Source organism: Sphaerodactylus townsendi, linkage group LG11 (genome assembly GCF_021028975.2).
Source record: "Sphaerodactylus townsendi isolate TG3544 linkage group LG11, MPM_Stown_v2.3, whole genome shotgun sequence".
Lineage (NCBI taxonomy): Eukaryota > Metazoa > Chordata > Lepidosauria > Squamata > Sphaerodactylidae > Sphaerodactylus > Sphaerodactylus townsendi.
In genome coordinates, this window is record NC_059435.1 from 68,222,399 (window position 1) to 68,288,000 (window position 65,602).

Consider the following 65,602-nt stretch of genomic DNA (forward strand, 5'->3'; position numbering starts at 1 on the left):
ATTGACAATGTCTGATTGACAATATTTTTAAAAACAACTTTCTGCTGAAAATTCTGCATTTGCCATCCTTCCTTGTGGTCTGTTGTCTTCTTTCACAAAGGAAGCCTTCCTTTGCGGAAAATCACTCACTCACTCCATCCCATCCCTTCAATCTTTGAAAACAGTTTGAATTTTTTAAAAATGTGAATAGAGCCTGTTTGCATGTGATTGTATGAGATGAATCAATCATGCAGTTGCCATGAGACATGTCTTCACAATAAGCATCCACTACTATTACCAAGAAGTTTATGGTGAGTGGGGTTTCTAATTCCTTTGAAAATGTCATCAGGCTCAGAGCAGCAGCAGCAAATGGCCTTAAATTCCTTCTTGGGGGGTTGTCTCCAATGGTGATTAGCTGGGAGCACTTGCAAGGATCTAGTTCAGTGATGGCGAACCTTTTTGAAACCGAGTGCCCAAATTGCAACCCAAACCCCACTTATTTATCGCAAAGTGCCAACCTGGCAATTTAACCTGAATACTGATGTTTTAGTTTAGGAAAAAACAGTTGGCTCCCTCTTCCTCTGCCCCACCCACTTGAGCAGGGGCCAGCCTGCTCTAGCCTCCAGCAAGTCCCGCGCACACCGCTCTGTGTCTCTCCAGCATCTCTGCCTCCTCTGCACCCCCCCCCCTTGGGCAGCAACCACCCGGAGCAAAAGCACCAGGTCCGCCAGTCAAGTCCTCCCTGCTCACCGTGGTGCGCACACGTTGTGCTCAGTGGCCCAGGCCAGCCTAGATGTGTGTGTGTGTGTGTGTGCACGTGCCCACAGAGAGGGCTCCAAGTGCCACCTCTGGCACCTGTGCCATAGGTTTGCCATCACTGATCTAGTTAGAAGGGAGAATTGCAATTGCCTGGGAAATCAGGAGAATCAAAGAAAATTAAGACACCTAGTGATAATTAGGACAGGAAGTACCTGAATATGAAAAACAACACTGTTTTGGGGGGAATGGGGTGTTTTCACAATGCCTACAATTTTTGGATTTGTGTTTACCATTCCAAAAATCCCAATGTCAAGTATATTTTCAGTTTTAGAATGCACATCCTTAAGTATGACATCTCAGTAAAGCCACGGACACATACCAAGACCCCTCAGCAGCCAATATATAACCACCAACGCACAATAACTTGTTCATCTGATAGGGTACATTTGTGGAACATTGTGGAACTACAATCAAACTACATTTGTGGAACATTGTTTTTGTATCCAATTTTTAATAAGAACATAAGAATCATATCAATTCAGTGATCCATCTAGTCCAGCATCCTGGTTCACATCCAATCAGTTGTTCAAAGGTGTGGGGGCAATAAACATGCACATTTTAGTCATCACGTTCTTAGAGATAAGTGTTGACAGTTCCCCATCATTTTTCTCCTCAGATGCGACTTCCTCTCATCCCTTTTGTGGAAGGTAGCATAGATATGACACTCTTTTCATTATGGGATCAATTGCATCATCACGTTGTACAGACTGAAATGCATCTGACAGGAAATAAACAAAGACGGCAGAAGACAAGGAAACAAAAGTCCTAAATCTTGGTTTTGAACTCAAGCTGTTTCTGAACTCAGAAAATCTGCTTTGGGAGCATGAAGGTGGTTGATTCATTAAAGGTCTAACTGCATGGTATATTTTTCCCTTGGGTCCACTCTGGGTGCTCATGATCATGTGCACATTGTGAGTTCCATGCGGAGAATCTTAGACCTGTGAGGGTCCATTTCGGATTGGATCCATGTCACATGAATAGAGGGGCTTAAGCCTTCCCCCTGTGCCATTTTCCAGAAGAAGAAGAAGAAGAAGAAGAAGAAGAAGAAGAAGAAGAAGAAGAAGAAGAGGAGGAGGAGGAGGAGGAGGAGGAGGAGGAGGAGGTGAGGAGTTTGGATTTATATCCCCCCTTTCTCTCCTGCAGGAGACTCAAAGGGGCTTACAATCTCCTTGCCCTTCCCTCCTCACAACAAACACCCTATGAGGTGGGTGGGGCTGAGAGAGCTCCCAGAAGCTGTGACTAGCCCAAGGTCACCCAGCTGGCATGCATGGGAGTGCCCAGGCTAATCTGAATTCCCCAGATCAGCCTCCACAGCTCAGGCGGCAGAAGCTGGGGGGCAAATCCAAACCCGAGGTTCCTCCCAAGATTAGAATGGACACTAGCTCTTAACCCTCCTAATGCATACAGCTGCTCTCCCTGACCACTGTAGAAATGGCCCCAGAGAGTCAATGTATGCATGCTTATGTTGCCTTATAGTTGAAGAAATTGATTTTTTCCCCTTTCTGATTGAAATTACGGATAAAGGATATGGTATGTTTTAATTTGTTAATATTTGTAATCTAATAAATACTATTTTTTTAAAAAAAGAAACATTGAACTGGAAAGTATCTCAAGGATCATCTTGTCCAACCCTCTGCACAACACAAGAAATTCATAACTGCATTTCCTCCACTCCCCTGTGGTCCTTGCTGTATGCCTTGATGAAGGCAAAAATCCTCCAGGATCCCTGGCCAAACTTGCCTGGAAGAAAATACCTTCCAAATCCCAAAGTGGAGATGGGAATTATCCTGTGCATGCAAGAAAGGGCTGCAAAAGTCGAGCACTGATTCATCCTACGCAGTGGCGTAGGAGGTTAAGAGCTCGTGTATCTAATCTGGAGGAACCGGGTTTGATTCCCAGCTCTGCCGCCTTACAGGCTGTGCTGGGAGGCTTTATCTGGGGAATTTCCAGATTAGCCTGTGTACACTTTTGCTCCACACACGCCAGCTGGGTGACCTTGGGCTAGTCACAGCTTCTCGGAGCTCTCTCAGCCCCACCTACCTCACAGGGTGTTTGTTGTGAGGGGGGAAGGGCAAGGAGATTGTCAGCCCCTTTGAGTCTCCTACAGGAGAGAAAGGGGGGATATAAATCCAAACTCTTCTTCTTCTCTTCTTCATGATCCGCTTCAGTTCACAGAATCAGCATTGCTGTATCCTTAATGAGCTGCTATGGTGACCCCATAGGGTTTTTAAGACAAGATACATTCAGAGGTGGTTTGCCACTGTCTGTCTCTGTGTAGAAACCCTGGACCTCTTCAGATATCTCCCACCCAAGTACCTACCAGCACCAACCTTGCTTAGCTTCTGAGATCTGGTAAGACTGGGTTAGCCCAGGCTGTCCAGATCAAAGTGGTTGAACTGTAGTGGACTTTAATTTAATCTAAAGTTTTGCAGTGTTCTAAAACTTGGCATCTAAGGTGATGGCTACTATTCGATTCTGCCTGCCAATGGAGTCCAAAGCTTCCATAACTTTACTTTTTTCAAAGGGTTATATGATATCCCTTCAACTTTATTATGCTTTTAGTAATTTTTGATCCTCTTGGCTCACCTCCTTCACTGACATGCTGATGGGCAAAACAGAGTTTCCAAGCAACTGTTCTGCACCAAATTGAATTATTATTTTTTTCATTTTTCTTTGCCTCAATTTGGAGGGCTATAACCCTGTGCTGTCCCCATGGTGTTTCCTCTATGACATCATGGCAATACGTTTCAGCAGTTGCCTTGATTTTCAGGTACTCTATTTGGGAGCGGTTTCAAAACAACCTCAAGTTAGGACAGAGAAATCTTCTGAGCGGCTTTCAAACAGCAGCATTTCCAAGGCTCTGTGGCTATCTCTCCCCCGACCTCCCGACCTCTTCTCACACAAATTAATGTAAGTAGTTTTCATTCGAACGTTGGCCTATTTGGTTGTGGTGTGTGGCCGTGGTCTGGTGGTGGTTCTGTTCTTTTAGGAAGACATCAGAATGGTAAGGAGAGCCATGGTGAATCAGACTGAAGGCTCATCTAGTCCAAGATCCAGTTTCAAAACTAGCCAGAGAGATACCTGTGAAAAACTGGAGAGGGGCAGGAAAGAAAAGACCTTCACGTGTGCTCAGCGTCTGATATCAAGGTCAACCTAGGTGAGATTTGAAAAGTTTTAAGAATGACTCTCCAAAGCATATTTTATCAGTAAATAGCTGCAGGGGATGATTTGGAGTAGGGCCATGATACGGGGGAAAGATCCTTATCCTTTCTGCTGTTTCCCTTATCTCAATCCCTTTGCAGTGATTATTTGCTCCCCACCTCAGGAGAAATATATAGAGGACTTCCATGGTGTGGAGAGGTGGTGAAAAGACCACACTGAAGCTACAGGCCCACAAGGCTGAGGACCTCCAGTTGGATTGGTCTGTATTGCCTAAGTTGGTAGACAAATGAGGTTATGTCCATCTGACCTTTCACCTTTTCATTCAGGGCAATTAATGGCTTACAGAGTCACACATGAACACACATGACACTGCTTAAACTGAATCAGGCCTTTGGTCCATCCCAATCAGCACTGTCTACTCAGACCAGCAGCAGCTCCCCGAGGTCTCAATCAGAGGACTTTCATATATTGTCGAAGGCTTTCACTGCCGGAATCTCTAGGGTGTTGTGGGTTTTCCGGGTTGTATGGCTGTGTTCCAGTAGCATTTTCTCCTGATGTTTTGCCTGCATCTGTGGCTGGCATCTTCTCTGGAACACAACCATACAACCTGGAAAACCCACAACACCCTAGACTTTCATATACTTTGCTGCCAGAGTATATGAAGGGAAAGAGGAAATACGCGGGTGGAGGGGTGGGGGGTGGGATGAGATGTCTCCCTGTGGGTACTTGTGGGTTCCCTGCTTGTGATGGTTCTAGTTTTGTTTGTTTGTTTCCAACATTTATTAGCTACATAAAACCAAAATTATAAAATTTAACATCACAATTCAGAACTGCTTTCATCGAATGCAGGCTTTAGATTAATAGTGCAGGAGCCAAGTGCACCCTAGCCCTGTCTTATGTATCCACCACACAAACTTCTTGGGTTGATGGGACAACCAGGAGGGCCTCCCTTTGTGATCTTAATTCCTGAACAGGAACATATGGGGGAGGACCGTTTCCCCCAAACCATATAGGGTTTTAAAGGTGAAAATGTATCATAGACTTGAATCCTGCCTAAAAGAACCAAGAACCAAAGGCCGGAGCAAAGTTTACTCCTTTCCCCTTACTCTGTCCTGAGTTACTGCTGGAAAGTCTGTCATCCTACTGAGGGTTGGGGGGGGGCACATTTTTGCTTGCAGTGGGGCAGGAGAGTGAGGAAGTTCTATCCCACAAATGGAGGTCCTTCTCTGTGAAAACTTAAGGTTGAGTGTAAGAAGAAGAAGAAGAAGAGTTTGGATTTATATCCCCCCTTTCTCTCCTGTAGGATTTATATCCCCCCTCCCCTCCTCTCCCCTCCCTTGCATGCCACCCCTCTCTCCCTCCCCTGCATGCCACCCCTTACTCCCTCCCCTTCCTTGCATGCCACCCCTCCCCTCCCTTGCATGCCACCCCTCCCCCTCCCCTCCCTCCACTAGGGTGGGTGGGCCATGTCCAGATGCTGGGCCCCCTCCCCTCCCTTGCATGCCACCCCTCACTCACTCCCCTCCCTTGCATGCCACCCCTACGTCCCCTCCCCCTCCATCCGCTAGGGTGGGTGGGCCAGATCCAAAAGGGCTTACAATCTCCTTGCCCTTCCCCCCTCACAACAAACACCCTGTGAGGTAGGTGGGGCTGAGAGAGCTGTGACTAGCCCAAGGTCACCCAGCTGGCATGTGTGGGAGTGTACAGGCTAATCTGAACTCCCCAGATAAGCCTCCACAGCTCAGGCGGCAGAGCGGAGAATCAAACCCGGTTCCTCCAGATTAGATACACGAGCTCTTAACCTCCTACGCCACTGCTGCTCCTTTTATATCACAAGTGTTTATATCACATGCAGGTTTATATCACATGCAGGTGTACTGGCTTTTTTGAGAGCCATCAAAACCCGTAGCTGTTATAGGGACTTTCAGACGTTCACTCCAAAGCACTCTCTTGTAATTGTCTTCTCTGTCATGTTATAACTCAGCAGCATGTTAGAATGGTGTCATTCCAGATGTTCACCTCCAGTGCCCATCAGCAAAGATATTGGCTACTTGAGGCTACAGTGGTTATACAGTACCTTATTGCCCAAAGGTTATTCAGATGTTATTATAATACTTAAAGCCAAAAGATGAGGGCATAACTGAACTGTTGCCTAGAGGCAAGTACTGATTAAAATGGATTAAATCTTCTCAACAAAAATCTGAGCAATGGATTAGTTGTCACATTACAGTTGATCCCAGCAATAGTGCTGTAATTGTTAAAGTCATAACTGTCTAATATGCCAAACTTAATATAATTTGTTGTGTTCTCTTCTCTTGGCTTGCTGTTGCCTTGTATCAAGACACTTTTTTGTTGACACTGTTAACTCTCCAGCTGCATTAGGATATCACATTCTCTCCCCTTGGAGCACAAGCAAGGCAGAAGAATTGCCAGACCAAACCAGGAGCTGAGCCAAATCTGACGGCAGCTACTTCCAAGCAAGTCAAAGGAAGCCCCATTGTTGACAGACAGAAAATGATCTCCTCTTAATAGTAAAGCCTTTGTATTTTTAGCAGCATTGTTCCATTTGGAATCGGTCACCTGCACAACAGCCCTTATCAGAGAAACACCCTTTGAGAACCCATGGATTTTACTGGATATAGAAGGCTATAACCCTTCTTAAGATTGCACTGGAAATCGACTTGCTCTCTTTGATTGAATAATTATTGAACTAAGTAAGCCTTGCTTGCTTGTGAGGTTGTGCAGATTCTCTTACCGTATTGGAAAAGCAAGTCAAAGAAAAAAGAGCAGGCCTGGTGGGGAAAGAGAAGGTAAGGTACGTGTTTAATCTCTGGTATTGCTACTTAAAGGCCCCTTCCGCACACGCAAAATAATGCGCTTTCAAACCACTTTCACAACTGTTTGCAAGTGGATTTTGCCATTCCGCACAGCTTCAAAGAGCACTGAAAGCAGTTTGAAAGTGCATTATTCTGCATGTGCGGAATGAGCCAAAGAGAGCCAGAGTGGTGAAGTGGTTAAGATGTTGAGTAGAAGGCCAGTAATTGTGTGAACCAGCTCTTGGGGCAAATGGAAATAGAGTAGTTCTCCAGCTAACCGCGTTTCTTGCATCATCTACTTAAAGCCAGGTTGTATCATTTTGGCAGTACTTAGGAGCTGTGGTTGGAGATCAAGATCACACGGGAACACCCCCCATTAAAAACACTTCATTCATAGTCACATATAGCCAAGGGCAATTTTCACAGGCAGGTTGCTAGCCTCTCAATTGGCCATGGCAAAGTATCTTAAAACTCAGGGGTGTAAATATGTCAGGATGTGAAAGAACCTGTGGAAAGGAGGTTCAAAAATGGTCTGAAAATGTAAAGGAACAAGAAAACGCCAAGACAAGACAAGCGAACAAGAAAAACTCCTCAAATACCTCGCCTGCTACCATGGACCGGTGAATACAGTGGTTACCATGGCTGGGTGGTGGACTTCAGAGGGCCGGCTTTGTTTTTCCTCCCTACCCAAACACAGAGTCTTGATCCAGTCTGTGGGTTTGTGTACTTTAGGCCAGCCAACTTTGCCCCACAAGAGCGAAGAATATTTTTTTTCAGTCTGAATGTATCTCATGCCTTTGGGTTTCTCTTAGCATCCCCCTTCCGAGCGATTCACTTCCTAAAGACACAGAGATGGCGTGTTGTTTCAAGAACCCGCAAAATGTGAACCAGAAAACATTTTGTCTCATCAGGTGCAACTGAAAGCACAACTTGCATGCTAAGCCCATGTTGTTTCCCTCCTGGAAAAAAAGAAAGAAAAAATAAGTTCAAATAAGTTAAAATGTAGATTCTAATAATTGATTCACAGAAGGCTTTGCTGCTTACCGTGTTTCCCCGAAAATAAGACAGTGTCTTATATTAATTTTTGCTCCCAAAGATGCGCTATTTCTTATTTTCAGGGGATGTCTTATTTTTCTGTGTTCTGTTCGTCAGGCATGATTCTAAACAAAAACTTTGCTATGTCTTACTTTCGGGGGATGCCTTATATTTCGCACTTCACCAAAACCTCCACTACGTCTTATTTTCTGGGGATGTCTTATATTCGGGAAAACAGGGTAGCATGCAGAGGGAGTGCTGATTTGGTTGAATGCACATCTTGTCCCTAACTGAAACAACTACAGTGTAGGATCTCCTGGTTATGGATATCTATGAAATGGGCTGCAGCCACAGGTGAATGCAGGTTTCCGGACTCCCAGCAGCTGGCCTGAAATCCTGCTCGTAAAGCCAATGTGTCTTTTCGGGAAATTGTAGCCCCGACCTGGATGGCCCAGGGTAGCCCGACCTCATCACATCTTGGATGGGAGACCGTCAAGGAAGTCCAGGGTTGCTACACAGAGACAGGCAATGGAAAAACCCCTCTCATTGCCCTATGGCAGTGATGGCGAACCTTTTCGAGACCGAGTGCCCAAATTGCAACCCAAACCCAACTTATTTATCGCAAAGTGCCAACCCGGCAATTTAGCCTGAATGCTGAGGTTTTAGTTTAGGAAAAAACGGTTGGCTCCTTCTTCCTCCGCCCCACCCGTTCGAGCAGGGGCCAGCCTGCTCTAGCCTCCAGCAAGTCTCGCGCGCACCGCTCTGTGCCTCTCTAGCATCTCTGCCTCCTCTGCACCCTCCCCACCCCTTGGGCAGCAGCTACCCGGAGCACAGGCACCAGGCCCGCCAGCCGAGTCCTCCCTGCCCACCGTGGTGCGCGTGTTGTGCTCAGTGGCCCAGGCCAGCCTAGATGTGTGTATGTGTGAGGGATTTTCCGCCCCCCACATGAGGAACTTTATGTGCGCTTGCCCACAGAGAGGGCTCCGAGTGCCACCTCTGGCACCCGTGCCATAGGTTCGCCATCACTGCCCTATGGGGCTGTCATTAGTCAGCCGTAACTAGATGACACTTTCCACCACTGGGCTTCTTGGGACCAAGGAGGTACGCTGGTCTCTACCTCTCTCCAGCTCCCCTTGACAACTGTTGTTCCTGCTCCCTTTCTTGTCTTTCTGAAAGTTCCCTTTCATGGTATCCAGCAACAACTTATCAGCTTGAAGACTCCTTTCCTCTTGCTACCCCAATATATGTTTATTCCACAAGACTTCCTTTGGTCCCTCAGCCCCACCACTCCTGCTGTTGGAGCCCCATCCTTCTTTTGATCCCACCTGACTCGCACAGACCACTGTTCATGAACTGTCCCCAGACACCATCTTTCGCCTAGGATTGTACCTTGCCTGTGGGCCAAATAGCTTTGCTGAACCCTCCTGAGCCCCACATTTTCCATCTCTCATCCTGCCTGTGGGAAGCAGCTGGAGAGCGAGAACTGGTCAGTGCATGGCAGGAAATTGTCGAGGGCAGAAAACCTCTTGTTGTGAAACTTTTCCATCCATCTTCAGGTTCTTTCATCCAGAGGTGGGATGCAGCCCATTTGCACCTATTCGGTAGAACCGGTTACTAAAATTTTCTCAGTTCGGAGAACCGGTTATTAATGATTAACTCCACTAGGGACAAGGGGGTGATCTCTGTCCCTGGGTACAACAAATCTCGTCAAGTGGGGGATGCAAAATCGGCCCCCTGCCCCCATGGCACCCCCCCATGTGTGTATGAACTGTATGAAATAATACAATATATAGTAATTCTATCTTTTTGTTCATTGGTATAAACGTTGGGAAAGTATTATAGGTAAAGATTTTTCATTTTCTTTTTTTCCCCTTGAAATTTATATTGGAAAGAGAGGAATTTAAACTACTCTTTTAGATTAAGGATTTTGGATCTCTCCCTCTGTTAGTTTCTTTCAAGTGGAATAGATAAAGGAGTGATAGGAATCTGAAGGGGAAGTAGAAAGTAGGGAGGGAGGGAAATATGGGAAGGAGGGAGGCAATATAGGATGTTTTAGTTGGGGGGATTGAGAGAGATAGACAATTAGATATGTTTGTAATATGTTAACAATTGTAAACAACTTTTGGTTTCTCTCTTTACTTATGTTATAAAATCAATCAATATAATTATATAAAAAAGAAATAATACACTACCATATGGTATATTGCTTTTTTAATACTTTAAACAGTCATTATTTGAATCTAGAGGCGGGGCAAAGAGGAACTGCACCTGGGGTGTGTGCGCCCTGCATCCTTGCCACAGCCCCACCCAGGAATGCCCCACCCCCGGAATGCCCGGCCACGCCCCCGTCATGCCCCTCCCAGCCCCATTGGCGCTACGCCACTGTTTGAATCCCACCACCATCGGAACCTGTTACTAAAATTTTTGAATCCCACCACTGCTTTAATCCCTTGGTCAGTCGGCTTCCCAAACCCTGCAAACCTTCATCATCAGCCTCATGTAGCTGGCCTTCCAAAACCAAAACAGCCACCTCCCATTGTGTCTCAGGTGCATTTTTCCAGACATCCAAGCAGAACATGAGCTGACCATACTCACGTATACTTAAATTTGCCCTTTTCTGGAGACTTTGATGAGGGTACAATTTCTTCTTCCCATAATCTGCAAGGGAAAACATGCTTAGCCCATGTATTGTTTTTGACTCTGTCAAACTATCTCCCATAGTATGGTCACCTTCCCTTGGCCATTTTTTCTGGAAAAATAAATCTTTATAGTTGAGACAGAGTGCATTCTGGGATATACCTGCTGGGAGAATTGTATTTAAAATACCAGAAGTCTCTCTGATGTACACTCTCTTGAAAGTTTCATTGTGATCCTCTGAGCATGGCCCAGGAGTAGTTATTCTCTTTGAACCTGTCTCAGTCTATCAGGCAAGAAGCCATAATTGACTCTGATGTTCTTTCAGAGGAAAATGGTGTGAAGAAGGCCTGTAGAATGCAAATTCTGTCTTTCATTCTTGGCCACATAAGGGAGTCTTCTGGATACTTACCTACTGAGACATCCTCCCATGCCTTTCCTATTGAAAGGAATGAGAACTATTTAGACTTTAGCATAGAGAGAGTTTAGTGCAGAGTAGTGGTTAGGGAGCAGGAGACTTGGGTACCAATCTTCGTACCTCCCTTGCCTACCTTGTAAGATTGTTGTCCAGATAAAATAGGGGAGAGGAAAACCTTGTGCATTTCCCTGATTTCCATGGGATAAGAATGTCATAATAAACATGGACAATGTGTTCTGTTGCACCAATCCCATTCCTTTTTCCGTAGGGCACGGTTAGCAGCGCCTTGTGTCGCTTCACCTGAACAGAGAGAAGAGTCCGCCCCACCTTTTCTTGATAAATATTGCAGAGTTTTGAAACCAGCTGCAAACTCCAGTACTTGACACTCCTAAAGTAATAAGTGCTTGTTTTGTTTTTCCATGGGGTTTTCCTTCCTTTCCCTTTCAAAGGAGAAACCGTCTTTGCTGTGATTGCCACTGCATTTGTAAGAGCAAATTACATCAAGGCACTGAACCTTGCGAAGTTTAAAAATAAGTCCTTAGCAAACTCGACTACCAGGGAAGATGCCTCAGAGTCTCTCCCTGCCCTTAAATAATGCAAAGTAATAGGCTACACGGGTTATTTTTAGAGGGAAAAAAGATAAAAATAGCTGCAATCTTACATCTTTTATATTACTGAATCATGATGTGGAATAATGAAGGCAGTGTAATAATTTCAGCTGGGCTTACCCTCACAGTGGAGATGGGAGTTGCATGAGGACAGGCAGCCTGGCAGTGGGAATTTGCTGGGAAGAATGGGCAGGGAGGTAGGAACCCTCCATAAAATGTGGGATTCACTGCCAGAGGATATAGTGGTGGCCACAGGTATAGATGGCCTTAAAAGGCATCAGATTCATGGAGGACAGGTCTATCAGTGGACAAGTCTATTAGCTATAGGGAATAGGGAAACCTTGGATTTATGGCCCTCTGGAGTAATTGATTGGCCACTGTGTGAGATGGGATACTGGATTAGATGGACCGCTGGTCGGATCCAGCAGGGCTCTTCTTATGCTACTACATTCACTTCAAAATAGTGAGGTTTGGGACTAAAATGTTTAGGATGACCCCGAAATGTAGAGGTGGAGGTTGGGTGTGGTAAAGAACCCATATGAAACTACCTGAACAAACCATTTAGGTTAGCGCTGTCCATTTTAACTGGCAGTGTCTCGGCAGGGTTTCTGGTATTCTGTAGACCTTTCCCTACACCTGTGATCAACCTGAGCTCTTTTAATTGGAGAGGGCAGGGACTGCGAGCCCCCAGGCTAGCCTGATCTCATCAGATCTCAGAAGGTAAGCCCTGGCCAATATTTGGATGGAAGACTTCCAAGGAATACCATGGTGCTGAAACAGAGGCAGGCAATGGCAAACCACCGTTGAATGTCTCTTGCCTTTGAATCTTTCTTGTCTTGAAAACCTCTTCATAAATCATCTGTGACTTGACAGGGGAAAAGTGGGGGGGGGGACTGGAAAGGTTTTTAAGCAGTTGTTTAAGCTGCTATATCTGGCCCTTGTGTTCCAGCAGAGGCCCCCAAATCGATCGATCGATCGATCGATCGATCGATCGATCGATCGATCTATCTATCTATCTATCTATCTATCTATCTATCTATCTATCTATCTATCTATCTATCTATCTATCTATCTATCTATCTATCTATCTTTCTTTCTTTCTTTCTTTCTTTCTTTCTTTCTTTCTTTCTTTCTTTCTTTCTTTCTTTCTTTCTTTCTTTGGAATGTGACCCTTTCTCCATTTCCTTTCACTTCAAGAAACACCTTTTGGTTACTATTACAGGGATTGAAAGTGTATTTCAGCTTCAGTTCCAAAGTATTTACAATCTCAAAGAAATAGCCAGAAACAAAAAAATATAAATACATTAAGTCAAACAATGGTGGTTCAAAGTGTTATTAATGGGTAAAGAATGAGAGCACCCAAAGGGAATATTATATTGTACAAGGGGCTTTATGTTTCTCCAGTGTGTGTAGTGTGTAGTATGGTGCAAAGTGTTAGAAGAGGATCTGGGAAGACCAGGTTTGAATCCCCATGCTGCCATGGGAGGCCTGGGGCCAGCCACTCTCATCCTAACCTACCACACTGGGTTGTTGTGAGGATAAAATACTGTAAGCTGTGTTGGGTCCTCACTAGGGAGAAAGACAGGGTATATGCATGGAATAAATAAACAAGTTTGCCCATCTCAAGACCTGCTCCTAATATTCCTTTATGCACAGCCTAGAAAAATACCAAGAAGAAGAAGAAGAAGAAGAAGAAGAAGAAGAAGAAGAAGAAGAAGAAGAAGAAGAAGAAGAAGAAGAAGAAGAAGAAGAGGAAGAGGAAGAGGAGGAGGAGGAGGAGGAGGAGTAGTTTGGATTTATACCCCCTTTCTCTCCTGTAAGGAGACTCAAAGGGGCTCACAATCTCCTTTCCCTCCCCCCGCACAACAAACACCCTGTGAGGTGGGTGGGGCTGAGAGAGCTCCAAAGAACTGTGGCATGTGTTGGAGTGCACAAGCTAATCTGGTTCACCAGATAAGCCTCCACAGCTCAAGTGGCAAAGCAGGGAATCAAACCCACTTCTCCAAATTAGAGTGCACCTGCTCTTAATCACTATACCACGCTGGCTCAGGATGCACTACCTGAGTTGGCTGTCTCACCTTTTCTTGGGCTGATGCAGCCTCTGGACACAGGAAGCTCTTAGCTGTGGGGAGATAAGCACCGAGGACATGTCTGAAGACAAGAGAAGATCTCCAGCATTCGGAGTGGCTGGAGATGAAAAGGCCCTCCGGGGGCAATGTCTGGGGCTCAGTGTTACTGCAGAGAGCACAGTGCAAGCCCAAGGCATTGAAGAGGTGTAGTAGTAGTAGTAGTAGTAGTAGTAGTAGTAGTAGTAGTAGTAGTAGTAGTAGTAGTAGTAGTAGTAGTAGTAGTAGTAGTAGTAGTAGTAGTAGTGTCATAACACAGTTGTAAAGGTTATAATTTGCCAACATAAGAAAGTCGCTGGGAACACACTGTTGAAAAAGTAGTTGAAAATAAGCAGGTAAAAATACTGTGAAACCTCAGAATACAAGCAGATAACGTACGGGCGCATAACACACCAGACATAACAGTGGCTGAGGGGGGGGGGGAGTGTGAATAATTGGATTAGCAATCCTTGGGGACTGCAGGGTTGAAGAAAAAGACCTGGATAAAATGACAAAATATCAAGATCTGGGAATGGAAGTTGAGAGATTATAGCACAAACCAGCCCTGGGTGCCATATCCAAAAAAACTTAGATGGCACTTGGACCATCTACATATTGATAACATTTCCACCTATCAATCACTAAAGGCCACATTGCTTGGATCTGCATGTTAAGCCATTTTATGTTCTTGGGAAGAAGGCCAACACTGGTTGAAGATCTGGTAATCATAATCATCGTCGTCGTCATCATCATACACTGTCAAGTAATAGGAAATGAGGAGAGCTGGCTTGCTGCAACTTGCCTGTGAGCAGCAACCATGGCCTTCCTTGGTGGTCTTCCATCAAAGTACTGACCAAGGCTGTGCCTGATTAGCTTCCTAACTCTGATAACATCTGTAGAGTTGGGCTATTAAGGGACCTTTGGGACCACAAACAGGGGCAGAAAAGAGGATTCTGAGATCCAGCAGAGGCAGGTGTGAGAGCAAATGATGCTGCAGATTATGCGCTGCTCTGAGGTGTGGTCAGGAAGTCTTCCAAAGGTCAGACCAGTTCTCCATCTAGTCCATCATCCCATCTCACAGATCCCATCTCACAGACCAGTTTCTCCAAGAACAGAGGGTACAGAGCAGGGGTAGGGAACCTGCGGCTCTCCAGATGTTCAGGAACTACAATTCCCATCAGCCCCTACCAGCATGGCCAATTGGCCATGCTGACAGAGGCTGATGGGAATTGTAGTTCCTGAACATCTGGAGAGCCGCAGGTTCCCTACCCCTGGTACAGAGGCTGAGGCCTTCCCCAATGTTGCCTCCTGGCCCTGGTATTCAGAGGCTGAAGGTCCCTTTAGTCACCAGGGCTAGTAGCAACTGAGAGACTTGTCCTCCCACTGGAGTTGGAGGGACCCACTAAACTTCAGACCGGAATGGGAGTTTGGAAAGAACTGCAGCCAGTAGTTATTAGCAAGTAGTGCTGAAAACAGCGCCCCTCGGTGGGGTGACGAGCCTGTGGAAGAGGCAACACAGCAAATAGGAAAGGCCTCAGGGTGACGCTGGGAGGAAGACCAGCATGTACAGGTCTAAGAAAGGGGGGGGGGGATCCACCGGGCAGCAGCACGAAGGCTGGATCTGTCCGGTTGTGTAGACCCCTCCAGCCTGAACCAGAGCCCTGGAGAGAATGGGGAGCCGAGCGTAGAGGGGAACCCCAGGCATCATCTAACCGCCCTTCTGCGGGTGAGAGAGGGAAAGAGCCAGGCCAGGAGGCTGGGGCCCAGGAGGCGCTGCTGAAGTCCGCCGATCGTCTCTGCTTCTTCTGGCTACACGGCTGCCAGACGCGGGGTCCCCGAGGCCTGGCGGGGGTGACAGCCTCCTCCGGCAGCCGGAGAAACGCAACGCAGGCCTCGGATCCCCGGGGATCAAGAGGGCACCTTCCCCACGTGCTGCGCTACCAGAGAGGCCGGTTGGTACGTCCGGCGCAAGGGCGCAAAGCCTAGCTACGTGCCCTGGATATGTTTCAGAACGAGGGGGGAGGGGCGTGCCTGGGCCCGAAAGCCTTGAAACCTCTGCACCCGAAGGTGTTGGGGACACAGGAGCTCCCGAGAGCTGTTAAGGCGGTTATAATCTGCCGACTATAAGGGGTCTCTGAAAAAGATCTTTTACAGCACTCAATAGTGGGGGCTTTTGATTGGACCTGCCGGGATTCAAACCTGGGACCTTCTCCAGATGCTCCGCCACTGAGCCACCGTCGTGGGAATGAAAGTAGATGCTGCAAATGTCCCCCAACATGTATCTCTTTATCAGGATATGCTCCAGAATTCCTCCCTGGCGCTGGAAACAGGTCCAGGAGAACATGGCCTCCGTCTGGGAAAGAGTGGCCTGAGAAAGTTGCCAAGGCTCATTCCGCACACTCAGAATAATGCACTTTCAAACTGCTTGCAGTGCTCTTTGAAGCTGTGCGGAATAGCAAAATCCACTTGCAAACAGTTGTGAAAGTGGTTTGAAAACGCATTATTTTGCGTGTGCGGAAGGGGCCCAAGAGATTCAGAGTGTGGAGAGGTTGTGGAAACTGTGGCTCCCCAACCTGGTTGGGGCAGATACCTCCAGCTGGGATGCCCTAAAATGACAGCCCACCGCAGCGATCAGCGCCTCCGGAGTAAACGGATGCTTTGGAGGGTGGTGGACCCCGCCCTCATTGGGGAAGAGCGTCTCTGATTGGTTGATTCTCCCAAGAGCACAACTCACCGTGGGCACTGGAAGTGAGTGGATGTAGCCGAGCCTTCTCCTTTGGAAGGGCGATTGTATCCCTAAGGGGGGAGGGGGGAGATGGAGAAGGGCACAATTCTGGCGCCTGCGAGCTTTGCCACTTTTTAACAGGTATTCAGGACAGGCATGGAAACTGTACCTACCTTATCTCTGGCAGAAAGGGGAGGGAGAGGGGGGGAGAGGGGGGGAGAAACAGCCTTTAAACCTAACATACACCCGGCAAAACATTGTGGTCATACACTGGGCGTATTTATTTGGGAGATTTTGTCTCGCTTCTTCCCCCAAAGAGCTCAGAGCGGTGTAGTCGAATCTCAGTTCTATGCTCACAGCAACCCTGCGAAGTAGGTTAAACTACCAGGGAATGATTGGTCCAACTTCCAAGGGCAGACAGTTTCTGGGGGAGCAGAGATCTGACTAAAGCCTCCGTGAACTCTGCACATTCTTCTTCTTCAGAATCTTTACTGAGTATGAATCAATGTCTGGCTGGAAACATTAGTAGTAATGCAGAGCACTTGTACTGGTGTTGAAACCGCGGTAGGCTGCGCCTAGGCTGAAAGGTTCTCGCAGGTTGCGGACACACCCAAGGGGAAAAGCACCAGATTTGGGGGCTAGCTGGAATCTGGGCCTCTTTACAGAATCCCACAGTACCGCCGCGGGAAAGGAGGTTGCCTGGGGCAGGGAAGACGACTGGAGAGACGGCCTGCTATTGCGGTGATAAGTGTCCGACTAGGAACAGGGAGTCGATTCGGATTCCCACTCTGCTATGGAAGCTGACTGGGCAACTGTCTCTTTGCCTAACCCCCTTAAAGGGGTGTTGTGAGGATAATATGAGTGAGTGGGACGAACAGCCCCCAGCGGAGAGAAAAGCGAGGTATAAAAATGTACCTTAGCGCAAGGTGGGGGCAGATCCTGTAGGATGAAGAAAAGAGCGCCTGCCCTCTTAAGAGGACGAGAAGACAGGCTGCGGAAAGGGGTGGCCAAAAATCAAAGCATCGCATCCCCAAAGATGATGTTTGTTTCTCTGGGGACTGCCAGGTGGCAGGAGATGGTCAAAAACCGAGAGCGCCTGGCCCGTTCCCATGCACCAGGATTTGAACCCGGGATCTGCAATTAACAGAAAAGGCGGGCTATATAAGTGTTTGCCCTGCAAGCGGAGGAGGAGATGAAGGGAGATGGTCGTCCTTGGGGGAGGGGCCGCCTGCATTCGTTCAAGAAAGTTCCGGAGTTTGGTTCCGGATTGGCCTGGCCAGTGTGTGATTTGCGCGTGGAGATCTCCACAGTCTGGGACGCATCTCTCTCTCTCTCCATTCCAAAAACTTTCTGGAGCTCTTTCAGAAGAACCCCCACCCCACCCCACCCCACCCCACCCCAAGGAAGACTCACAGCGCGACCTGCGGCTCTGGGCAGCAACTGGTTCCCTATTGATTGTTTCTGTTCTTTCTGATTTTTAATCCAAGGGGCTAATCCGCATGCAAAGTTCATCTGGGGCCAGGATGTGGTGATTAGAGCTGTTTGGGGATACAGACGTATCCTCAGAGTCTGAAGACCACAGGCAAGGGCCCACCAAGAAGGGCCTGTTCTGTCTCTAACCCCCCACCCCCGCGCCTTTTTGCAAGGGTGTGCGATCCCTACAAAGCGTGTGAGCGTGTATGTGCGTGTGCGTGTGCGTGTGCGTGTGTTAAGGAGGTTGACTAACCTGGTCTCTGGAGACTGCCTTTTGGCACCCCAACTGGTCCAAAGTAGGCAGTCCTTCTCCCGATCTGCTCTAAACGAAACAAGAGCCACGGGGAGTCAGTGCAAGGGATTGGGGGGCTGCTCTCTAGAAGCGTGCAATATCTCCTGGCAAGGGAGCCGGTGTGCAGGGTGGAATGTGAAGGAGACGCCCCTTTCGGAGGCAGATGACCGAGACCTCGACCCGTTCCCCGCCCCCCGTCCTTCATCTGCAAATCAATCATCTCCTGAGCCTCGGCGGGGGGCGAGCGCGCAACTGGGCGCGCCCGAGTTAGGTGCCATTGACTAGAGCCAGCCTCGCCTGGCCGACTTCTGTTTCCTTTCATCCCCTCTTTGATAGCAGAGCCCTTCGGAACTTCCTATGCAGTTACAACTTGTCTTCCTCTCCCCCCCCCTCCGCCCCGCATGAGACCCCCCCTCCCACTTTTTTTATTACTCGCGTGTAGTAATTAATTCCTCCTTGGCGCGTTTCCTCTTCTGCTAAACTTTGGGTGACTGGTTCGTACATATGGCCAGCTGGTAATGAAAAAACCGGGCAGCCCCGCCGCCTTCCTGCCGAGCGCAACCTCCGCGCCTTTGCGCACGCTGGTGGACGGAGCCAGGGCCGGAAGTAAGGGGAGGTGGGGGAAGTGCTCCACGTTTTGGGGTATCTCAGGGGAAAAGGCTGCTTTTCTGCCCTGCTTAGCGGGGCCCCACACGAAGGAGGACCGGCTTCTTTTGGTAGGCGGTCTGCAGAGAGAGTCCCTTTTCTCCAAAGGAGAGCGCATTTGTGCCACCCGTCTTTTTAAAATACCCCCCCACCCCTGCTCCCCCCCCCACAAAAAAGTCGACCCGAGGACTCAGCTCTTGTTTCTACTTCGGGAGGGTCCCCCTTTGCAAAGTTAGACGGGACGTGTCGAACTTCGCGAGTCTGCGCTCTGGTAGCTACACAAAACCAGCGCGGTTGGGAGGGGGGATAGAACATAAATGACGAATTAGAAGAAATTAATGTAAGGGGCGAGACAGCTACTTTGAGCCTTTGGAAGAGGTCTTTGGGCGACCCTCTGGTCGCAACAGGTCCATTTTCCTCGTCGGCTTTGTTGGAAGAGCACTTATCCCAACAGGCTTAAGGCGTTTTACAAAGCCCCCGGTCCACAGGCAAGTTGAAACGAAGGAGAACGATTAGATGCGATTTTATTTCTCACTTCTTTCTTCAATTAGATTTATGCCCCCATTTGAATTCCCCAGCAATGATTCCTAAGTAATTGTTGATAAAACCGAGGTTTGTATCTGGAGCGTTCCGTACATTTACTCGGAAATACCTTTCCTTGGAATCGTCAGGTAAATCTGGATGAAAATCTAGAACGTTGACCTAAGCGGTGGATCCGGGCCTCACCAAGAAAGCCAAGCAGCCTCCAGTGCCCGATACACAACTCGCTCAAACTGGAGCAATTCCAGTGACTTTAATAGGGTTACTCTGGAGTAAGTAGAGATAGGAACTATGTGTTACAGTTTGCCCTAATTTGCAACCCCCCCCCCCCAAAAAAAAAAAACCCTGTGTGTTTTTCAGATATTTCAGATCATGGAATTGAACAGAACAGAGCACACTTGTTGGAAGTTAAGTCAGTCTTAGGGCTGACTTGACTTCCACCTAAGCGAGTTTTGGAGGAGGAAGCTCACTTATTTCATGGGCAGGAAAGCTCCTTCATAGCTTCTTCTAAAAATTTGAGGATGTGATAGATGATAGATAGATAGATAGATAGATAGATAGATAGATAGATAGATAGATAGATAGATAGATAGATAGATAGATAGATAGATAGATAGATAGATAGATAGATAGATAGATAGATAGATAGATAGATAGATAGATAGATAGATAGATAGATAGATGAGATAAGGGGAAGCCAGACAGTCATCTTGACTTGTTTTACCAAATTATTTGACATAATAATAATTCCATTTTTCTTTTGAGGAACAAGAAAATCAACCAACAGGTCTGCAGTGGTCACTACCGAAATGTTTGCACATAGCTGGGGCTCCTCATGAGTTGTGGAAGGTGCTTTAGCGCGGGCACACCCTCCAAGATTTTGCTTGTCTCTCAACACTTCTGTGTGCCCAGGAGGGCTTTAAAAAAAACCCAAAAACTTCCTTGTGATAAAGTCATCACTTGCCAGTCAATAAGAGATTTAACATTAAACTTAGACCCCGCTCACGCATTTCAGCAATTGAAGGAAGAAAGAAAGAAAGAAAGAAAGAAAGAAAGAAAGAAAGAAAGAAAGAAAGAAAGAAAGATCCATATTCTGTCCTCAAATAGTAGTTCCTATCCCTTGCTTTGTCTACAAATTCAATGTTGTGGCACTCAATCAATAAATAAAAATAGCAGCTTTTATAAGAAGTTGCCTAAAGTTCCAACGTCTTTGTTCAGCAGGTAGATTTTTAAAAAACTTCCATATTAAAAACAATGAAGACATCTTCTGCCAGAGCCAAGTACTCTTGTGTTCTTATGTTCTTACCCCTTTGGAGCTTCTAGGAGTCTGTGGTTACCCCTCACTCAAAACTCCCAGCAATGGGTTTCAGTTGTATCTATTTCCCACCGTCTGGAGGCTGGAGCGGCAATAGAAGAAAGAAAGAAAGAAAGAAAGAAAGAAAGAAAGAAAGAAAGAAAGAAAGAAAGAAAGAAAGAAAGAAAGAAAGAAAGAAAGAAAGAAAGAAAGAAAGAAAGAAAGAAAGAGAATCTCACACCAGCCTGTGTTACTCTTGCTGGTACTCCCATTCTGCCAAGAAAGTTTAACAAGGGGCGGGCGGGCGGGCGGGCGGGGGGTGGGTGGGGTGGAGGAGATAATGGCTGTTATCCCCAGAAAGGGCACTGGGCGCTCCTTCCCCCTGGCAGCCAGCTCGTCAGGTACGAGGCGCGCGAGATCTTCCAAGAATGTTTTCCCCCTTGCCTCGTCGAGGGTTAATGCATCAGGCGAGCTTGCCTGGCCGCGGCCAATCAGAACTCAGCACTGGCAGCTATAATATAACTCAAGGCCGACTCCTCGCCGCAGCCTTCCCAGCTGAGCTCCCCGCGGAATCCAGAGAGCCCTGCTGCTGCCGCCGCCGCCGCCGCCGCTGCTCTTGCTTCGCTTCTCCTTGGCCTTTTCCCCCCACCGCGCCTGGGGCTGGCCGCGCCGCGATGCGCCGCCGATGAGTGCCGCTCTCCCCGGCCGCCGCCGCCGAGCCCCGGTTGCCGCACCTGTGTCGCCAGGGCTGGGGGGATCCTAGTCCCCGAAGGCGCGGAGGAGGGAGACGCAGATCTCGGAAGACACCCAGCCAGCCAGCCAGCCAGCCGGCGGAGAGAGCGAGCGAGCGAGCGAGGGAGTCGGAGGCGCGGGGAGAGCCAGCCAGAGACGCGCGCCAGGCAGGCAGGCAGGCAGGCAGGCAGGGGACCGCCAGGCGGGGGGGAAGGTGGCCGTCGCTCCCTCCCCGGGGACGACGGCATGCGGCTCTCGGGGAGGCTGGCGCTGCCGGTGGTCTTCTTGGGCGCCCTCTGCCTCTCCGGCGGGCTGGCGTGCGGGCCGGGCCGGGGCTTCGGCAAGCGGCGGCACCCCAAGAAGCTGACCCCGCTGGCCTACAAGCAGTTCATCCCCAATGTGGCCGAGAAGACGCTGGGCGCCAGCGGCAGGTACGAGGGCAAGATCAGCCGCAGCTCGGAGCGCTTCAAGGAGCTCACCCCCAACTACAACCCGGACATCATCTTCAAGGACGAGGAGAACACCGGCGCCGACCGCCTCATGACTCAGGTCAGGCTCGCGGCGGGGCTTCCCCCACCCCCCACCCGGTCCCGCTCCCGCCGGGAGGGCGCAGCCTGGCGGGAGGATTCCCGCCATCAGCAGCAGCCCCCTCCCACCTCGGGGTCCCTCCCTGGCGACCCGGAGCCCACGATGCGCCAGAAGTTGGCCCCCACCTGCCCCGGTGCCTCCGCGCAGGCTGGGCGGAGGGGGCAGCAGGGGACGGGTGGGGGGCTTGTGGGCATCTGGGGTGACATGCGCAGGCAGCGGGTCGGGGGCCAGTTCTCCTGGCTGCCTTTGGCCCCCTCCCATTGTCAAGATCCACGGGGGGCTCAGGGATCGGGGGGGGGGGTAGGTCAAGGGAGACCCAAGCGCAGAGGTCCCGGCGCCAAGATCTGCTGCTCTCTCAGATGCGATTTATTGTAGGGGATTAAGAAAGAAAGAACGAATCACGCTAATAACGACCCCGGATTATTAGCTGGGCCATCCGCCGGCTGGCAACGCCGCTCCAGCCAGGCCAGGCCAAGCCAAGCCAAGCCAAGCCAGGCCAGGCCAGACCGCCTCCTCGCAGCCGTGCCCACCCGAGCACGGCGTCTCTCGAGATCTCTGGGAGGCTGCGCGCCTGCCTGCCCTCGTCGCGCCGGGGTGGCTTCGGCGCGCCTGGCTTGGAAAAAGCGGCCCGGTTTCCCTGGCTGGGGGTCGCCGCCTTCCCCCACTCCCCGCCCCCCCCCCACCCCCCGCCGCCCCGCACCTGATCTCGCGCATCTCGGGATTAGGCCTCAGAGGAGAGCCGCGACCCCTGCCCCAAACCCGGGCGCCGCCGCCGCCGATCCTGGAGCGCCTCCTTGCAGAGAGCAACCGGTCAGCGCTGGGTTGGGGAGCCGCCGCCGCCGCCGCCGCCGCCGCGCTCGAGCTTCCCAGTGCCGGGGCTCCTTGGAACTACCTGCCACGGAGCAGCCAGCCAGGGGCGGCCCGCGGGTCTCCTGCCAAATATAGGTCAACAGTCTTTTCTCTGCTCCCCCCCCCCCCATTGATATATTTAAGTCCCACCTGCGGTTCTATCATAAGAACTCAGCGGGAGTCTCTGGGGTTCCCCCCACCTTACCCCACCCCACCCCACCCCCAAACTCGGCGCCCTCCTCTCCTGCTCCCCCCTCCCTCGGCTCCCCAGGCCTGGATCTCCGCACGTTCCGGGGGCGGCCCACCCAAGGGGGCGGCCATCTCGGCCCGACCACCTTAAATCCGCCCGTTCCTCGGAGCGCCCAGGCGCGCGCCGCTTCTCCAGGCCGAGGGCGCGCGAGCCCGGGCGACATCTGCGCAGGCCGGAGCGCCCCCGCCGCCTGGGAAGCGTCGCCCGCCCGCCGCCGCCGCCGCCGCCGCCTCGAAGGCAAGAAGGGGCGAGATCGATGCAGCCGCGGAGGGCGTCGGGGAAGGCGGGCTCGATGGATGGAGACGGTCCCCTTCCCGACCCGGTCCCCTTCCTCCCTCCCCTCCCCCCAGCTGCAAAGACGCGAGATGTAATGGGGGTCGGGGGGGGGGGGGCGAGAGCCGCGCGGCTGCGAGGCGCATTTTCAGCTCCACTTACTCCTCTGGCGTATCGATCGCAACGGCTCGGGTTGCAGTTGGGATCCTTTTGAAAGGCGGCCGAGGAGGAGCAGGAGGCGGCGGCGGCGGCGGCTGTTGCTGCTGCTGCTGCTGCTGTCGTCTTGCGGCTGCTCGCAAGAGAAGAGGCGACCAGGAAGCCCCGGGAAGAGACGGGCGCGCGGATCTCTCTCTCTCTCTCTCTTTATCTCCCGCTGCCTGTTCCCGCCTGGCTTGTTATGTCTGGGTCCCCCCAGCCAAGTGTAAAGATCGTCCCCTCCCGGGCGGCCCCTCTGCGGGGCTGCAGGAGACCCCCAAGAGGCAAGCAGGAATGGGAGTCCCGGTCTCCCTTCCTTCCTTCCCTCCCTCCCTCTCTCTCTCTCGCTCTGTGCCTCCTTGGCGGCTGCTGGCCTCCTTTCCTGCATGCGCTGGCAGCGTTTGAACTTCTGACCTTCTGTCAACTTCTCTCAGACGAGCGCGAGGAGAAAACAAATACCCCCCGCGCGCGCCGTCCCCAGCGCGCGCGCCCGCTTGCATGCTCGCTCGCCCCGGGGCCATTCTGGGGCATGCAAGGTGCAGGTAGCGGATGGGCAGAGGCGGGATGCCCACCGGGCCCCCAAAGCAGGAGAAGCGCCCCAGTGGCTTGCAGTGCGTTCGAGGGGGTGGGGGTGGGGGTGACTTACCAAATCAGGGCTGGGGGAGACGCGGAGTGACTAGTGTGCATGGGGGGGGAGGGGGGGAGAGAGATGTGCCGTTCCTTGGAAGGTGAAGCCACTGGCTGGCCTGCCCGGGAGCTCCTTCCCTGCGCGCTCTCGCGTCCGTGCCCTGCTTGGCCAGACCTCCCTGCCGGCTTTCCTCGGCTTCCTTCAATAAGGGCGGGGGGGGGGGCGGGGGGGGGGGGGGGGGGGGGGGGGGGGGGGGGGACGCCCTGGACGGAGCTGTTCAACTTTCCCAAGAGCTGCTCGACTGCCTGAGCCGCTGGTTAACCAGTAACTTGCAGAATGCCCGGACGGAGCCGTTCAACTTTCCGCTGTCGACTGCCCTGGTTTCCTGCCATTACACCCGGGGAGAAGGCAAACAGAAGGAGCCTTCCTTCCTCCAGGCGGCCTCCGTCTTCCCGGCAGGTGGCGGCCGCCCTGGAGAGCGCAAGTCTGGGGCTGCACCCAACCCCCGGCCCCCGACCTCCCGCGCCCAGTCCTCTCCTCGCGCCCCCCCCCGCCATTGGCTGGATCTGGAGGCGCGATAAGGGTGCCAGGGAGGGCGGGGGTGATAAAGCTGGAATTCGCTTGAAATGAGCGCAGGGTGGGGGAGATACGCGGGAGCGAGTGAAGGGCAAAGGCGCCCCCCCCCCAGCCTGTCGGGTAGCAAGGAGGGGAGGGCAGGGGAAGGAAGGGTCGGTGGAGTGGCGGCCCGATCCTAGCCACGTTTCCCGGGGAGTGAGTCCCGCGGGGGCGAGTGGGGCTTGCCCCCCAGATCTCCGCGCAAAGGCGGGAGTGCGCGCCGTCGAACTCGCAAGGTCGCTTCCGAGCAGACGCTGGCAGGCATCGATCTGGCCAGAGATTAGGGGGAGGGAGAGAAGGTGGCGGCGGTGGCGGCGGCTGCTGCTGCGACAGGGGTGTGTGTGGAGAGGTAGAGGGAGGAGCGCTTCTGGAGCCACTTGGCTGGCCCCTTCCGCGCACACGCGCGCTGCCGCCGCCCCCTCCTCCCCCCCACACGCCACGCCGGCCTTGACCGGCGACAGACGACCCGGTGCCTTCACCGACAGCCGGGCGCTGTGGCTTCGGCCTCGGATCCCCCAGGCTCGGTCTCCCCACCGTTCCTGACTGTCCCGTTTCCCCTCTAGCCGCGCGCCCTGCTGGGTGGCCCAGACTAGCCTGGCACGGCTACATCTCAGGCAGGGCCGCCTCGCACTTAGATGGGAGACCCCCAAGGAACCCAGGGTCGCTTTGCAGAGGAAGGCAACGGAAAACCACCACTGCCAGTCTCTTGCCTTGAAATCCCCAGTGGGTTGGGTTGCCCTCAGTGCGACTTGATGGCACTTTAGGCGCGCAAGCGATAGGCTCAGGTGCTTCAAAAGCGCACGATCGCTCGCTCGCTCGCTCGCTGGCTCCCCCTGTCCCTTTCTCTTCCCAAGACTGTCCAAACACCTTTTAGTAAATACTGAAAAAGTGTCAGGAAAGGGTGCCTTGGAGAAGGCCGAGGCGCGGTCTAGGCTGAGTGACTTGGCAACCCTGGGCCATTCAAACCGAAGCCCCAGAGTGAACATGCATCTGTCGTATAGATATGGAAACGACCGAGAGAACCATCGCTAGGTGCGCTTCCAGGCCCTGGAACGAGGTTCGTCTCCCTTCCTCGAGAAGACGCGGTTTGGAGCCGTAGTTTTCCAGGCGCAGGATCCGTATCCAGAATCACTTGTTGCGCACGGCTGAACCCGCGTTTTTCACACCAGCTACTTTCTGAGCCTGGGATTGAACCTGTGGCCCTGTGCATGCAAGGCGCGGGCTCTAGCGCTGAGCCACCGCCCTTCCCCTGCCAACTCTGCATGTGGAGACCGGCCCGAGGACAGACTGTGCAGGAAGGTCCCTCTGCCCCCGAAGCCTCTTTACGCCCAGGCAGCGCAGAGCTGCCGACTAGGGAGGGCGGGGCGAAGGTCGGTTGAGACCAGCAAGACCGCAGCCGGTGTGAGCTTGTATGTTTCATGGTTTGCCTAAACAGAGGAGCATCCCCGAACGCAGAAAACTAGCAGCTCAGGGAGAGGGGTTCAGCCTGGTTTTTTCTCTCTGGCATTCCATTTGTCTGCGTGCAGGCAACGTTGGGGAGGGGTTCCAGTTGGCACGGGACAGTGTTCAGATCTGCACCCCGTCCGCTTTATTCAGGCTTGAGCCTGAAGCCAAATCTTTCCCTGTGGCGTCTATATAATCCCCCTCCTCCTCGTCCCCCGCCGTCAGAAACAGAAAATATGAGGCTCGGTCCAGGGAGCGCAGCAGCGCCTTCACCCTTTCGCCTTCCTCTTCATGCCTGCGCCTTTGCTTCGAAATCCGGCTTTCCGCCAGTTGGCTTCGAAGGTAAACTCCATTGGCCTAAACGGGACTTACTTCCAATTAACACCTGGAGTCGAAAGGCGTCACCTAATGATTACTTGTTTGCCAACTTCCTCAAATGTAAAGTTTGGTTTTAGGATTGGGCTTTGGCAGTCTGGTCGACAACAGGGAGAGTCCCGCCGGCTTATGGGGCCACTGGAAGCCCCTGAAGGGAGCCGAACGGCCTTCATTGTGAATGGATTTCGGATCCAGGCGTTTGCTATTCGGATAAGCAGGGCTGAGGAATGGCATTTTTTCTTGGTATCTGGGACTTTCATCCACCCAAGAATCGCCCAGCCCTTCCAGGAAGCCACAGGAAGCTGAGAACTCTCCCCTATTCCACCCCCCAGCTGACATTTAGTGGTATACTGCTCCTGAACATGGGGGTTCCATTTAGCCATTATGATTAAGGGCCATTGATAGAATTATCCCCATATGAAGTCAACCATGTCTAAGACCAGCGTCTGGCTTAATGGAACCAGAAATATGCTTCTTTTCTAAGAATAACGCGGGGGGGGGGGGGGGCGGCTGTATCTTTTGTCCGAAAGTCTGTAATAGAGCATTCGCTTGAGCGTCCCGCTTCATTCCCCGTGTTTTGTTGGAAGGATCAGATCAGGCGGTGTGAAAAACCTCAGCCTGAAGCGCTGGACAGCGGCTGCCAGCCAGAGTCGACAGCGCTGGCCTTGATAGAACCGAAGCCTGACTCCTTATAACGCAGTTTCACGGGCTCGAAATCCGCGCATGCGTCTTAGAATCCGGATGGTAGACTGGTTTGGGGGCAGAACAATGTGTCCTGGCCAGGTAGACGTTGCTTGACTGCCGCTGATGAGGAAGGGCCTTTGGGAAGGGCTCGATCCTCAATGCGCTGGAGGCCAGGAACCACTGAGCGAAGGAAGGGGTCGCTTTTGAAATCAGGATGGGGGGGGGGAGGGGGCGTAGTGGAGGTGTATTGAACCTGGACCTGTGGGGTTTCCTGCCGAACCGCTGGCTCATTGGCAGGCAGTGGTGGACGAAGTCCCAAGAACGAGAGAGACAGATCTTAAAACAGCAGCATTTATATTGCGCTTTTGAGCGCTCCTGACATTCACGTGCGTTGACTTGTAATTCTTTCAGTGGTCTTGGAAGGTGGTGGATCAATAGGATCTGCCCCTTTTTATGGGCGCGAGACGGGCAGAAAATGGCTTTCCTCCGGTTCTTTGGAGATTTGGGGACAGAGGAACTCGAGATGTGGGGTCTCTTGGCCACCCCCGAGACGGCTCGCCGGTGCAGCGCTGAGCGCGGAGTCTCCGGACTCCCAGTCCACGTTGCGGCTTTGGGTCAGGCACGGGGTGGTTTTGAGGCTGGGAGGACGGGCTCAGATACGTGTCTACTCGAAAGCAAATCCCACTCAGTGTAATGGGGCGCCGCCTGTTAAGGTTCCCGAAGTCTGTAGCCCTCCTGTTAGGGGTCCTTAGAAGCCCTCCAGGGTTCAGCTTCTCCCTCCCCCCCCAAAAAAAATCCAGTGGCTTCTTGGAATCCTAACCCAGCCTTGCGCTTATCCTAAAAAAACTAAAGGCGCTGCTGGATCGGCCCGCGCTGTTGTTAGTGAGCAACTCTAGGCTCACTAACTTTTAAGAAAGATCTCCACACAGCAGACTTGCAAGGAACCAGGAGGCTGCGATCCTACCCTTGTGTTCCAACCAAGCGAAGCCCATCCTCGAGCTGCGCGCTCCTAAGTGGCTTCCAGGGAGTAAGAACGATGGCAGCTTTTTCTGGGGATCTGGACCCTCCCCCCCACCCCGCGCCCCCTTGGCGTCTTCAATTCATGCCCCCGATCCACAAGAGGGAGAGGGTGCATGGTTTGGATCCCAAGTCATAAGCCCGTGCTGACCCGAGGGTGGGGCAAGGAGGGTGACCAGCCCCCAGACCCGTTCTGTGCCCCCGCCCCCAACGCTCTGCTTCCGTTTCCCCCGCAGCGCTGCAAAGACAAGCTCAACGCCTTGGCGATCTCGGTGATGAACCAGTGGCCCGGCGTGAAGCTGCGAGTGACCGAAGGCTGGGACGAAGACGGCCACCACTCCGAGGAGTCCCTCCACTATGAGGGCCGCGCCGTGGACATCACCACCTCGGATCGGGACCGCAGCAAATACGGCATGCTGGCCCGCTTGGCAGTAGAGGCCGGCTTCGACTGGGTCTACTACGAGTCCAAGGCACACATCCACTGCTCCGTCAAAGCCGGTAAGGAGGACCCCCGGGTGTGGGTGGCCACCGGGCAGCACCTCCTCCCTCCCCTTCCAGATAACCCAAACCATTCAAAGGTCTCCCTTTGCCCACACTGAGAGTTTACCACACACCTGGCAGAGCTGCTTTTAAGAACTTACTACTGGTAGTGCATTTTAAGAACTTACTACTGGTTGTAAGTTTTAAGAATGCACTACTGGTAGCAACACTCCTAGTAAGAAGGAAGGACACCACACACTGATTAATTGTTAACAACAGATGGCCACCGCGCCTGGACATCACACAGCAGTGGCGTAGGAGGTTAAGAGCTCGAGCTCGTGTATCTAATCTGGAGGAACCGGGTTTGATTCCCAGCTCTGCCGCCTGAGCTGTGGAGGCTTATCTGGGGAATTCAGATTAGCCTGTGCACTCCCACACACGGCAGCTGGGTGACCTTGGGCTAGTCACAGCTTCTCAGAGCTCTCTCAGCCCCACCTACCTCACAGGGTGTTTGTTGTGAGGGGGGAGGGGAGATTGTAAGCCCCTTTGAGTCTCCTGCAGGAGAGAAAGGGGGGATATAAATCCAAACTCTTCTTCTTCTTCTTCTACTGTGCAGAATACTGAAAAGACAGGGCCCTGATCCAACTAGTATACTATTTGGGTGGTATGTGCAGTACGGTGCTGCTCTTACTACTAGGATTAGGGCCACTTTGCTGAAATGCAGTGCCAGCAATATGCCAGTTGCTCTATGAAATAATGTAGCAACCTGCAACTTATAAGTAGCAGCCAGGACTGTTACTACCAGTAGTATTTTACATGTTTTAAATGCTGGGTACTATCTAGACACCAATAGGTGCTGTTTATCATATCTGAGATGGTCAGGGCTGATATATTGACCAGACAATGCAAGAAGCTGGAGGGAGAAACAGGGAACTGGTGGTACCTGAAGCACTAGGTGGTGTATGGTTACTCTGTGGTGCAGGGTAGGCTACATGACAGTTGGCACTATGGGTGAGGGATTGAGCATGGGTGGAAGCAGATAGGTGAACTAGCCAAATTAACAAGCCAAGCCCAAGATCCTGTTGGTCCCTTGGCAGACCTGCTGCTTGTAGTACTCACTTTCAGGTCTCTGGTAGGAAAAGATTATTCCTCTCACCAAGGCCCTGAGAAACGGTTTCCCTGCAAGAATATTAAGAGCAGTTCTGGGTCAAGGGTCCATCGAGGTCACCATTCTGCATGTAACAACTGATCTCCAGATGTTCCCCAGTAGGAGGATGTGCAGGGCCTCCCCCTGTTTGTTTCTCAATGTCTTGCAACTCAGACCTATACTGACCTTGAATCTGGAAGTTCCACACAACCATCTTGCTAAATAGAGAGCCAGTGTGGTGTAGTGTTAAAGCAGGTGGGCCTTAGCACACGTGGCCAAGATCCTTTGCAAGGAATTAACTGGCCCTTAGATCATTTCAAGCCCCTTTCAGCTAAACATCAGAAAGGGCAGTGGGGGTGAAGTTCCTCCAGGCCGGGGCGTGGGGTTTGGAGGTGGTTATTCCAGTCAACCAGTTATTCCAGAGTAGGGCAATACTGTGCCTGGAGGAGTCAGACCTCCAAACATAGCAACCAACCCACTGGAAAAAAAAACTTGACCTGGGGTATCAACTAGCTGGCAGACCAGTTCCAAGCAATTGTTCTCAATGGGATTTAGAGCTCCTCCAGAGAACCCCATGATCTAAATGTCATGACAGAAGCTTGGTCATCTGTACCATTCCTTCTTCTTCCGGGGGAAGAGGGTTCAGCGCCGGGTTTCATAAAAGGGGGATGGAGAAGAGCGTCCTTTGACGTCACTGCTGGAGTGAAATTCTGGGTGCAGAAAGATCAACCTGTCTGAGAGGGAACAGGTTAACTGGCTTGCTGATCCACAAACCATTTAACACGTCTCAATAGCTCTTGCACGTTGATCGGACATTAGTGGGAGAGGGAGCGGGGAACAGGTCAAACCGGTTTCCTATGGGTTGATCGCCCCCCCACTTCATTCCCCCAAGAAACGAGACTCAATCCGGAACAAGAATTTTGTCACTGAAAGGACGGAATATCAAATGCTTCTAAACTAAGCCATTATACAGAAGGAGAGGAAAACTCTTTCAAGTTTGGGGTCTTTTAAGCCCTGCTTCCCTTGTTCTTTTGTGTGTGTTATCTTCAATCCGGATTGTAAACCCTTCCCAGGATCTGGATTCTTGCTACGTTTCCTAGTCTCTATCCCGTTTACCTGAAGACTCCAGGAATCTCCACATTCCCCTGTTCTAAGAGCGCCACCTGCTGTTCCAGCTGGGCACCGCATCCCCTCCTTGAAGGCTGGGTTTTTGTGTGTGTGTGTTATTGCATAAATTGTCGTTCTTTAGCGAAACAGTTAACGGTGAATGATTGGGAGACGACGACCCGTTGTTTTCGGGGGGGGGGGGTTGTGTCCCCTCCTCCTCTCGGTTGTTTCCAGCAGCTTTTAGCTGAGAAAACGCTTTTAAAAGTGCCAAGAAACACTCAGCTGCGAAAACACAATAATGAACTTACTCTAAATATATCCGTTGACATAAGAAGGAAAGCATAAAGAAGCCCGCGTGTGCTGGGGAGGGGCAGTCACCCATTCAAGGCAAGGTTTCTATGAGCAGAGGTGAAGGACAGTAGGCCAAGCTTTGCCTCTGTCCCCTATCTCCACTTGAAAGATCTCCCCAGCAGAGAAGGTAGTAGTACCAAGTTTCATGGATCAGTCATCTGGTCCCAGACATGCCAGCGTTGGATGCTCACGGCTGCATCCCAATCACACATCCTGATGGTTTCGTGTTAGCCCCAACACCCTGCTTAGAAACAGGTGAGGATCATATTTCCAAAAAGGATGAAAGGATTCTAGGCCTCCTTCTAGAGTTGGCCTGGAACCAATCTTCCTCACTGCCCCCATTCCAGAGAGAAAGGAAGGAAGGAGGATGCCCTCATAGCCAGTGAGAACATCTCTGTGTGATCACTGGGTTTGCGAGTTCAAACGCTCACCTTGAGGACCTTGTGCCCGTCCCCATTTCCTCAGGAGGAGTTGCCCTGAGCTCTTTGGAAGAAGAAGAGTGGGGTGAAAAAAGATAAGCACCCTGGTGGCATCTCAAAGGCTAACAGACCCATATTTAATATAAGTCTGTTGCTAAGCCTAAATTTCAACACTTCGGCTTAAATGCTCAAAATGCACACACTGATTAACAGCTGTGATTTTCAATCTTTATGTAAATAGTAATTTCCTTGACTCTTCTACTCATGAGCTCATGAATCTGCCTCTTATTGGATCAGATCATTGGCTCATCCAAGTTGTATATCCCCTGCTACTCAATACTGGCTTGGGGGGTGGGGGGTGCGGGTGGGAATTGAACCCGGGACCTTCTGCATGTAAAGCAGATACTCTACCACTCAGCCACTGCTCTTCCCTTAATCACCTCTTCAGATGCTCTTTTATTTTCATAGGCATAGGAATTCAAGAGAGACCTTTGTAAAAAAAATAAATCCAAAATATTCCAGGTCCAAAATCAAACCTTGCTCTTTAAATGGGCGAGGTCATTACATCCCAACTTTAAAAGCATTACAAAAAATTAAATGAGCTGAGACAATACCCCAGTCAGACGGCCCACTTACTGACACCACTTTGGCAATGCCTGGCATAGTCCACAGTGCATCCCTCTTTTAAGTTAGCCAGTGAAGATGGGGGCATCTGAGCCTCTCTGGGGATGGGAGGCTGGGAAGCAATTGGATGCAAAGGGATTCAGTTGTGTCGGGAGAATCTGGAAATCCTTTGGGATTTCCTTCACTGGTGTCAAACTAAGAAGGGATGTGAAAAGTTTGACCACAATGTCTGACTCACAATTAATCACCACAAATTCCAGAGTGCCTGAATTTAGAAGATGTTTGGATTTATGCCCTGCCTTTCTCTCCTGTAAGGAGTTTCTAAGACTGCTTACAAACTCTTTTCCCTTCCTCTCCCCACAACAGACACCTTGTGAGGTAGGTGGGGCTGAGAGAGTTCAGCAAGAACTGTGACTAGCTCTCAAGGTCATCTCCAGCAGGCTTCTTTGTGTGTAGTAGGAGCAGGGGAAACAAATCCAGTCTTCAACCAGACAAGAGTCAGCCTGCTGTTCCAGCAGGGGTATCAGGAAGAGTGGGGAAACTTCAAACCCAGCTTCCTGCCTCCCACAGATTAGAGTCTACCTGCTCTTAACTACTGCACCACGCTGGCTTTAACATTAGATTATGACTTTCCCCTCTGTTTGAAAATATAATTTGAGAAATTGGGTCCCCCCCCCCCCCGTAAATGTACCTTTAGTGGATTTAGTGTGGACTTATACGCATGTTGAAACTGCACAGGACATCTACACTGCAGTATATAGATGAGCTTACAGAGGGCATGAAGGTTAACATGTCCTTCACCCAAACTGGGTTTGTTTTTTTAGAAGGTAGGGAAGACTTGTCCATGTGTTTCAATATCTTGGATGTTAGAGAAAGACAGAAGTTAGAAGCACTTTTCCTTATTGAGCAATGCCCAGAGGAGACAACAGGGCCAGACGTTATAACAACTTTGTACTATATCTCGTTTAGGGTTGCCAGCTCTGGGTTGGGAAATACTCAAAGGGTTTTTTTTGGGGGGGGGGGTAAAGTCTGAGGGGGGTGTGGTTTAGGGAGAGGAGAGACTTCAATGGAGTATGATGCTATATAGCATCCACCTTCCAAAGCAGCTACTTCCTCATGGTGAACTGATCTCTGTTGCTTGGAGACCAGTTGGAACCGCTGTGGATCTCCAGCTGCCACCTGGAGATTGGCAACCCAAATCCCATTAGTGGACTAGATGCCACCACCTTGAACCCCTGTTTTCTTTTGTTTGTGAACTATCACAAATTTTCCTTTGAGGTCAAGCACAACTGCCCCCAAGACTAGTTTGGGATGTTCAAATAGCCCCAAGTGAGCTGAGGCAGGGTGCCTAACAGCAGCTGCTTGGCTTGGATCTGGGTCACAGCAATGAGGTTTATCCGGCTTGGCCGTTGCTGATGGGGGCTTTCCAGGGAAATGGCCTTCCAGAAACTCCCCCAGTAAACTTAAAAAGCTGCCTCCCTTTGCCCATCTCTCCAGTGCCTTGGCAGTCTCAAAACTGGGGTGAAGAAATCCAACAAATGCTCATAACACAAACATCATATTTCCCGCAGTTCCCATAATGGAATTGGGGGAAATATACATTTGATCTTTGCATTATGAGCACGTGTTGGATTTCTTAACCCCACCCCTATAAAATTCTCTAAATGGCTTATTAAAGCTATTGCCCCAATAAAGAATCCACTCTTAACGGATTTTTAAACAGACACTTCAAGCATTTTACTCTAAACCACAATTACTCTTTCTGGACGATGTTACTAGATGCTGTCAGCGGTGGGTTTCTATAGCACATTAAGTCTGCAATGTATAGAACAGTTTCCTGGGAGCAAGTCCTGTTGCATAAAATGGGGCTTATTTCTGAGTAGACCTGCTTGCAATGTCTTTTGGGGAGCAAAATATTTTCTAAGCCTTATTTATCTTGTCATTAGCCATGAGGGAGAGGGAGAGGGTACCAGTATTCCCATTCTCCAGGCATAGGGGCTGAATCATAACTGCATGAAGTCTTAAGACAATCCATCTTATCCTGTAACAGATCTTTGGTCCATCTAATCAACTCTGGCTGGGTAGGTATCTGGTAGGGGAAAAGTATTCCTTAACATAGCTGTCATCTAGCTTGGATTGGGTTCTTGTGGGGTTGCATAGACCGTGGGTTGGATCCTTCACCACCTTTCTGCTTGCTCTATCTGTTGTGGAGGCGGCTCTATGTTCTGCAGCATGTGCAGCTCCCTGATATTTAGATGACAATCATCATTTCCCCCTTTGCCACATTATGCATGGGATGGGTATTCGAGATTTGCTTCTCTGAGGATTCTCCTGTGCTTATTTCCCAAGGGATCGTTCTGCGCCAGCAGCCACCACCAGTCCGCTGTATTTTAACAAAACGCTTCAAATGAAAATGTTTCATGTCAGAGCACCATTTATAGACCGCCTCTCAGGAGAAACAAGTTGTGGCCTGTTAAATAGTTCAGCTTCTGATGTGGTGTGGTCCAAGAGGGCATGGAAAATGGGTCGTGATCCATGAATGGGCTGCTGGCCAATTTCTGGTGGAACGTCTGGAGCAAGTGTGGTGCAGTGGTTAAGAGCAGGTGGATTCTAATCTGGAGAACCAGGTTTGATTCCCTGCTCCTCCACCTGAGTGGCAGAGGTTTATCTGGTGAACCAGATGTGTTTCCACACTCCTACATTCCTGCTGGGTGAGCTTGGGCTAGTCCAGGGGTAGGGAACCTGCGGCTCTCCAGATGTTCAGGAACTACAATTCCCATCAGCCCCTACCAGCATGGCCAATTGGCCATGCTGATAGAGGCTGATGGGAATTGTAGTTCCTGAACATCTGGAGAGCCGCAGGTTCCCTACCCCTGGGCTAGTCACATGTCTCTCTGAACACTCTCAGCTCCATCTACCTCACAAGGTGTCTGTTGTGGGGAGAGGAAGGGAAAGGAGTTTGTTTTCTGGGAGCAAGCCCTGTTGCATAAAATGGGGCTTGAGTCTCCTTGCAGGAGAGAAAGGTTGGATATAAATCCAGACTCTTCTTCCTCTTCTTCAGTTGGTGGCTGTAATTCTTTGCAAAGAACACTGTTCTAAAGGGATCTTGATCTGAACCATCAAGGCAATATTCGCGAGCAGGAACAAGTGTGCATTCTGCAACATTTAGCCATGTCTGTGAAACCGGTCAAAGATGCTTTTTATGGTATAAAATATGCTCTGTATGCTCTGTATGGGCACTTGCTGTGTGGGTTTCAGACAAGGCGGTGGACCACAGTGACAGAAATAAATAAAGAAGCCCATGCAAGGCTGATGTTTTCTCACTTCTGGCATAGTGGTTAAAGGTATAGGCTAGGGATGGCCAACCTATGGTGCTATGCTGCAGATGTCCATGCACTACAATTCCCATCAGCCCCTGCCAGCATGGCTTTTGCTACCCCCTTTATCCCAATTTTAACCCCTCCCCTCATTTTCCCAAGAAATGTGAGAAAGGATTAGCTTGGAGCTAAGGTGCCCCAAGGTTGGTGATAGAGATAAAGCCACCTGGCATCCTGCCCCCACAGGACAATGAAAACAATCCCCGTTTCCATGAGGCCGAAGTGTCAGGGGAAAGCCTAGTTATCTACTCAGCAGCCATAAAGTAACAATCAAGGAAAGAATATCCCAGAATGGCAGTGATAACATACAGCAGGCTGGTTACATATATTTTGTAGCAATTACACTGAGCGACGATGCATCTCAATCACCTAGATGCAATTCCCCCTGACAAGTCACAGTGACACCAGTCCATCATTCATTCATGTAGAAACAAATGCCCTGACCTGAATAGCCCAGGCTAGCCTGATCTTGTTACAAGCTAAGCAGGGTCGGTCCTAGTTAGTATTTGGATGGGAGATCATCCAGCAACACCAGAGTCACTGTGCAGAGGTAGGCAATGGCAAACCACCACCAAATGTTTGGAAGGGACGGAAAGAGGTGTGTGCTAATGTGTAAAGGTTTTGTGTGCTGATAATTTACTGATACTCCCTTGCGTGTGATCCATACCTTGGCTATATTACCCTAGCTATAGCAAAGCAGAAAGTTTATGGGTGTGGGATTCTATGAGTGCTTGGGTTTATGGGAACAAACTCTGAGCAAATAGGCCCTGGGGGAGGTCCAAATGTCTAGGGGAGAGCCCTGTGATTTCCCCTCCCCTGTGCTCATTTCTAAACGGATCAGAGCTTGGGCAGGTTTCTTAAGGTGCTACCGTAAAAATGATGTTGCAAAGATGACAGATATGATGTGTTCTTTCAAATACTCAGAATCTAGTTGGCATAGAAAGGTGGCATCTGAACCAAGTTCCCAGCATACTCTTTTAGCCATTGGGGTTTACCAGCTCTCATCTCAAGCAGGGCTGTAGCATATTTCTCTCTCTCCTTCTACAACAAATGGATACATGAGTGGTTCCCTCTTTTCCAGTAGCAAAGGCTCCTCTCAGTTGGGGGGAACAGAACTGCTTTCTTCCCAAGGTTCGGCCTGATCCAGCCCCATGTTGCAGGAAGCCCATAACCCCATGGAGGAGGGGGGGACCAAATCCCAGCATTAGCATTCAGCAAGCACTGGGAAGGGAGAGGAATAATCAGCGGCATGTCAGGCGAGGTCGTGTGACTGCACAACACGGCTTTGCCTTGAATCCGGGCCCGTTCCAACTGGTTTCGAACAGCCAGTCTCTGGCTGCATGGCTGGGAATCCGATGAGAAGATTAAGCAGCCCCCGTTCCAGGCAGGAAGATGCTTTCAGCCCTCCATCTCTATTTGCAAAAAGTATGATCCTGGAGATTGGAATGCAAAAGAGGTGACTTCCCCTCCCTGGGCCTGAATGACTGTCAAGAGGGCAAAGGAGAGAAGGGCAGGCGCAGTAAAAGGGACCGGGGATAATGGGAGTGGGTGGGGGCATGGAGAGCAAACTCCTCCGTTTCAAATTCAAATACACATCTTGAGTATTTTGGAAAAGTGGCCCAGTCTGTGCAAACAGGGGTTTGGAAAGCCTTGGGGTTTTTGGGGGGAGGGCATGCGAGTGAATTGGCATGGAGGGCTCCAAGCACCTGAACAAATAGGGGTGGGGGCGTGTGGAGGAATTGGAAGTGTCCTCTCTTCTATGAGTGGCTGCCTTTATTACAGGCCTCGGAATGACAATGAAGACCCTTTATTGGATTTTAATTAGGGAGCCCCAAACTAAGGGCCTGCTCAAAGGAGCAGATTTTCACACCTCCACCAGTTTGCTGGCATGTTTGCCAAGCTGCTACACAACTGGACCTATTCATCAAGGCCCTCTGAGTGTGCAAACAAAGCCTGGGCAGAGGCTGGGACTTGCGGGGGGGGGGGGGGGGTTACAGAAGTTGTCATTTTGTTCCATATAAAAGGCAACATCGCTCATTCATTTCTCTGTTCTTTCCCCCTGAAGATTTCTGACTGGTTCATTCCCCTCACCCTGGCACCTTGATAAAGTTTTGAAACAATCGATGCCAATCTTCATATTATTTTTTTTTTTGCCCTTCCTGAGAAAAGCATTAGGAGTTATTCCAGTAGCTGATTTCAAACCATAACAACTGAGGCTGCAAGCCGCAGGCAGAGGAAGAGCGGCAGTAGATCACTGTGCCTGCGTTGCTTCTGCTTTTAGGAGGAAATCGGGACTTTTTAAAAGCCCTGTCCAAAAGCAGGAAGTAACTGGAAAGGGAGGGGGACACATCTGATTGGTGGTGTGACCTTCCTGGTTCTCAGTAAAATCAAGCCAAGAACTTGCCAGAACTTCAGCCTTGATATTCATGGGTCACTGAAGCAGGGTGGTCACTGAACCCTGCTCTTTTTGAGTCCTTTAGTCATAAGTAAGTGAGCATTGTGCATGGTTTCCTCTGTCCTGGTTTCATAATCCAGCAGATTGAGGACCCAGTTATCCCAAGATGAGTCTTGGCAAATCCTTCGGAAATCAGTGGGCATAGCTATGTTGCAAATTTAACCCAGTTTGATACCAGTTTAGCTGTCATGGCCTGGCAATTGGCAGTTTAGTGAAATGCACAAGCTGTAGGTTCAATACAAAGATGCAAAAGATATTCTTGGGTTGGATCCAGACTAAAAATTTTCCTCACTTTCCTGACTAACTTCTCTTTCTGTAGTTCATTCATCTTCCTAAAATGCTGGGGAGGGGGGGCAGGGATTCTCAGGAATGGTATGAGGAGTAAATTGGGGGTTTGCAGGAGCCGGAGGAAGAGGAATCCCTCTTGTTAGAAGAATATTTAGTCTGGATCTCATTCATTGTGTTTCCCCCGTGTACCCATGCATCAACAAAACCAGATGTAAAATGGCACCACCATTTATTCATCTCTTTGTATTTTCATGATAAGTAAGATGGTGCCATAAATTAAAAGTATCAGTCTTGGTTTGATCTGTACTGGTGAATGCTATGGAACCTCCCAATAACAACAGATAAAATCATCAAAAAAAGAGGACAACTATTAACCCAGGAGAGAAAGGGATTAGAGTTGAGTAATGAAAATGCTATCAAATAGACTTGCCAGTTGTTTGGAAGGTGGGATGGTAGATCCAGTCCAGCTAGATCAGCTCCGAGGTGTCTTCTGCCTGTTCTTCTAACATGCCAAGCTGGGGTGATTCTCAGACAGACATTTTTAGACTAGAGAATATACTGGCTTGAACCAAGGAGACTTTTCCCTTTCCATTTGTTAATTGTGTAGATACATTGCTTTATATTATGAAAGTCAGCTTTGATCGATAGAAGGCGGGTTGATTCATAGCTGATTTGTAGTGTCCAATTCTGTTCCCTTGAGGGTCCTTCTGTGTTTTCAAAATCTGTGTCGGGAACTGGCCCAGGATGAATGAGGAATGGGATGATGACCACATCTTGTACATTGTTTGAGATTCTTCCATATTTCGTGATTGTCACATCCATGAGAGCCATTTCACACATGAAGAAAATCTGGACTGGTTATCATGTGTGCACCCAAGAGGGACCTGCAGTCACTCGAATCCCTGATGAATGAGCACAAGATGTTACAGGGGTCTACAAATGAAAACTTGTGACCGTCATGTTTTAGGGTTTTTGGGACACATAAAACATATTAGGGGTAAAACTATGTAATGTGTCCAAGGAACCTCCAGAACTGAAACCAGCTTTCCTTGCTAGGTGGGGATTTCCTTAATCCCTCTCTACAACCAAAAAGTACCCCTTGATACTCTATAGACAGGCATCTGTATATTTATTTAGTTCTCTAACTCACCTCAAGCAGAAATATAAAATGGATTCAAAACTATTATTTCAAATGTATAAATCTTTTATTTGTTTATAGCAAAAACTTTTACACTTGTTCTATCTTCAGCCTCCACCCACCCAAGCACCCTTCTAGAATCACCATCATTATAGCTGAAAGATTTTGTGTGTGTGTTTTAAATAATTATTTAAGCCAGGGATCTGCAACCTGCAGCTCTCCAGATGTCCGTGGACTACAATTCCCATCATCCCCTGCCAGCATGGCCAATTGGCCATGCTGGCAGGGGCTGATGGGAATTGTAGTCCATGAACATCTGGAGAGCCGCAGGTTGCAATTTTAAGCATTGTAAAGATAACAGCAAGTTTGAAAAATCCACCCTTAAGTCAGGGGAAATCTTGTAATAAGTGAAGTGAATTGTGGGATAGGGTGAAGTTAGAGAATTGGGGAAGGACTACAGCTCACTGGGAAAGCCTCTGCTTTGCTCTCAGAAGGTCCCGGGTTCAGTCCCCAGCATCTCTAGTTAAGAAGAAGAAGAGTTTGGATTTATACCCCCCACTTTCTCTCCTGTAAGGAGACTCAAGGTGGCTTACAAACTCCTTTCCCTTCTACTCCTCACATCTTTTGAGATAGGTGAGACGGAGTGAGTTCTGAGAGAACTCTCACTTTCCCAAGGTCACCCAGCAGGCTTCATATGTAGGAGTGGGCAAACAAATTCAATTCACCAGATAAGACTCAGTCGCCCAGGTGGAGGAGTAGGAAATCAAACCTGGCTCTCCATATTGGAGTCTACCTGCTCTTAACGCCTACACCATCAGGTAGGAGGTGTAGGAGGTGACGTGAAAGTCCTTTTGAGACTCTGGAGAGCTGCTACCTGCCTCAGTAGGCAATGTTGACCTTGATGAACCAAAGGACTGATTCAGTGTAAGGCAGCTTCATGTGTTCCTGTGTTCCTGCTGATATCTTTGGACCCAGTGTTTTCCTGTTTGAAAGCAAGATGGAACAAGAAACAAAATCCATGTAATACTTTTTATTAAGGGCACCCCAAATGACCCAAAAGATTGTGCATGGTTCCTTCCTTCCTTCCTTCCTTCCTTCCTTCCTTCCTTCCTTCCTTCCTTCCTTTTTATTTTTATTTTTATTTTTGAAATGTATGGCCTGATGAAGAGTTCTGGTGAACTAGAAATCATGCACAATGTTTTGTGCCATTTTGGATTTTTCCCCCCTCCCAATAAAAAGTACTATGCAGATTTTGTTTCTTGTTCTAGATCATGCATGGGCCAATATGTCTGTTTATAACTTTTTTTGAAATACAATCTCTCTATATTTTAATGGAAACCATCTTGTCAAAAATTAAAAGGAGATGTTTTTTTTAAAAAAATCAAATGGAATTGAAACAAATGTCTCAGGGGAAATGTAGTAGCCACTGGCCCCGTGCTGGCTAACAGTTCCAAGATGTGGTCTTGGTCAGCTGTCTGACCATTTTTTCTATCCATAGATTTGTTAAAGTGTGAGCAGAAATCGTCCCGCAGACTAGGTCTGGTTCGCCGCTCACCTCTGATGTCATCAGAAAGCTTGCTAACCAGGCCTGACCAAGCAGGCAAATCCCTCCCAAGAGGACTCTGCTGTTTGAGCAGAGGGTCAGCAGCACAGCTATCAATAATTAAGTCAGAGAGGCTTTCAGGCAGTGGAGTGATGTGGCCGGGGGGGGGGGGGGGGAGCTGTTCCTTGGGCTCAGGAGAGTATGCAGGAGACACGCTTGCTGTCGCTTTCATCTGAACAGTCTTCCTTAGAGATCTCCCTTCCCAGTGCTGACCCTGCACAGCTTCTGAGATGTGTTAAGACTGGAGTATATTATGCTTCCTTCCATAGGGGCATATCTGTGGGAAAAACCACCCAGGGCAAATACTGAGAGCCTCTCTCCCTCCCCTCTTCCTAGCTGAGTCCAGTGTTGAACTGTGCACACCCTCCAAAGTCCACTTGGACTACAAAGGCCAGGCGTAGCCCAGTGTTCAACTGTGGGCTCTGCCTCCAAAACCTATGTCCGTGGTGGCGAACCTTTGGCACTCCAGATGTTATGGACTACAATTCCCATCAGCCCCTGCCAGCATGGCCATGCTGGCAGGGGCTGATAGGAATTGTAGTCCATAACATCTGGAGTGCCAAAGGTTCGCCACCACTGATTATGTGGAACTTCAGAGCCCAGAGGTTAAAGCTAGACCCGTCTGGGGCACAGTGGAGTTCTTGGCAGGGAGGGGGCAGGTGGCTGAGGGAGTCCCCCTTCAAGTGGCACCCAGGGTACGTGCCTGGCTGCCCCATCCTAGATGCACTTCTGACCTTCCATCCCTAGGAGAGTATACTGGGGAGTAAAACCAGTTTTGCCTTTGTGGATGCTAAGTAATGTGCCTGCTTCGTAGAAAGGGAGTACTGGGGATCCTGAGTCTTTTTGTACCGAGACCCTATCACTTAGGCTCATTCCGCACATGCATAATAACGCACTTTCAAACTGCTTTCAGTGCTCTTTGAAGCTGTGCGGAATAGCAAAATCCACTTGCAAACAGTTGTGAAAGTGGTTTGAAAACGCATTATTTTGCGTGTGCGGAAGGGGACTTAGACTGGGCCAGAAGAAGAAGAGTTGGATTTATCCCCCCTTTCTCTCCTTTAGGAGACTCAAAGGGGCTTACAAATTCCTTTCCCTTTCCCCCTCACAATAAATACCCTGTGAGGTAGGTGGGGCTGAGAGAGCTCAGAAGAACTGTGACTAGCCCAAGGTCACCCAGCTGGCGTGTGTGGGAGCGCACAGGCTAATCTGAATTCTCCAGATAAGCCTCCACAGCTCAGGCAGCAAAGCGGGGAATCAAACCCGGTTCCTCCAGACTAGAGTACACCTGCTCTTAACCACTACACCACTCCTGCTCCTCGGGCAATGCAATGAAACCAGCAGGAGCCTTTCTTTCTTAAGATGCCCATTTGACACATAAGACTGACATTGGAAATCACAATAGTCAGTCAGGTTTACCCCCTCTTCTGGTAATCATTACTTATGATGTCTATATCAATGTTCCTGTCTATCGATCACATTTCTATCCCATCATGCTCAAAGGAGCTCATGGCAGTAAACACAAGGCTTCCTCTTCTATTTCCCCCATCCCAACAACCTTGTGAGATAGGTCAGGCCTGAAAGTTACTGACTACTAGCCAATGTGCTTCATGGCTGAAGGTACTTTAACCACCCTGAACACTTTCAGTCTTCGAAGCACTTCACATATATTATCACTGTAATCCCCTCAGTGCCCTTGAGAGGTAGGTCAGTATTAGAAGAAGAAGAGAAGAGTTTGGATTTATATCCCCCCCCCCTTTCTCTCCTGCAGGAGACTCAAAGGGGCTTACAATCTCCTTGCCCTTTCCCCCTCACAACAAACGCCCTGTGAGGTGGGTGGGGCTGAGAGAGCTCCGAGAAGCTGTGACTAGCCCAAGGTCACCCAGCTGGCGTGTGTGGGAGTGTACAGGCTAATCTGAATTCCCCAGATAAGCCTCCACAGCTCAGGCGGCAGAGCTGGGAATCAAACCCGGTTCCTCCAGATTAGATACACGAGCTCTTAACCTCCTACGCCACTCCTGCTCCTCTGTTTCAACTGGGGTGTGTGTGGCAGAGGCTGAGAGAGATGGGGCTGCCAAATGCCACGTGGGGCCTGGAGATCTCTTGGAATTACAACTGATCTTCAGACTACAGAGATCGGTTCTCCTGGAGAAAACGGCAGCTCTGGAGAGAGAATCTGTTGCCAAAGGCTGCCTTGTGAATCCTTGGCAGAAGCAGGGCTTGAACTCCGCAATGGCAGCTCAATCCCTTGCCCTACCATGTCAGCTGAAGATGGAACCCTACAAAATAATTAAGAACATAAGAACATAAGAACTAGCCTGCTGGATCAGACCAGAGTCCATCTAGTCCAGCTCTCTGCTACTCGCAGTGGCCCACCAGGTGCCTCTGGGAGCTCACAGGCAGGATGTGAAAGCAATGGCCTTCTGCTGCTGCTGCTGCTCCTGAGCACCTGGTCTGCTAAGGCACTTGCAATCTCAGATCAAGGAGGATCAAGATTGGTAGCCAGAGATCGACTAATTACCTCACTACAGCATGGAAACCATGTTTTCTTCCTGATTACCCTGAGGAGAGGAGTTGTGGTGCTGTGCTTTATGAAGCCTTTGGAGCGGCAGGTGGCACTGATAGCTCTTTGCTGCTGTTTTAGGCACTGGCTGAGTTAAATGGTTTTAATTGTCTCTTAATGTTAGTGTGGGTTTAGTGTTGGTTTTGTCCTTTGTTAATCTGTTGGACTCTTTGGTTGTAAGCTAGGTTGCGACCAGGGGTGGGATTCAAAAATTTTAACAACAGGTTCTGATGGTGGTGGGGTCAATGGGGCCGGGTGAGGCATGACGCGGTGGGGGTGTGGTCTGGGCATTCCAGAGCTGGGTGGGCAGTGCTGCGGCAGGGGCTCAGGGTCTGCGCGCCCCAGGTGCAGTTCCCCCTCGCTGGGGGGGGGGGACGATTTTGCATCCCCCACTTGACAAGATTTGTTGTACCCAGGGACAGAGATTACCCCCTTGTCCCTAGTGGAGTTAATCATTAACAACCGGTTCTCCGAACTGAGAAAATTTTAGTAACCGGTTCTACCGAATGGGTGCAAATGGGCTGCATCCCACCTCTGGTTGCCACCCTGAATCCAAACAACAATAAAAATTAATTTGAAAGGACGGACTCCTGTCTTCGGGTGCTTAAAATCTATTGGCCTTTTCTGCACATGCCACTTATGCCATTTTGAAGATGTTTTTGATCCCATCACTTACAATGAGGGCTATCTGCATTCCCCTTTTCAAAGCATTGTTTCTTGGCTGCCAGGATTTTGTTTTGCTTTGTGGACACAAAGCAATTTTTCATAGCATCATTGATTTGTTGATACCAAGAATGCGGGAGGGGAGAGAGAAACGGCAGCAATATAATAAATTTTAAGAGGAGAGAGGCCCAAAATAATACATTTTAAGTGGAGGTGAAGGACCAAAAAGAAAAATGGCAAAGTAATCGCTGAAATTGAAGTTTGGTGACTGCCCAGGGGGCATGGAAAATGGTCTGTGGTTTTGGCGGGAAAATTTCCGTTATGTTTGCACTGTGAGGGAGGCTGCCTGAGAAACGTTTCAGCAAAAGGAAATGCGGTAAAAGTGTTTTCAGATACAACAGAGAAAAAGTGTTTTGGAAACATTTCCAAAACCAAGGGTGAAAAAAACAATGTAGAACCCCATGCAGGAAACATTTTATTTCCAGCCTGAAAACATCGTAAAGGGCCTACGAGGGAAAGGTCCATGTTTCAACGTGAGGGGAACCTAGGCAAGGAGAAGAGTGGGAATATGGGCTGGAAGGTGTGGCTTTGCTTCAGAAGGGGCGGGGCTGAAGATTTAGAGACACTTCTGAGAGCTTCTTTCAGTAACCTCTCTCGGTCAACCAGCAAAAGCTTGTCTAAATTAGGCCAGCAACGAACCAAATTAAAAGTGTGTTGGCGTGGGACATGCCCTTTGCGCAGCTCCAGATTTGCCTGCTGTTTGAAGCACATCTGAGAGCACAAATTCTCCCTAGCAACTGTGTTTCCATAGTAACGGAGTTTCAGTGGCCACTGAGATGTACTGCTCCATACTTTATACTGCCCCTGACTCTTTCCAATTGCCCAGAAAAGTTGATCTTGCTCGGGCGTTGTTCTTGACTTCTTGCTCTAGTGCAAGTTGATCTCAAAGGGGCTTTCCGCACAGCAGAAATCTGCGGAAATCGTTACCTGAGCTCGACACTTCTGTTACTCCGCACAGCAGCCGGGTCGTTTCTCCGGACCCGAGTTCAGAGGGCGGGGTTACCTCCTCGCGTCTTTTGCTCCTCATTCCCGATTGGCTGCCGTTCTATGGCGGAAAACGTGTGTGCGTGTCCCTTTTTTTGTTTTGCTACATAGGAGCTACGTTGTGACAACCTCACAAAGCGCCGATTTCCCGCCTGTCACAAACTGGCGGGAATCCGCATTTTCGCGAGCCTTTTCTGTCAGAGCAGAACGAGCAGAGCTGAGCCGTTGCTTTGTGCATAAAAAGGGGTTTTTTTGAAGGCGTGCTTTTCGCCGCCGCGAGTCTCCCGTTCTGCGCATGGCCAAAATAGTGCACTGTGATTGGCTGGCCAGGAGAGCCGAGGCAAGGGAGATTCCACACTGTGTCGGCTTCAGCTTGAGTGCAACCCGGGTTCGGCAAAAAGTCGTACCTCCCAGTCGAGCTCGAAAATTTGTCTGTGAGGAGGGGAGGAGCAGAGGCAGACATGAGTCGAACTCTACAGCTGTGCGGAGTACCCGGGTCGAACCTACGTCAAACTAAGGTCGAATCCTACAGTGCGGAAGGCCTCAAAGATGTAACTTGCCTGGGAGCAAAGGGGAGTGCATTCCTTCCATCATGTTTATATCTAGCCAACTCGAGTTGGCCCGCTTGGGATTCCTAGGAATCCTTCCAGGTCAGGCCTGCTTAGTTTTAGCAAAGTTGCTATAACACTTGGCTTTGGATTGTACCCTGGGCGAACTGACTATTCTACTCCTAAAGAAGCTTGGAGTAATAGTGCGCAAAGTCTATTTGTGGAACATCGTGGTTCTTTTAGTCGGACCCGTGTTCTAGACTTTAAGAAAGCTGCTTTCAGTAAACTTAAACTACTGGGTGTGATGGTTAAGAATACTAAAGGAGAAGGGAGTACAAGATGGACGGGAGTTTCTTAAAAGTGAGGTCTTGAGGGCAGAATTTCAAACAGTTCCAGTGAGGAGAAAAAAATGGGAGGTGTCCAAAGAAACCAGGATGGATGTCTAAAGAACTCTCACACAAGCTAAGATATAAGAGGGACATGTACAAGAAATGGAAATGGGGGCAAATTACTAAAGAGGAATTCAAATAGCCAAAACATGTAAGGAGAAAGTCTGAAAAGCTAAAGCTTACAATGACCTCAGACTTGCAAGGGATGTTAAAAACAGTGAAAAGGGCTTTTTTTGGTTATGTCCGTAGCAAAAGGAAGAAAAAGGATATGATAGGGTCACCGCGTGGAGAAGATGGTGAAATTCTAACAGGGGACTGAGGAAAGGCAGACTCTTTTGCCTACTAGGACTCCTAGCAGTCTCATCTTATTGACACAAAATCTCAAATTGCTGTAGAATGGATTTAAGCCCATGGGCAAGCTTGCTGCTTGGGGCGAGGAAAGGGGAGGACAGATGTCTTCATGTTTTCTCGGGATTGAACAGTCTTATGTGAACAGGTTGTTCCTCCAAGAGCAGTTGGAAATGTGCACGCGTACATAAGTTGCAACTGACTTATGGTGACTCTAGCCAGGGGATTTTAAGGCCAGTGAGAAGCAGAGTTTGCCGTGGCATTCTGCAGAGTCTCCCTTGGTGGTCTCCCATCCAAGGTTTGACAAGATTGGGCTATCCCAGTGATGGCAAACCTATGGCACGGGTGCCAGAGGTGGCACTCAGAGCCCTCTCTGTGGGCATGCACAAACAGAGTCGCCCCCCCCACACACACATCTAGGCTGGCCTGGGCTGCTGGGCTCGATTATTAGCATTAAACCTAAGACCTAATTTTGGGGAAGCAGTGTAGGTAACCTTGTTAAGCACTGTTAAACCCCACTGATTTTCATGCAAAGAACTAAAGCATGATCCTTTACCTGGGAGTAAGCTCGGTTGCTGGCAATGGGCCTTGCTTCTGAGTAAACCCTTCTAGGGTCATGATTCACCTGTTGGAAGAGTTGCACGGTTGCTTCAAAGCAAAGCCACCGAATACCACCAAGCTTATTCCCGAGTAATGCACGCCTTGTAGCCAACCTCAGTATTCAGGTTAAATTGCTGTGTTCACTTTGCGATAAATAAGTGGGTTTTGGGTTGCAGTTTGGGCACTTGGCCTAGAAAAGGTTCGCCATCACTGGCTATCCTATCCCTTCCCAGCCATTGGAAAAAACTGGTCCCAACTGCTAGCACACCTCTGTCCCCATCAACTTTTAAGGTAGCAATTGGAAGGGCAGGCCTTGACTCACACTTTAAAGAAGGGCATGTTGTGTTGGTGTCTACTTATGATTAGCATCTGGACAGCTGAGCCCCTATGAGGAAGGATGGAAAGTAACCCCACATTAACACTTTTCCTGGCTGCCCCTTTCATGCTAATGTAATGTGTGCTAACTTCATAGGTAAGGAAGCAGGTGTACAAACATGTAAGGGTGGGGAGGGCAGGGGGAGGGAGGAGGAGGAGGGAGATTGGATTTCAAAGGCTCCCAGCCTGTCCTGGGAAGGAGGCAGACATGTTTCGAAGTCTGGCATTATCATGCACAGAGGCTGCACTCTTGCCAACGGGAGGGATTTTCCCAGCATTTAATTGTTAAAAAGGAGCTGCTGGCTCAAAGCTGTAGCTTGAATCTAGAAGCTGGTCTCCTGTCTTCAGATAGACAAAAGGGACCTCGTGCTTATTCAATTCAGCTTCCAATTTGTGGGCAAGTTGGCCTTCTGAATTCCCCCCCCCCCCCCCCCGTCCCATTGATGAAAGCCAGAACCACAAAGGTATGATCTCTAGATCAATGGTATGAGCATCAACAGAAAAGAGCACCAGGAGCCACCAAGATCAGATTGAACGGCCGCAGCTGGAGTTTCCCATCACAAATGGTGACTTCAAACATGAACTGTAAATGGAATAATTCACTTTTGGTCGGCAAAACTTTTGGTCGGCATATTCAGAAGAAAGGGACAGGCATCCAGTGTGCGCTCTGAGCACTCCCTTCTTGATTGCTTTAATTATTCCTCTGGCACTGAAAAATACATGTTCCTGGGCTCAAATTAAGTCCTGGATTTTCCCTTCCATGCAAGAAGGTCTTGGAATTATAATTATAGGGAGAGAGATAGGGGCAGACATGGAGTTGAGCCAGAAGTAGACATTATTTTGCAGCAGCTGCATTGTTTCAGTGCAGGCTAAACCGCAGGAGGCCAGCCAAACTGAAGGTATCTAACGTTCTTCTATCTACAAGTTGGCTTATGCATTACCAGTGGCACCTGGGGAAAACCAGGAATGTAATATAGAGAAAGAGCACATCACATTCCTATGAATGTTGAAGTCTCTCTGTGCTGGCAAAGAGAAACAGAGCTGGCATGAATGGATTCTGGGTTGGTTCTCACATCATGCCAAACCATGATTCAGGAATGCTCCTGGAGCATGCAGCCCCACCCCCCTCCTGCCCTCCTCTACTCGTGTGTTGCAGTTGTATCCTTTATTTGTGTTTCAGCATCATCCAGCATAAGCCATGACATCTGAGCCAGCAAATGATGGTTTGTCACTTGACACAGTTCAAACCTAGATTGCAAACTACGGTTTAAAGCAGGAATTGGTTGTTGTGGGTTTTCCAGGTTGTATGGCTGTGGTCTGGTAGATCTCGTTCCTAATGTTTGTGGCTGGCATCTTCAGAGGTGTATCGCAGGAAGAAGCATGTTACACACTGTGCCCCAGGCTTGGAGACCGAGTGCTTGCCATTGTTCCCTCATTTGGATGTAATGGTGAATTATGGTTTGTTTTGAAGTGGAAGTAAAAAAAATGGAGTGCATGAGAGAAGGAGGGAGCAGTGGGGTTTATGAGCACGGGGTTTACGCGCCACTGAACCATGGCTGAATCGACTTTCTGATGGGCAATGAAGATTGTGGGGGAGTCCAGCAACTCATGTGAACTATCAGCAAGCTCTCTTTGCCATGTCTGCTGTCCAGAGTTCTCTTGTGCTTTCTTCCTAGAACTAGTTCTCTTTGATGTGACCAGAGGCCCTCTGGGAAGGGAGGGAGTTGGCCTTATTGCGGTTATGGATAGTTTATGTGTCAAGGGTAGTTCCTCTTTGCTTAGGCTGACCAGGCGTCCCGCTTTTGGCAGGACAGTCCCGCCTTAAAACAATTTGTCCTGCGTCCCGCGGGTTTTTTCAATTGTCCTGATTTTTGGAAGGCTGCCACACTGCCTTCTGGGGCGCAAGGCAGCGCGGCAGCCTCCCGCGCGCGCAGCCGCAGGAGCATGGCCTTCTGGGGCGCTGCCGTTTCCCGCCCTGTCACAGGGCGGGAAATGGGAGCACCCCAAAAGGCAGTGCGCTCCTGCGGCTGCGCGCACGGCCACCCGCCTACCCACCCGTCCCGGTTCACAAAGGTAACCATCTGGTCACCTTATCTTTGCTGGTGGGGTTGCTGATAAATCACAGTGAGAACCAGGCCTCCATATGGCAAGTGTCCCTACCTACCTCAGCCCCTCAGTTGTGGCCACTCCACTCCCCAGACCACCAGGGCTTCTGCAATTTATAAAAAATCAGCACAAGAATATCACTATATCAGTATCATAATTCTAATAGTTACATGAGAACTCACCTGTGGATATCTAAATCTGTGGATTGGACCCACATTGACTAAGAACAGACAGTTCCACCCAGGTATGGTGGCCCAGAAAGATCCATGTGGCACAAGCAAAGAGAGAGTCACCCGGCCTCAGGAAGAATCAATAAGAGGGACCAGGCCTTGAAGACCCAGAGAACTGAGGGCTATGAGAAAGGTGGAGAGGGCTAGTGAAAGTGTTCCTCATGTCTGCAATGGACTATAAGTAATTTTAGAGTGTGGCAATTACGGTAGCTTTCTGCTCTGTCCTGGATGAGGTAGGCTAGCCTGATTGTCTCAGATCTCAAAAGATAAGCAGGGTTGGTCCTGGTTAGTACTTAGCAAACCACCTCTGTTCGTCTCTTGGCTTGAAAACCCTTCTCTGTAAGCTGGTTGGCTGCAACTTTACTTTCTGCCCACCACTGGGTATAGCCTGAACTTGACAGCTTCAGAAACTAAACACGGTTTGTACTTGGAAGGGAGACCACCAAGGAAGACGTTGCAGAGGAAGACGATGGCAAACCACCTCTGCTTCTCACTGGCCTTGAAAGCCCCTTGCTGGGGTTGCCGTGAGATGACTGAGATTTGATAATGCTTAGCACACACAAACAACACTGTACATTGAATGAAGAACTCCTGTTGGGTCATGGAGATGTGGAGATTCCAGGTCTCGTATAACCACTAGCTCAGCTTCTCTTGCTATCAATGGCTTCCTGGCAAGGCGGCATTATACGTGTTCAGCATAATTCATCCAAATCCCCCCTGCATGTGTGTGAGCTTTGGTGCCTTGCCTTGGGAATACCCTCCCCCAAGGCTCACCTGGCACCTGCTGCCTTACTCTCCTGCAGGCACCAGGCCAAAACGTTTCTTTTTATCCAGGCTTTTAACTAAGTGGTGTTATCAATGTCGGCCTTTTTATGGTCTGCTTTTGGCCCAAGGCCTGTTTTATGAATCTCATCTCAATGTTTGTTCCAGGCTGTTATTACGCTCCTGGCTTGTTTTTAATATTGATAATTTACGTTGTTGTTTTTGTTTTTGTTGTATTGTTTTAACTTGTGAGCTGCCTCAGGCGGTTCCCTGGAGAAGTAGCAAATATATTTCATAAATAAATAAAGTAAAATAAAAATATTCTTTTTTAAAAAGAGAGAGAGAGAAATATTAAGAATGTGAAAAACTTTGGTCACTGTACAAACAAATCAAATCAAGCATTGCTTATAAACTGAGTGAACTTGAAGCACAAGGAACAAATAGAGAGGAGAAGGAGAAATCTAAACATAACCACAAATATAGGCAAGGTGACCAGACGTCCCGCTTTTGGCAGGACAGTCCCTCCTTAAACCAATTTGTCCCGCGTCCCGTGGGGTTTTTTAACTGTCCCAATTTTTGAAAGGCTGCCACACTGCCTTCTGGGGCGCTCCGCAGGAGTTCTAGGAGTTCTAGAACTCCGCAGGAGTTCTAGGGCGCACGCGGCCGCAGGAGCGCACTGCCTTTTGGGGTGCTTCCCGAAACAGAGGAACGCCCCAGAAGGAAGTGTGACAGCCTCCCGCGCTGCCGCACTGCCTTCTGGGGCGCTCCCATTTCCCACCCTGTCACAGGGCGGGAAACCGGGGAGCGCCCCAAAAGGCAGTGCGCTCCTGCGGCTGCGTGCGCACCCAAGTCCCAGTTTTAAAAGGTGAAAATCTTAATAAAGGTGTCTTGAATTAAAAGAACACTAAAAAGAGCCATGAATGTATGTACGTTCTGCCTTGACCTGGATGGCCCAGGCTAGCCTGATTGTCTCAGATCTCAAAAGAAAGCTGAGTTGGTCCCGGTTAGTACTTAGATGGGAGACCTCCAAGAAATACCAGGGTTGCTATGCAGAGGGAGGCACTGGCAAACCACCTCTGCAAATCCCTTGCCTTGAAAACCCTACTGGGTTGCCATGAGTCCGCTGTGACTGGACGGCACTTTAGACACTCACATGTATATACTGTCAATTGGTGGCAGAAAGCAGTGGTGGGGGCCAAAAATTTTAGTAACAGGTTCCGATGGTGGTGTGATTCAAACAAAGTGGCGTAAGCCAGTAAAGTGGGGCACTGGGTGGGACACGGCCGAGGCAGTGGCTGGAGCGATTCCAGGGGCGGGACATTAATAATTTCTCTGTTACTGTATAAAACTCTTTCTGTAAAAAAAAAGTTCCTAATTTCCAGCTGGTATCTTTCTGTCCATAATTTAAACTCATTATAGCAAGTCCTATCGTCTACTGCCAACAGAAACAACTACTTCTCCTCTAATTGACTGCCTGACAAACACTTAATAATTTCAAATACTTAATTTTGTTCCTAGAAATCAAAAGAAGGATGCTTTCCTTAAACAAGGAACTTTACCATATTTCTAAAACATGTTTTTAGAACAGTCCAACAGGGAGAATTATCCCGTTTTCTACCTTCGCTAACCAACCACATAGGAAACAACAGGACTTCATGATTTTTGGACCTAATGGAATTTCTAACAGAAAAGCAGACCCAATTAGTAACCCCCTCTCGGCACACACAAATAATTAGTAACCCACTCTCGGGAACTGGTGAGAATCTGCTGGATCCCACCTCTGACTACACCATGCTACCTGGCCTTCCATAATGTGAATGTGCCTGTATCCATATTGAACCTAAAAATTTGACTCTCTCCTGCAGTTTACCCAGTGGATGAATTGCCCATAAACCATATAGAAACAGTACGAAAACCCTGTAATTTGGAAGGAAAAAACCCCCCTTTGAATGATAGCTTCATGGTGTGGGGAGGGGCACACTCATGGTTGCTAAGAACGGTTGGTCCTTTGGTTCAGTCCAGTACATCTGGCTGTGCATGTCCAACATCTGCACATCTGCTATATGATATGATCCTGTCTCCTCACCTCACCTGTCAAAGTCAAGTATGGGGAAAGCATAGCATGGTAACACCATCTTATACATGTGGCACAGTTTGGTGACATGGTGTAGTGGTTAGAGATTTGGACTTGGATCTGAAAGACTCTGGTTTGAATCCCCACTCTGCCGAGGATGACCTTTGCTGGGTAACCTTTGACCAGGCACAGACTCTGAGCCTAACTTCCCACAGTTTGAGGGTCACTAACCCAGGTTTGGGGAATTTCTGCAAATCTGGAGGTTCCATCTAAGGAGGGCAGTTTGGGAAGAGACGGGAACTCAGCAGAGATGCACTATCACACAGACTGTCCTCCAAAGGGGCCGTTTCCTCCAGAGAAACTGATTTCTTTGGTCTGGGGCTCAGTCATAATTCCAAGAGAAGTCCAGGTTGGCAAGCAGACTCACATATTTGTTGTAAGACAAAAAGGAGGAGGAGAGAATGATGCGAAGCCGCTTTGGGTACCGATTGTGGAGAAAGGCGAGGAATAAAGGAAGATCATGATTAACAGTAATGATAATGATGATAATGTTTAGTATAAATTTCAAGAAAAAGAGCTGCAGTAACTCCAGAGCAAAATCTGCATTGGCATTATGAGGAGCAGGAATGATTACAATAAGACTGAGCATGGCCATCATCAGTCAGTTCCAAACGATTGTAAAAGTGCCTGCAAGTTTGTTCTCCGATCACTTGCTAGTTTGTTCTACTTTAATGCCTGCTCCTTTCTTTCCCATTCAGAGAACTCAGTGGCTGCCAAATCGGGTGGCTGCTTCCCTGGATCCGCTTTGGTGAATCTGGAACAAGGGGGTACCAAGCTGGTGAAGGACCTGAGCCCAGGCGACCGGGTGCTGGCAGCGGATGGGGAGGGTCAACTGCTTTACAGCGAATTCCTGGCCTTCCTGGACCAAGAGGACCCCCCTATCCACAGGCTTTTCTACGTCATCGAGACTCAGAGGCCCCAGACACGCCTCTTGCTGACGGCTGCCCACCTGCTCTTTGTGGCTCCACTGCAAAACCATTCCCAGCCCCAGCCCATTTTTGCCAGCCGTGTGCGGCCAGGACAACGTGTCTACGTGTTGGGCAAAGGGGGCCAGACACTGCTCCCGGCCGCAGTGCACCGCGTGTCCCTGCAGGAAGAGGCCTCGGGTGCCTACGCCCCACTGACGGCTCAGGGCACCATCCTCATCAATAAGGTGCTGGCTTCATGTTACGCTGTCATTGAAGAGCATAGCTGGGCCCACTGGGCATTTGCCCCTTTCCGGTTAGCCCACACCATCCTGGCAATGCTGACCTCCGGCAGCCATTCTCTTCCCAGCCTTTCTCTGTTTGCTGCACCCAGTGAGGGCACGGCTGGTGTTCACTGGTATTCCCGCCTCCTCTACCACATTGGCCGCTGGGTATTGGATTCTGACACATTGCATCCATTGGGCATGGCCAGCTGAGGTGGGGAGGGACAAGTCTCTGGACACACCCACCTTTCTCCGCCATAAAAATAAAATAATACAAATGGGGGGAAAAACTAAGATGAAGAAAGAAAGAAAGAAAGAAAGAAAGAAAGAAAGAAAGAAAGAAAGAAAGAAAGAAAGAAAGAAAGAAAGAAAAAGACTCTAATCAATAATAATAGTAGGACAGTCCAAAGTAGACGTAAAGGAAAAGGAAGAACCCAGGAAGTTTTGTTTTAGTTTATAAATATATATATTTTTATTTGATTTATATTTTTGTCTGTTTTGTTGTTTTCATTGTCTTCATCTCCTGGATATTTATTTGTTTGGTATTTTGAAATAGATGTTTTAAAGAATATGAACCCAATCTTCAAGAGCCTTAACTAGTTTCTTTGGTAATTTATTATCAGGCGAACTGTATACTCACAGGGAGAAGAAAATTATTTTGTGAGGCCGAGCAAAACTGCACAGAGTTCTATTTTTCTATCCGTCACGTGTGTCTAGACTTTCCAAAAGGAAAAAAAAATCTCCTTCTCGTCAGCCCATTGCTTCGCTCATTCCCTTCCACAAGTCTTGGAATAAATAGAAGGGGATTTTCATGGGGTGGGAGGGGGTCCGTAAATTATATTTTTATACACAGAATTGTAAATTCAATTTTTTGAGAGATCAATATTTCACAGTCACATTTCATTTTTTTTGAAATAGTGTAAAATACGAGAATATATTATTTTAATTTAAATAGTATCAAATGTCATGTCGACTTCTGTATCGTTTGCCATTGTCTTTGAAATATTTTGCTTTGTATAAAAAAAGAAAACCGAAACAAAAGAACCCTTGGAATTCAACACTGTTACACAGAACCATCTTGTTTGCAAGTCCGTGGGGAATGGGGGAAGGGAGAGGGGGAAAACTCTCTTATTTTTACCTTAAAAAATCAAGAAGTTTATGAGAAAATAATATTTTTTAAAAAGCGCACACGTGGGCAATTAAGTGACAATGGAGAATAGTTTGTACAGAAGGGGGAAAGGATGTTTTGCATTAATAAACTGATAAATAACCGCTGTCAATTTACTAAAATGTATTTTTTGAATATTTTGTAATAGTTTTAATAGTTTTATAGAAATAAAATGTGCCATGCACAGTCTGGTTAGTATATAAGAACAAAGAATTCCGGTGCATCCCATTGTTGTTCTTTTTTTTAAAAGTTCTTTAAATCAAGTGTCTCTGGAAGGGACCATGGCTCAGAGGTGGAGCAGCTGCATTGCATTCAGAAAGGTCCTTACATCAGTCCGCAACGTCCCCAGTTGGAAAGGACTGGGTAGGGTTGTGAACGACTGTCACCTGAAATCCTGGAGAGTTGCTGCCATTCAGAATAGCCAATACTGGCTTTGGTGGCCATTGGGTGTGAGTCAGTATTTTGGGGCTGTGTGTGTGTGAAAATGAGCTGTGATCTTGCCTCGGCCTCCAAACCTACTACGCAACTTGAGATAAAACAGTGGCACCTGAAAGGCCAAAAACATTTATTTCAATAAGAGCTTTCATGAGTCACAGCTAGTGGTGTATCTGCCAGAGGGACATGGGGGTCAACTGACTGCGGGCAGCCCATTGGATCACATGGGAAGGGGGGCGCCTGGTGGGACAGCAGCAGGCTCCTGGCCCAGCTGCTCCTGAAGGAGCAGCCAGGCCAGGAGCCTGCCACAGGCCCACTGGGTGCCCCTCAGCCCAGCCCCGCATGGCCTGGCCTTGCCAGGCTGCCTGGGACCACCCTTGGCTAAGGTAAGTGTGGCATGGTGTGTGTGAGGGCGTGCGGGGGCAGGGTTGGGGGGTACCCAGAGCAGGTGTTGCCCCGGGCACCATTTTCCCACAGTACGCCTCTGGTCACAGCTCCCTTATATTAAGATATGTGTCAATACAGATCTTGCAGATGTCACAGGACTTTGGTTTAAATTTGCTATGACAGACGAGTGTGGCTACGTGCTTTGCAAACAACCTGAGTTAAACCGCTCTTTCCTTGCATTAACCTTTCATCTGCAGTATGGGATCACACGCATATTGGCCTACCTTACTGGGCAGTTGTAAGGATTACAACATAACAATAGTGCCTAGAGCATGGGTAAACAGAATTTTCTCCTCTTCCTCCCCTTTCCTGCAACCCCTTCCGACACCAGGAAACTCCCTCTTAGAGTTGGGGAACCCAGGTGGAGGAATAACTATGTGGGTCAGGGAGGGGGGCTGCAGCAAAGAGGGCCGAAAGGGTGACATCGCTCCCCCTTCCTCTTTTGCAAGCATGGCTCCTGGAGCAAAGAAGTCAGTTTCATCTGGCCGTCCTGCCTCACTGCCGCCCACTCACCTGCAAAGATCACACAATAACAGGAAGGTTCGTTCCAGGGATGAGAGCTGGCTTCAGAAAAGGAGCAGAATGTGAAGGAATGTCCAGGCTTGTATTGATGGATTCATGCCAATGAATATGAAGTGCTTTGAACACCAAAAATATGATATTATTGCCTGACTAAATCTATCACAATATTCCATGCACTGGATTACGACAATCAAAGACACTGAAGACAATCTGGGAAACAATCATACAGAAAACCCAGCCCAAATCAAACAGGCAATTCATCATCCTTGAGATTTGCCTTTGACACAGGGAGAGTCATCCTTCTGACTCATTTCTCCTGTGCCATTCAACTTCTCCTGGCAGGAAAAAAAAGAGACAAGAAATTGTGATCATTTAACTCCAGGATATTGATTGAAAGATACCCGTGGCTTTGACCATCCCAGGGCAAGCTCTAGAGCAATCCACCTGTTCTCTTGACCCTATAAAAGTTTTTGGGGGAAAGTGACATCAAGTTGCAGCTGTCTTATGGCAACCCCAGAGGGTTAGGAACCAAAATATTGAGAGAAAAAGAAATTTTTATACATACATATGTGTGTGTGTATGTGTGTGTATATATATAATACTTTTTATTGCACAGCGCCTAATAACTAAAATTAAAAAAGTTTTAATCTGGTAAAACTCAGATAAAGTGTTATCTCAATAAATCCGCTTCCAACGTATAACACAGGCAGCCCAATCCAGAGCTATGGGCAGGGACGGCACCGCTGTGGTGCTGCCCCACTGCCTCCATAGGACTTTCTGGTGGCTCAGGAAGGGTGAGAAAAAGCCCTGCCACCAGAAAGCCCTGCCATTGGGCTCAGTGGGCTTGTGCCTTCTGAAAGAGTGACATAAATCCAAGGGCCGGGACTCCGCTCCCACCCCCCACACCCTGGGTGGAAACTGACTAAGGTTGGCTCCACCCCTGGGACCACCCCCAGAATGCCCCAGCCATGCCGGTGGAGCATCCTGTGTTGACAGGGCTGGGACTTGATTGCTGCTTCCGGGGCCAGACGTCACTGAGCCACATGGCTCCTGGGCAGTGGCGTAGTGCCCAGGGGACTGGGGGGCATCTTGCCCTGGGAGCGCACCGGTGCAGGGGTGTGGTGTGGGTGTTTCGGGGCATTCCAGGAATGTTCAGGGATGGGCGTGGCGTGGGCACAAGGCACACACGTGCCCTGGGCACAGTACCCCCTTGCTGCGACTCTGCTCCTGGGCACCCGTGTATCTGCCCCCTCTCCAGCACCTTTGTCCCTTGCGCTGGTGAGGTGGTCACCTGCACTGGCACAAGGCTATGCCAGCTCCAGAGGTGAGTTCACTCCCCCGCCAGATTGGGTTCTTAACCAGTTAAAAATGGTTATGCATAGGCAGTGCTACAATAGACCTGACACATTTTGACCCAAAAAGGGTCTTCTCCAGAGGTTAGTAAAATATACACAGCAACTAGTATCTTTCATAAATTCATAAACTAACATTTCTTATTCAGCAGGTTTGTATGAACATCCTGTAACGGGTGAACCCCGGAGGGTTTTCAGGCAAGAGACAAACAGAGGTTGGCTGGCTCTGCCTGGATCTTCTTAGTTGTGTCCCATCCAAGTACCAGTGAAGGTTGACCCTGCTTAACTTCCGAGATCTCACAGGTGCAGGCTAGTCTGGGCTATCCAGGTCAGGGCAGAGTGGCCTTAAGCTATTCTGGGAAACCATCAGTTGCGGCCTTGGTACGAGAAGCCGCTGTGTGAGAATTTGCTCTGCTCTGCTCTGCTTCTGCACAGGGTGCCAGCTGGATTTGCTCAGGCCCTGCCCCTTTCTTCTCAACTTGCCGGCTCTTGAGTGCCTACAGGCCAGGATCCTGACAGCTACTCCGCTTCACTTGAGCTTCAAAAAGATTGCCAAAATAATTTGCAATAATTCCTGGCAAATCTCATGTTTTTCATTCTAGCTGTGCTGTAAGGACCTACATATTTGCTGAAAGACTTGGGGTTTGGCAAGCTCTCTAGAGTCAAAGGGTTCTCAACTGAGGCTGGAACCACATTGGGGGTGGGATCCTGAAGATCTGTTCTTCTACCACAGTGGTGGCGAACCTATGGCATGGGTGCCAGAGGTGGCACTCAGAGCCCTTTCTGTGGGCACGCGTGCAGAGAGTTCATCATGTGGGGGGGGGGGGCGGAAAATCACCCCCCACACACACACACACACCTAGGCTGGCCTGGGCATGATCCTTTACCTGGGAGAAAGCTCGGTTGCTGGCAATGGGGCTTGCTTCTGAGTAAACCCTTCTAGGGTCATGATTCATCCATTCGAAGCATTGCATGGTTGCTTCACCAAGCTTACTCCCGAGTAACATGCGCCTCAGAGCCAACTGTTTTTTCTAAACAAAAACCTCAGTATTCAGGTTAAATTGCCGTGTTGGCACTTGACGATAAATAAGTGGGTTTTGGGTTACAATTTGGGCACTCGGTCCCGAAAAGGTTCGCCATCACTGTTCTACCAACAAATACTTTCCCCTGCCCTATGGAGCTGTCCCCCGACAGAAGAGGCAGGTGCAGGCCCCTTGTGCTGGGACAAAATGGCCCCTTTAGATCCACAAGACCTACCCCTTGTGCACGCAATGTGTAGTGAAAATAGAAAACAGCAACTATACCCTTCCCATCATATTCCCCTGACCTGGATGGGCCAATCTAGCTCGATCTTGTCAGATCTTGGAAACTAAGCAGGGTCAGCCCAGGTGAGTGCTTGGATCATGGGAGACCACCAAGGAAGTCGAGGGTCTCTGCACAAAGGCAGGCGACGGCAAGCCACCTGCAAAGGCCCCCTGCCTTAAAAACCCTACGTGTACAAGCAAAGTGCCACCAAGTCGCAGCTGACTTACGGTGATTTCGGTAAGGGGCTTTCAAAGCACGTGAAAAGCAGAGGTGGTTCACTATTGCCTTCTTCCCAGAGCCTTCCTTGGTGGTCTCCCTTCCAAGGACTGACCGTGCTTAGTTTTTGAGATCGAACAAGATTGGGCTTCACAGCTTTCCCTCCTGAAAAACCTGCAGGGCTATCATAAATCAGCTGTGATTTCATGACACTTTCTACCACCATCACCCATAATATGTAGGGCAACTTACTCCTCTTTGGGGGTTCTTTCCACCCCACATCATCTCCTTCCATCCATTTCAGGCATGGGTCAGGTATGTGCAAGCTCTCCTAGACTTCTCAATATTGCAAATGCCCTCAAGTTGTCACCTTTGTGATAGTTTCAGTGATATTTCACTGGAGTTTGGCGTAAAAGGAGGAGCCTTAGGGAGGAATCATTCTCAGCCATAGAGGAACCTTGACCTCACCTGAAAACTCAGCATGATGTGGACCTCACCGATCAGTAGCATGCGTGCCATTCTACACACTTGTGACAACAGTTGGGTTGTAAACCCACCTTGAAGTGGGGAACGGCTTTCCCTACAAAGGGGCAACTTTCGTGCTTGTTAAAGCCACGCTCGGTTCACCCAGTGCTGTGTCAACATCATTAGGCTATAAAGTCTCTGTTGATGGAATGCTGTGACTACCTTTGAGGTTATAAACTCTCCCAGTTTGGATTGTGTACATTTTGGGTGTACACTATGCTCTATAAAAACTCGGAGTGATTGATAATTCCTTCCCTAATGTCTCCACAAATAGGCTTCTAAGAGCTTTCTTGTTATCGGTACCGCTAGAGATTCTTTCTTCTTCTTTTTTTTCTTTTCTGGATTCCAGCTCCCAAACCTCGAGGCGTTATGTCAACAACCACCACACTGGCCTTGATCAAGATCACCGTGCAGGCCATCTAGTAGATGTTAGACAAACAAGAAAACTCCATTTAAGAGGCCCACGTTGTACTCCTCTATGGGCCAGATACAGCCACAACTTCCAGCCAGTTTATAACTTATCTTGAGCCTTGGAAGTCATCCAAAAATGAGTAACCTAATGTATGAGCCAGCAGGTCTTCAAACTTTGGGATTTCCATGCTGAAGTTTAAATATAGATTATGCACGAAACTCCTTTTCATCTCTTGCCCTTCCTCCAGGGGCCCTGGTCCAGAAATCCAGGCCAACCTCCAGGTCCTCCAGATATGGAGTTCTTCTGGAATTGCACTTGTTCACCAGACTGCATAGCCCAGTTCCCCCGGAGTGCCAAAAGGTGGACCTTCTAGCATCACATCCCCACCGAAACCCTTTCCTTCCAACAAACTCCACCTTCCCCAGGCACAAGCAGGAATTTCGCAAGCCAGAACTGGCAACCTCAGATCCATAAGAAAGTTATCCATAAGAAAGTGGAACCGTCTTATATAGGGTTTATCACACAGACTATTGGGGGCTGCATCTAACATCATCAGGTTCTGCACTACCATTGTGCTACAGAGATCATTTGCAACTGAGGCTCTTTGGGTGATTTCCCACTGGCAATTAATCCTGGGATAGTCACCTGAAATATCCAGGTTTCCTCAAGATCTCCCCACCGCCGAACCACAGAACACAGATCAGTCCCATTTCTGGCGCCCCCCCCCCCAAACATGGGATTTTTCTGGACCTGCTTGTATATGCACCTTTTTGAAAATGGGAGCTAATAGGAGATGTGGGCTACACATTTGAGGGTCCATAACTTTGGCCCCCATGAACCAAACTTCACCAAACCTGGGTAGTGTCATCAGGAGGGTCTCCTAAAGTTACTCTGAAAATTTGGTGCTGCTTGCTTAACAATTGCACCCTGACAGCAGGCACCCCCCCCCCCACGCCAGCGGCAGACCTAGATGTCTTCACTAGAAACATGCTGCAGAGAGGATGTTGGAACCTGGATGAAAAGATGCAGATTATTTTGAAACTTGGTTGTATCTAGATTAAATTTTCAGTGGGAATTCGGCCTTTGAGAGGTCAGGGTCATTCTCAACTGGATTCTCCTCTGTGGGCAAGATAACCCAGTTGCAAATGACTGCTACAGCACCCTGACAGGGCAATATCCCACTGTGTGTGGAAACAACCTTAGCCTCACAACAGCCCTGTAAGGTAGGTTCACATTATTATCTCCACATAACAGAAAAGGGCAGAATTGAGAGACAGAGTTCCTAGCAAAGAGGCATGATTTGAACTGAGGACTCGCCAGTTTGCCGCCCAGGCTCTCAACAGTGATTTCAGCATGAGCAGTCCTTGAACTAGGTAGAGGTGAAGATGAAAACAGATTTTTTTTTAAAAAAAATGGTACAGTCTTTATCCTCCCCCCTAATTTAGCACAGACTCCTTTAAATGTTTCTTATGTTTATGGGAAAAGAAGAAGCCATCTTAAGCACATAGCACCACTTGGGGTCAACCTGTCTAAACCACACACACACACCTTCATTTTCCTTCGGGACAAAAGTCCATTAAAGTTTTTCCTACTGCAAATGGCTATTCTGAAGCTGTTCAGAAAAAGTCATGGAATCTCAACTTGCTTCAAAATATGCCAGGAATTCCAGGTGTGTCTATAGGGCCCTTCTGTCGGTCCCCCCTCACCTCATACCCAAATTAAACACTGAGTGGCCTACATAATATTTACACGCGAAATAATCTATGGACATGCAAAGAAAATCAATTTGTCAAAGAGCAGGGCGACAAAAGAAGGCAGGAATGCGAGGCTCCCTTGGCTGGCTCCTTCGCTGTCGACACGTAAGCTTTGGGTGTGAACATGGCAGGCGAATGACCTTGCCGAGGCGCTCTGCTGTGTCTGGCCTCCTTTGGAGGCTCCAAAAGGCTCTCCCTTTTCCTTGCCAATGTAGGCTGGCCAAGTTGTAGATGCAGGAGCGTAACAAGGCAGCCCTGGGCAAACTGTAGCCCTGGGCAAAACCTGAGTTGGATGCCCCCCCCCCCCAATGGGCGGCCATTCCACCACGACCAGGTTTGGTGCAGTTTGGTTCAGGGGGGCCAAAGTTATGGACCCTCAAAACTGTAGCCCCCATCTCCTATTAGCTCCCTTTGGGAGTCCATAACTTTGGACTCCTTGAACTAAACCTCACCAAACTTGGGGGGTAGCATAAGGATAGTCTCCTGATGATACGCTGAAAATTTGGTGCCACTAGTTTAAAAACTGCGCCCCCTGCAGGCCAAAAATGGAAAACCACTAAAAATACCCAAAAACGAACCCTGCATTTTGATGCCCCCCACAAGGTGATGCCCTGGGCAGCTGCCCACCTTACCCAATGGGCATTACGCCCCTGTGTAGACGTCCCATTCAAATGCCGCTTCTAATTTCCCCAGGAAAACATCAGACTATCAGGAAATAGGAGGCTGAACAAGATGGCAGTTTTCAGTCAGCTCTGATACCTAACTGATCTCTCCGATGCCACCTTAAGAAAGGCATTTACTAGCCTTCACTTTCAGTCCTTCCACACTGAATGCCTCTATGGTAGACACCCAAAGGTTCCTGGGAATCAGCATCTTTGCCCTTGTGGCCTTGGCCAGCCAGAAGATTTAGCCCACTATGGCTGACGGTGCCCCCTGTACCATTTGAGGTAAACATCTCAACCAAACCTTACCTGAATTTACTGGTTCTGAAAAAGACAGGCTGTGTTTTTTTTTTTTTATTAGCTGATGGTTTTCCCAAGGTCGCCTCTAAGACCACCATTTTTATTTCCTCAGCAACCACTTTCAGGAAGAAACTAGTTGCAAGTCAAAATTTTAAAGCTAAATTGTCAATGTTATCTGTGATGTTTGAATTTTACTGTTCTACATTGATGCGTTGACAGAAATATCCTGCCAATGTATGTAGGGGATGGCATGCTTTTATGGCATTTTATGTGATTGTGACGGCCTATGGCTTACAATAAGCTACACCACTACTAGTAGTAGCAGTAGTGCAGTCAGCTCTGGGCCAAGACGAGGCCCGAAGGGAGATGAAAAGGGCATGATGACTTGTTTCATCCAAGAGTCCCACAGGCAACAGAGATTTCTGAGAGTCAGATTCAAGTCCAGTAGCACCATAGAGACCAACAATATTTTCAGGCTATAAGCTCCCTTTGTCAGAGACAATTTGGAATGGAGATCTCTGAGGCCTTCTATCCCAGTCTGAAGGTGGAAGGGGCATTGCACAGAAAGGACTTGGGATGCAGAGGAGAGATGCAAAATATAGCCTAAAAAGAGATGTCCACGTTGCTCTAGTCCTTGTATGGCTGGTTCAAGGGCGTGCCCAGAGAGATCTTTGGAAGTTACAACTGATGTCCAAACTGCAGAAATAATTTCCTCTGCAGAAAATGGTAGCTTGGAGGGTAGACTCCATTGTGCTCCGTTATAGCATTAGTGGGTCACCTCCCACCTCACTGATGAGGGCTGAGAGCTAACAGAACAGCTATGGCCCATTGGGGCCCTTCTCCTCCCTAGAGCCAGTTTGGAGGGGGCGGGACTTGCATTCAAAGCGTTTGTGTCTTCAGGCATAGTGAAGATGCCTAATTTTTCCATGGAGGTGTTTGGAGGTGGTGGGGATGCTCGATTGGCTTTGAGCCGTTCCAGTTGCTCTTTTGAAGGTGCCACCGTGCCTGTGAGCTTTACGCCCACTGAGCAGTCAGAGCTTTAACAGGCTATCTTGAGAATTGCCATTTGATGAGAACGCTGTTCAAGGAGAAATAAAACGGCCACAGGAGATACAAGAAATAAGGCCAAGGCTGATGATACAAAGTAAAGTAAAAATATATGTTATTACTCAGTTAAAATTCCCTCTAGGAGTTTCAGCAAGAGGCTTCTCCAGGGAAATCCGTTAGTCTTATAGTGATTCTTTAAAAAGAGTAAAATATCGTTGGCGATTTTTCACAATTGCAGCAAAGAAAACCAACACAACAAACAAGTTTCTAAAGCATAATCAACTGACTGTTGTGGGTTTTCCAGACTGTGTGGCTGGTCGTCTGGTCATTTTGACTCCTAATGTTTCACCAGGCGAAATGTTAGGAGCCAAAATGACCAGACCACAGCCCCACAGCCCAGAAAACCCACAACAGTCAGTTGATTCTGGCCTTGAAAGCCTTCGACAATATATCACAACATATTTATTTGCCACATTTCAGCTCTACGCCCTTCCTGCAAGGAGCTCAGGGTGCTGCCCATGGGGGAGGGGAGTTCCCCAGTCTTCAGGCAGCACTCCAACCCCTTCCCAGGGCTGAAAGCCGCAACCCTCCCTTCTTCCCCCACTCCAGATGTGGGCAGCTCAACAAAATACGTGTTCCACCTCCGTCGGGCTGCGTGCTTCAGGAACACAGGATGCCCTGCAGACTTGTGGCCACCTCCCTGCAAAAAGTGAAGTGAAGGCGCCCTCCAGTGGTTCCTGGATATCCCTGCAGCATGATGCTGGGGACCGCATGCCTGCTGTAGGCAGTACAGCCAACTATTTCAGTAGTTCCCAAGGGGGGGGGGGGGGGGGGCGGGGCATGTTTTAGGGGTATGAAACAAAATATGTAATTGCTTTGCAATATTAGAGAAACTGGTTGCCAAGGGGTACCTGAGTGAAAAAAGGTTGGAAATCTTGGCTGGACCTTGATTATAGTAATTAGTGCATGTTGGATTTGAAAAATATTTTTGACCCATGGGTTCACATTTCTGGCAGGGGAATGCATCTTCCATTTGGGAAGGGGGTGGGAACACTTCTGCCCAATCGATCCTGCCTACCTGCCGAGTGAGATCTCCTATGGGGACTTTTCTGCACTTTTTAAAATTTAAAGCAGGTAGTGCCCATAGAGGCATTCTTTGCAACTCTGCCTTGCTTATTTTTTGGAGACATTTCTACCTCCACCCTACAACTCTAGCATATCTTTTTGTGAGTTAGGAAATTCCTGGAGGTTTGGAGTTGAAGCTTGGGGAGGAATCTCCAGCCACAAGAATGCCCTCCAAAGCAGATGTTTTCTCCAGGTGAAATG

General features: G+C 49.1%; 1 protein-coding gene across 2 annotated transcripts; it reads left to right on the forward strand.

Moving 5' to 3' along the window:
- The first annotated feature begins 20,982 nt into the window (after window positions 1-20,982).
- On the forward strand, window positions 20,983-55,512 carry SHH (sonic hedgehog signaling molecule). Of its 2 annotated transcripts, none has more exons than XM_048511635.1 (3): window positions 20,983-21,826; window positions 28,431-28,692; window positions 53,641-55,512. In XM_048511635.1, the coding sequence occupies exons 1-3, from the start codon at window positions 21,524-21,526 to the stop codon at window positions 54,342-54,344; spliced, it is 1,269 nt and encodes a 422-aa protein (XP_048367592.1). In that variant the 5' UTR covers window positions 20,983-21,523; the 3' UTR covers window positions 54,345-55,512. The 2 variants fall into 2 exon arrangements, with proteins under 2 accessions (XP_048367592.1, XP_048367593.1); XM_048511636.1 differs by lacking the exon at window positions 20,983-21,826 and adding an exon at window positions 25,852-26,460.
- Window positions 55,513-65,602: the final 10,090 nt, after the last annotated feature.

Coding starts and splice junctions, on each gene's coding strand:
- SHH (XM_048511635.1), top strand. CDS start 21,524: ATGCGGCTCTCGGGGAGGCTGGCGCTGCCGGTGGTCTTCTTGGGCGCC. Junction 21,827..28,430: donor CCGACCGCCTCATGACTCAG/GTCAGGCTCGCG, acceptor TTTCCCCCGCAG/CGCTGCAAAGACAAGCTCAA. Junction 28,693..53,640: donor CCACTGCTCCGTCAAAGCCG/GTAAGGAGGACC, acceptor TTTCCCATTCAG/AGAACTCAGTGGCTGCCAAA.